Raw genomic sequence first — 67,281 nt, forward strand, 5'->3', positions numbered from 1 at the left:
AGTGGGAATATGCAAATTATCTCCTCAGGACTCCTCCCCTGGTTTACCGATGTCCTCTTTTCAGCTCCAACAGCCAAAATCCAGTGTTCTTTGAGCTCGCGGAGACTCTTCACTTACCCCAAAATGCAGTGGGAATATGCAAATTATCTCCTCAGGACTCCTCCCCTGGTTTACCGATGTCCTCTTTTCAGCTCCAACAGCCAAAATCCAGTGTTCTTTGAGCTCGCGGAGACTCTTCACTTACCCCAAAATGCAGTGGGAATATGCAAATTATCTCCTCAGGACTCCTCCCCTGGTTTACCGATGTCCTCTTTTCAGCTCCAACAGCCAAAATCCAGTGTTCTTTGAGCTCGCGGAGACTCTTCACTTACCCCAAAATGCAGTGGGAATATGCAAATTATCTCCTCAGGACTCCTCCCCTGGTTTACCGATGTCCTCTTTTCAGCTCCAACAGCCAAAATCCAGTGTTCTTTGAGCTCGCGGAGACTCTTCACTTACCCCAAAATGCAGTGGGAATATGCAAATTATCTCCTCAGGACTCCTCCCCTGGTTTACCGATGTCCTCTTTTCAGCTCCAACAGCCAAAATCCAGTGTTCTTTGAGCTCGCGGAGACTCTTCACTTACCCCAAAATGCAGTGGGAATATGCAAATTATCTCCTCAGGACTCCTCCCCTGGTTTACCGATGTCCTCTTTTCAGCTCCAACAGCCAAAATCCAGTGTTCTTTGAGCTCGCGGAGACTCTTCACTTACCCCAAAATGCAGTGGGAATATGCAAATTATCTCCTCAGGACTCCTCCCCTGGTTTACCGATGTCCTCTTTTCAGCTCCAACAGCCAAAATCCAGTGTTCTTTGAGCTCGCGGAGACTCTTCACTTACCCCAAAATGCAGTGGGAATATGCAAATTATCTCCTCAGGACTCCTCCCCTGGTTTTAGCTCCCTTTATACAGTATGAGCCCCCACATAGCTCCCTATATACAGTATGAGCCCGTACATAGCTCCCTATATACAGTAAGAGCCCGTACATAGCTCCCTATATACAGTAAGAGCCCGCACATAGCTCCCTATATACAGTAAGAGCCCATACATAGCTCCCTATATACAGTAAGTGCCCGCACATAGCTCCCTTTATACAGTATGAGCCCCCACATAGCTCCCTATATACAGTAAGAGCCCATACATAGCTCCCTATATACAGTAAGAGCCCGCACATAGCCCCCTATATACAATAAGTGCCCGCACATAGCTCCCTATATACAATAAGTGCCCACACATAGCTCCCTATATACAATAAGTGCCCGCACATAGCTCCCTTTATACAATAAGTGCCCGCACATAGCCCCCTATATACAATAAGTGCCCACACATAGCTCCCTATATACAATAAGTGCCCGCACATAGCTCCCTATATACAGTAAGAGCCCGTACATAGCTCCCTATATACAATAAGTGCCCGCACATAGCTCCCTATATACAATAAGTGCCCGCACATAGCTCCCTATATACAGTAAGAGCCCATACATAGCTCCCTATATACAGTAAGAGCCCACACATAGCTCCCTATATACAATAAGTGCCCGCACATAGCTCCCTATATACAATAAGTGCCCGCACATAGCTCCCTATATACAATAAGTGCCCGCACATAGCTTCCTATATACAATAAGTGCCCGCACATAGCTCCCTATATACAATAAGTGCCCACACATAGCTCCCTATATACAATAAGTGCCCGCACATAGCTCCCTATATACAATAAGTGCCCGCACATAGCTCCCTATATACAATAAGTGCCCACACATAGCTCCCTATATACAATAAGTGCCCGCACATAGCTCCCTTTATACAGTATGAGCCCCCACATAGCTCCCTATATACAGTATGAGCCCGTACATAGCTCCATACTCTGATCGACTGTCAGTTCCACAGCCAGCTCAGAGAATGGTCGAATGCAAAATGCAGCTGCCTGGGAGAAACCTCTGATCATCGCATGAGGTGGCCCGAAGGGGCCCCCCTGACGAATGTACCCAGGTCACGTGCCCCCCCCCCCCGATTCTCCTAGGTATGGCCCTGTACAGTCTATATGACAATACATGACTGGTATCTATAGTACAATCAGGGAAGTTTCCTTCTGTCAGAAGCCTCTATAGACTGCGCCAGTGCAATACCTGCACAGTCCGGCCGCAGACAGAAAGACGCATCCACATCCCAGACAGGGATGAGGAGTGTGGAGCCAGAGATCGCGGTATGCATAAGCACTGAGCGCATACCGCGATCTCCAGCACCATAAACACATACTTGTTCAGTCCGGTCATCTCTGGAGAGGCCGGGGGAAGAGTGTGGCGCCAAAATTGGCGCCTGCGCATAGCGCGATTTTTGGCGGCATTTTAGTGAAGACAAATATGCACAGTGTCTTCAACAAAATGGACAGCGTGGCATGCGCATGCGCGTAGTCTGGCGGCATTTTGTTGAATACACTCTGCACAATTGTATTCATTAAAATTAAAACGGATATCGCGCTATGCGTGGGTGCCGATTCCGGTGCAATTGTTATTGAAATAACGCAGGCGATGCGCTGCAGTGGAGAGGTGGAAAAGGAAGTAGGAGTCTTTTTTTTTTTTTTCATTTATTTATGGATGGGGGAGTACATATCAGGATGGGTGACTAGGATGGGGGAGCATATACCAGGATGGGGGGGGGCATGGACCTGAATGGGGGAGCATATACCAGGATGAGGAAGCATACACTAGAATGGAGGAGTATATACCAGGATGGGGGAGCAGGCTTGGGGAGCATATACCAGGATGGGGAACCAGGATAAGGGGGGGCCATGGACCAGGATGGGGTAGTATATACCAGGATAAAGGAGTATATACCAGGATGGGGAGGGGGGCATAGACCAGGATGGGGTAGTATACACTGAGTTCCAAATTATTATGCAAATAATATTTTCTCAGATTTTCCCAAATTACCTATATGAATTGCAGTCATTGTAATTTTCCAGTCAAATAACTATTAGAGTACAATTGAAAGGTTTTTGTACAAACTGCCTATAATAACAGTATATTTTTAAAAAATAAAAAACTCAAACTGCACTCAAAATGCATGTTCCAAATTATTATGCACAGCAGAGTTTTCAACCTTTTCATTTTAGTAAAAAACAAAAAAATGGTCATTTTTGAAATTATAAGCATTAGCAGGTTATTACAAACTGAAATCAAACAGTTTTCAACTCAAAACTTTATTCTAGGTGATGTTACATTTGCACATAGGACCGCATGTTCTATAGGAGCTTCTGAACTCTCTGGTCCATTGAATTTGTCAGGTTTTGGATGGTTTCTGCTTTAATTGTTTTGCATGAGGACAGAACACCCTCCCAGAGCTGTTGCTTAGATGTGAACTGCCTCCCGTCATCATAGACACTCCTTTTGATGATGCTCCAGAGGTTCTCATTGGGGTTGAGGTCAGGGGAGCATGGGTGCCACACCATAAGTTTGTCCCCTTTTATGCCCATAGTAGCCAGATGTGTTATAGTAGATGCAGATGTGTTATGTGCAGCTTGAGACGGGGCATTGTCTCCCTTATGTGGCCAGTTTCTAAGGCACAGTGCGGTCCCCCGCTGCTGAAAACATTATAATGAGGGCAAATTGGCCATGGGCCCCCTGGAGGCCCGGGCCCCGGGTGGTAGCCCACATTGCCCTTATTATAATCCACCTATGCCTCCTACTACAGATTTTCTCATCTCTTGGCATCACAAACTTGGCCCTATCTTGTATCTCCTTATAACTAACAGACTGGACATTCAGCATCTCCCACTCCCACACCACCTCCTCACCTCGCCCCCTATTTGTCAGTGTTCCCCAAGGCTCAGTTCTAAGACCCCTGCTCTTTTCCATCTACACCTTCACCCTGGGACAGCTCATAGAGTCTCACGGCTTCCAGTATCACCTCTATGCCGATGACACACAGATCTACCTCTCTGGACCTGATATCACCTCCTTACTAACCAGAATCCCCCAATGTGTGTCTGCTATTTCATCTTTCTTCTCTAGATTTCTAAAACTTAATATGGATAAAACTGAATTCATCATCTTTCCACCATCTCGCTCAACCCCCCATCTATCAAAGTCAATGGCTGCCCACTCTCCCCAGTCCCGCAAGCTCACTGCCTCGGGGTAACCCTTGACTCTGATCTCTCCTTCAAACCTCATATCCAAGCCCTTTCCACTTCCTGCCGACTCCAGCTCAAAAATATTTCCCGGATCCGCACATTCCTGAACCACGAATCTGCAAAAACACAAGTGCATGCCCTCATCATGTCCTGCCTCGACTACTGCAACCTCCTGCTCTGTAGCCTCCCTTCTGCCACTCTAATCTATCCTAAACTCTGCTGCCCGGCTAATCCACCTGTCCCCCCACTATTCCCCGGCCTCTCCTCTCTGTCAATCCCTTCACTGGCTCCCCATTGCCCAGAGACTCCAGTTCAAAACCCTAACCATGGCATAAAAAGCCATCCACAACCTGTCTCCTCCATACATCTGTGACATAGTCTCCCGGTACTTACCTGCACGCAACCTCTGATCCTCACAAGATCTGCTTCTCTACTCCCCTCTTATCTCTTCTTCCCACAATCGCATCGTGGAAACCTTCAAAAGGAGCCTGAAGACCTACCTGTTCCGACAAGACTACAACCTGCAGTAACCCTCGCTCCACCATACCGCTGCACGACCAGCTCTACCCTCACCTACTGTATCCTCACCCATCCCTTGTAGATTGTGAGCCCTCGCGTGCAGGGTCCTCTCTCCTCCTGTACCAGTCGCTGACTTGTTTTTGTTCCAATTATTGTACTTGTTGTTTGCTATGTATACCCCTTTTAAACATGTAAAGCGCCATGGAATTAATGGTGCTATAATAATAAATAATAATAATAATGCGACTTATCTAATTTAATATAAACTAGTGATTGTATGATGACTGCATTGTTGAAAAAAGCCTGGGACAGGCTGAAACATCCTTTGGAATTGGCAATGAAATAAAAGAGCAATTATTCACTGAACACGTGAGTGCTGGGAATCACTTCCTTTCTGCATATTCTACTCCACGTGCACCACCACCGATCCACCATCCCTGTATTCATATTGGGATACGAGCACACATTTTTCACCATCGCTACAACAAGTCGGATTTTCAATTAGGAAGAAGCCGCTAGAATTATGGCGCAATCCACAATATCAACAGATTTCCTGAAAATCCCAACAAGTGAGTTCAAAAGACGGGACTTTGAGAGGGGAAACTAAGAGGTTGATTTCATACGAGTTGCATGCTGAAACACTTGTAGAATATTATCGAGAAAAGAAAATACAGCAGGACTTAAGGGTTTAACCTACGCTCGACGCTGTTTTCAGAAGATAATATATTCTGCGATGATTTTGAGCAAGTGCTTAATAAATGCTCTATGGATTTGATGTTACTAACTATTGACAGATTGCATAAAGCCATCGCTGACCTTAAAGTTCAGAGTGCTAATATTGAAGAGCAATTAACCTCCTGTTTGAAATCTGATGAACTTTCCATTATGAAGGAATCTTTGTAATTCTGTTCAGGATATTCATTGAAAGGATTTACAAGAGAGAAAAAGAAGGAAATTTGCTCGTGACACTGAAGACTATCTTTTTAATAAAGTTTATAGATGGCGAGAGCAAACTTTCAATAGGATTAGAAATCCCAGACAATGTTTTAGGAACGATTTTTATTCATCTGATTCTAGCAGCGAGTTCTCAGGATCCTGGAGGAATCCACGTCCTTTTTCCGCGAGAACAAAGAAGCAGAACATCACAAGAAGAGGAGGAGAGCAGGTCGCCATCACCGACACAGCTACACCTGCGATGCAAACAAGATCTCAGGTAGAGAGGAGTCCCTTGTTATAAACATTTCATCAAAAAATTTTTGGCAATTCAGATGCAAGTATTGCAGAAAGGACTTTCATTTAGTGCTATGTCCAAACTTAATACATTTCAACTTGATTTGGACATTAAGTTTCTCCGTAATGTCAGATTAAAACGTATTTTTCAAATGTGATTACACCTGCGCGCACTTTACCTGTATTACAGTTGAAATGCTTTACTGCATCTGAACTGGGACTAAGACAAAGAAGCTTTTTCTCTCCACCCAAAATTCACGTATGCAGATAGACAAAGTGGTCCTTATCCAAGAATGAATTTGGGTTTTAGAGAGAGACAAACATTGACTTCTTTAACGCATGACGATTCAATCGAAATTAAACCGGCAGCCAAGGGTGGTTCAGTGGTGGTAATGGATCGTTACAAATATAAAAAAAAGAAATCTTGTGACAATTGTCAGATCAGACGACCTATGTACCACTGAGCCATGATCCCTTGCCCAAAATTCAGAGGAAAATTTCCAACATAATTGACAAATATAAAAACCTGGGTATTATTGATGATAAATTAGCGGAGTTTTTGGTGAAGACGGATCCCCTTACACCTGTATTTTATATACTGCCAAAGGTGCATACAACCTTAATTGATCCTCCGGGCAAGGCCAATTGTGGCATCAACTAACTCGGTATTATCCCCGTTATCAATCATGTTGGTAGGATCCTCCTAACACCTTTAATCGAAAAAAAACCAAAAGCATTTCTTCTGGATACTAAAGATTTTTTAGAAAAAAATTAAAATGATTGATGATACTGGAGATGATACTATATTAGTTACCACTGATGCAGCTAATTTATACCCTTCTAGAGGACATCACAAGGGACTTGAGGCGATCCATTGGATTTTGAATTGAAATGAATTTACACACTTCCAAATTGATTGCATTATCGTTTTTTTGACTCTAGTCCTCAATGAGAACTATTTCCTCTTTCAGGACACTTTCTATTGTCAACGGAGGGGTTTGGCGATGGGTGCTAATGTGGCCCCCAAATATGCAAATGCATATATGGCATTCTTTGAAGAACGATTTATATACAAACATACTGTAACATACCTGGCGGCGTCCTTGCATAGTGGTCCATCTCCCACTGTGCAAGAGCGCGTACTTGATCTCCAGTCCAGGGTGTCTCTCTGGCTTCCCTCCATGCTGTCTGTTTGTGTTTGTTTCTGCTGCTTAAGGGCGGCGCCCGATCACTTCCTGCTTTTTGTACCTGCTGCAGGCACACCCCTTGTGCGTCCTCAGCCTATTGCTGTCTATCACCTGGTATTTAAGTCAGCTGCCCCAATTAACTGATGCCTGAGCATCTTGCCCTGTCAGTTGGCTTTTGTCTCTGACATGCCAGGTCCTGTCTATGTTACCTGCCTTGCGGTATCAGTTCCCGTGTCTGAACTGAGTCCTGTCTATGTCTCCTGCCTTGCGGTATCAGTTCCCGTGTCTGAACTGAGTCCTTCTATGTCTCCTGTCTTGCGGTATCAGTTCCCGTGTCTGAACTGAGTCCTGTCTATGTCTCCTGCCTTGCGGTATCAGTTCCCGTGTCTGAACTGAGTCCTGTCTGTGTTCTCTTGTCTGCCTATCCTGGAGGCTGTATTTCCAGGCCTGTCTGAACACGCTCCTAGCCTGTTCCTCCCGCCTTCTAGGGGCCGATTACCTAGATCCGTTCCTGTATCTTGTCTGTCCTGTCTGAACACGCTCCTAGCCTGTTCCTCCCGCCTTCTGGGGGCCGTATTCCCAGACCCGCTCCTGTATTCCGCTGCAGTGTCGGTCTCCTCCGTACACTCAGTTCCAGTCTGAACTCTCTCCTATCCTTTACCTGTTTTGCCTCTATGTCCGTTCCCTTCCTTTTTCTGCAGAGTCTGAACTCGTACCTAACTCCTGCTCGTTGTCACTGTACTTCCGTTTGTGAGTTTGTGGTCCACTCGCTACTTCTCTGCAAGTACCCTGTGGGTATCTGGTTCTGCCTTTCCCTTCTAGTCTGTTCCGTGTAAACAGAGCCCTGTTCCCACCGCGTCTGCGGTTTTCGCTTTGCTCAGCTCTGTCCGCCGCTTCTGCGGTTTTCGCTTTGCTCAGCTCTGTCTGCCGCGTCTGCGGTTTTCGCTTTGCTCTGCTCTGTCCGCCGCGTCTGCGGTTTTCGCTTTGCTCAGCTCTGTCCGCCGCGTCTGCGGTTTTCGCTTTGCTCAGCTCTGTCCGCCGCGTCTGCGGTTTTCGCTTTGCTCAGCTCTGTCCGCCGCGTCTGCGGTTTTCGCTTTGCTCAGCTCTGTCCGCCGCGTCTGCGGTTTTCACTTTGCTCAGCTCTGTCCGCCGCGTCTGCGGTTTTCGCTTTGCTCTGCTCTGTCCGCCGCGTCTGCGGTTTTCGCTTTGCTCAGCTCTGTCCGCCGCGTCTGCGGTTTTCGCTTTGCTCAGCTCTGTCCGCCGCGTCTGCGGTTTTCGCTTTGCTCAGCTCTGTCCGCCGCGTCTGCGGTTTTCGCTTTGCTCAGCTCTGTCCGCCGCGTCTGCGGTTTTCGCTTTGCTCAGCTCTGTCCGCCGCGTCTGCGGTTTTCGCTTTGGTCAGCCCTGTCCGCCGCGTCTGCGGTTTTCGCTTTGCTCAGCTCTGTCCGCCGCGTCTGCGGTTTTCGCTTTGCTCAGCTCTGTCCGCCGCGTCTGCGGTTTTCGCTTTGCTCGGCCCTGTCCGCCGCATCTGCGGTTTTCGCTTTGCTCGGCCCTGTCCACCGCGTCTCCGGTTTCGAATTTGTCTCCCAGTCTGTACTGGACCCTACCCAGCCTGCGCTCTAGTCTGCCTGTTCCAGTATTCCCCGGTGTGGGTCAACAGCCGTGTCCGGAGTCTGACCTGGAGTAGACCCTGATTCCTCTGCTCGGTTCCTCCCTGGTGCACTGGCGTCGTATGCCGTCGTGCGACCTTGGTCGGATCGGGCAGATACTTAGTTACGCCCCTCCAGGCACTCTCCGGTTCATGGCACAGTGGAATCACTACATAAACACGCACACGCCAGTCAGTCCGGGCGTGTGCATTACAGCATGCTCAGGCCATGGTTCCCGTTGAGCCCCACGACCTTCGCTCTCTGAGACTTTTTCCAGCGACTACATGCATTAAAAAGAAATAAAAAATTTTTTTTTTTTTTTTTCTCTAGCTGAGTTCCAGGCGAATTACGCACCCGTCCAGATGGATCTATCAGCTCTCGTTCCTACGGATCCGCCACGTTACTATGGGGATCCAAGACAGAGTCGTGCATTTGTGGAGCAATGCATGCTACACTTCAAGTTCTACCCTCTTTGTTTTCCCACCGATCGGGTTAAGGTGGGATTCATTATGTCTAACCTAGCGGGTGATGCCTTGGAATGGATCAACCCCCTATGGGAAACACAGGATCCTATTGTCCTGGACATAATGGCCTTCCTGGTGGCCTTTCTAATGGTCTTCGATGATCCTAACCCGGAGGTTCCTGCTGAAGCTTCACTTCCCAGTATCCCGGAGCAGCCCCGATGGGTAATGTGTGTGGGTAGCGCAATAGTCCTCCAGCCCAATGAGACTACTGCCCACCCAGAATCCTCACAGGGTGACTACACTCTCCGGAATACTTCTCCCAACCTCAAGAGGCAGTCCAGATGTGCTAGACGTAGAGGCAAGCCGTCACGCCAGGGTCTGTCCTCCCTGAGACCTCCTGACCCCAACCTTGAAGTCCCTACTGAAGCTTCATCTCCCTGTATCCCGGAGAAGCCCCAACGGGTAATGTGCGTGGGTAGTGCACCAGTTCTCCTGCCCGAAGAGACTGCTGCCCACCCAGAATTCACACCAGAGGACCCCCTGTTGCCTCCTGAATCCCCCGGGATACCACTTGAGGACAATTGGAGAGAGTCTTCCCTATACCCTGCACCTGATACCTCGCCCGCTTCGTCCAGTGAGTCCCACCTAGTGTACTCCGAAGCAGAGGTTACCCATGAGTCTCTACACCCCTCTGACCAGGCGGAGGACCTCCAGTTGTCTCCAGAACCCTTCGGGGTGCCACCTGGTGGTGAATGGACAGAGACTTTCCAATACTCGGTACCCGATACCTCGCCTGCTTCGTCCAGTGAGTCCGACCTAGTGTACTCTGAAGCAGATGTTTTCCCCGAGCCTCTGCACTCTTCTGACCCGGCAGAGGACCTCCAGTTGTTTCCTGACTCCTCCGGGGTACCACCAGATAACAAAGAGACAGTGACTTTTTCTCACCCTGTACCTGATAACCCGTCTATTTATTCCTGTGAATTTTACAAGATGTACCTCGAAGCAGAGGTTATCCCCGAGTCTCTACACCGCTCCGACCAGGCGGAGGACCTCCAGTTGTCTCCTGAACCCTTCGGGGTGCTACCTGATAACGAATGGACAGGTACTCTTCTATATTCGGTACCTGATACCTCGCCCGCTTCATCCAGCGAGTCCGACCTAGTGTACTCCGAAGCAGAGGTTACCCCCGAGTCTCTGCACTACTCCGACCCGGCGGAGGACCCCCAGTTGTTTTCTGAATCCTCCTGGGTACCACCAGATAACAAGGTAACAGGGACTTTTCTACACCTTGTACCTGATACCTCGCCCATTTCATCCTGTGAGTTTGACAAGATGTACCCCGAAGCAGAGGTTACCCCCGAGTCTCTGCACTCCTCCAACCCGGCGGAGGACTTCCAGTTGTCTCCTGAACCCTCTGGGGTGCTACCTGATAATAAGTGGAGAGAGACTTCCTTGTGTGCTGTTCCTGGTACTCCACCTGTTTTGTCTGTTGCTGAGGATGGCTGGATAGGAGGTAGCATCCTAGCTACCCAGATGAGACCAGTTTCTCCAGTGGACAGTGGAAGTGATCTCCTTGAAGTAAAGGATTGGCCCTCGAGTTCCCTGCGGAACATTCTGGCAGGCCTGAAGAAGAGGGGGCGTAAGGGGGGGGTACTGTAACATACCTGGCGGCGTCCTTGCATAGTGGTCCATCTCCCACTGTGCAAGAGCGCGTACTTGATTTCCAGTCCAGGGTGTCTCTCTGGCTTCCCTCCATGCTGTCTGTTTGTGTTTGTTTCTGCTGCTTAAGGGCGGCGCCCGATCACTTCCTGCTTTTTGTACCTGCTGCAGGCACACCCCTTGTGCGTCCTCAGCCTATTGCTGTCTATCACCTGGTATTTAAGTCAGCTGCCCCAATTAACTGATGCCTGAGCATCTTGCCCTGTCAGTTGGCTTTTGTCTCTGACATGCCAGGTCCTGTCTATGTTACCTGCCTTGCGGTTTCAGTTCCCGTGTCTGAACTGAGTCCTGTCTATGTCTCCTGCCTTGCGGTATCAGTTCCCGTGTCTGAACTGAGTCCTTCTAGGTCTCCTGTCTTGCGGTATCAGTTCCCGTGTCTGAACTGAGTCCTGTCTATGTCTCCTGCCTTGCGGTATCAGTTCCCGTATCTGAACTGAGTCCTGTCTGTGTTCTCTTGTCTGCCTATCCTGGAGGCTGTATTTCCAGGCCTGTCTGAACACGCTCCTAGCCTTTTCCTCCCGCCTTCTAGGGGCCGATTACCTAGATCCGTTCCTGTATCTTGTCTGTCCTGTCTGAACACGCTCCTAGCCTGTTCCTCCCGCCTTCTGGGGGCCGTATTCCCAGACCCGCTCCTGTATTCCGCTGCAGTGTCGGTCTCCTCCGTACACTCAGTTCCAGTCTGAACTCTCTCCTATCCTTTACCTGTTTTGCCTCTATGTCCGTTCCCTTCCTTTTTCTGCAGAGTCTGAACTCGTACCTAACTCCTGCTCGTTGTCACTGTACTTCCGTTTGTGAGTTTGTGGTCCACTCGCTACTTCTCTGCAAGTACCCTGTGGGTATCTGGTTCTGCCTTTCCCTTCTAGTCTGTTCCGTGTGAACAGAGCCCTGTTCCCACCGCGTCTGCGGTTTTCGCTTTGCTCAGCTCTGTCCGCCGCTTCTGCGGTTTTCGCTTTGCTCAGCTCTGTCTGCCGCGTCTGCGGTTTTCGCTTTGCTCTGCTCTGTCCGCCGCGTCTGCGGTTTTCGCTTTGCTCAGCTCTGTCCGCCGCGTCTGCGGTTTTCGCTTTGCTCAGCTCTGTCCGCCGCGTCTGCGGTTTTCGCTTTGCTCAGCTCTGTCCGCCGCGTCTGCGGTTTTCGCTTTGTTCAGCTCTGTCCGCCGCGTCTGCGGTTTTCGCTTTGCTCAGCTCTGTCCGCCGTGTCTGCGGTTTTCGCTTTGCTCAGCTCTGTCCGCCGCGTCTGCGGTTTTCGCTTTGCTCAGCTCTGTCCGCCGCATCTGCGGTTTTCGCTTTGCTCAGCTCTGTCCGCCGCGTCTGCGGTTTTCGCTTTGCTCAGCTCTGTCCGCCGCGTCTGCGGTTTTCGCTTTGCTCAGCTCTGTCCACCGCGTCTGCGGTTTTCGCTTTGCTCAGCTCTGTCCGCCGCGTCTGCGGTTTTCGCTTTGCTCAGCTCTGTCCGCCGCGTCTGCGGTTTTCGCTTTGCTCAGCTCTGTCCACCGCGTCTGCGGTTTTCGCTTTGCTCGTCCCTGTCCACCGCGTCTGCGGTTTCGAATTTGTCTCCCAGTCTGTACTGGACCCTACCCAGCCTGCGCTCTAGTCTGCCTGTTCCAGTATTCCCCGGTGTGGGTCAACAGCCGTGTCCGGAGTCTGACCTGGAGTAGACCCTGGTTCCTCTGCTCGGTTCCTCCCTGGTGCACTGGCGTCGTATGCCGTCGTGCGACCTTGGTCGGATCGGGCAGATACTTAGTTACGCCCCTCCAGGCACTCTCCGGTTCATGGCACAGTGGAATCACTACATAAACACGCACACGCCAGTCAGTCCGGGCGTGTGCATTACACATACTTTATTTCAAACACACGTGAAAACATGGCATAGATATATTGACGATGTCATTTGCATATGGGAGGGGCCACACTAGAAGCAATGCAAGATTTTGAAAAATATCTGAATAATATTTGGGATGAATTAAAATTTACCACGACAAACGATTTGGGAAGAATAATTTTTTTTTAGATACATCAATTATTAAAAATGATAATAGTCTGAATACAGATTTATATAGAAAAAAAATACGGACAAAAATAGTGTTTTATACTTTGAAAGTGCGCACTCTTATTCTCTTAAGAGGGCTATCCCTAAATCACAGTTCCAAAGGATACGCAGAATTGTGTCCGAACCATCTCTTTGTGAACAGAGACTTACTGAAATGCGACATGATTTTATGGCGAGAGGTTATCCACGCCACCTGTTAGAGAAAGTTAAAGAGGATTCTCTGTCTAATGAAAGATCTAGAAGTGCATTATCACACAGGATATCATCCAATCAATTTAAAAGTTGATCATATTGTTAAAAAACATCGGCATATCTGACATCATGCGTATCCTCAGATATCACAGCTTGAGAATCTCCCATTGATTTGTAACAAAAAGTTGACTAATATTAAAGATAAATTAGTGCGTGCGGACCTAGGTAGTGAAAAGAGAGAATCTAAACAAACCTTTATTTCTAGTAGGAAAAAACGGTACATATCCATGTTTGGGATGTTTCCAATGTAATAATGTTGCTAAAGGAGAATTTTTTTTTATCACTCTCAAACTGGACAACCACGAAAAAGAAACGTTTTTTTTACTTGCCTCTCCAATAACGTGATTTATATGATAAAATGTCCCTGTGGTTTAGCTTATAGTGGAGAAACCACGCAATCAGTTGGTACAAAGATTAATAAGCACAAATCCACAATAAGGTGCGGAGATATTACCTTTATTGGTATTGCCATTACCTCTTCCAGCACATTTTCAGGAAAAAAAAAACACACATACTATCGCACAATTAAAATACCAAGTGCTGGAACAGGTGATAATTCCTAGAATTCCTAGGAGGGGTGGTAATATAAAGACAATGCTCCTCCGAAGTGAGGCGTATTGGATACATAATGTAAAAACGTTATCCCCGAATGTATTAGTAAAGGTTATGAAATGAGTCACAATATATGAGATTTTATCTTTTATGTTTACCTTAAATTTGTTTGTGATTAAAAAATACACTGTATTTTTTCGGACTATAAGACGCACTTTTTTCCTCCAAAATTTTGGAGGAAAGTGGGGGTGTCTTATAGTCCGAACTGTGCCCCGTACTATATATCTATGGCTGTGGGTGGTGAGGGGTGTGGGGGGAGCGGCGGCGGGGCACAGGAGGCAGCAGCTGCCTGCTGCAGCCTACACTGTGCCCGCTGCTAAAGAAAATGAATATTCACTGCTCCGCACGCCCATGAGCGTGGAGAACAATGATTCATTTTCCTCAAAAAAGCGCACACTGTAGCCGCAGTGCGGCTCCTGCTGCCGCTGTCCGGTTTGTGTTCCCGCTATTAAAAACCATGAATATTCACTACAATCCACTCCCATGGGTTGTAGTGAATATTCATGGTCTTTAATAGTGGGCACAAAGACTGCCGTCCGCAGCAGGAGCTGTGCTGCAGGTACCGTGTGAGTTAATGGTCACTGCTACCCACACACACAGTTCTGGCACAGGGAGCAGTAACTATTCCAGAACAGCATCTCACACTGTGAGGGCGCATGGCAGGGACGCCATGTGCACCTTTCATAGTGAGAGTGTCGACAGCAGAGTGGGACGTAGCACTGGAGGAGAGAGGAGGTGATTATAATTGTTTATTTTTGTGTGTGCAGCGTGATGGGGATCAGGGGGTGGCCTTGTATACTAGGATGAGGGGTGCCATGCATACTGTTACGGATCTGGATGGTGGAACCTCTGTGCTGCAGAACAAGGAGGGACCCAGAGGGGCGTAGCTAAGTATCAACTCGGACCGACCAAGGTCGTACGGCGGCTAACGACTCCGTGACCAGGGAGGGACCGAGCAGAGGGACCAGGTGCTACTCTGGGGACGAACTTGTAAGAGAGCAGGTGACTCCCACGCGTCAGATGGCTGAGACTGACCGATACTGCAGATGGGCACAGCAGGCAGGCTGACGAGAGATCCGGGTAGATGAACTGGCAGAGACAGCAGGCGACAGGCGGGAGCCTCCAGGTAGGCTGTCAGGTGGTCATGGCAAATGACAGGCAGGAGCCTCTAGGTAGGCTGTCAGGTGGTCACGGCAAGTGACAGGCGGAAGCCTCTAGGTAGGCTGTCAGGTGGTCATGGCAAGTGACGGGCAGGAGCCTCCAGGTAGGCAGACAGGTGGTCACGGCAAGTGACGGGCAGGAGCCTCCAGGTAGGCTGACAGGTAACAGGCAGGTGCTTCCAGGTAAGCAGGTGGGCAAAGCCCATAGACAGACTGGCGGACTGGATGGAAGACAGACTGTCGGGCTGGAGAGTAGTCAGGTTGGCGGACTGGACTGATAGTCGGGCTGGCGGGCTGGACTAGTAGTCAGGCTAGCAGCGGGACCTGAGGGCTGAAGCAGAGGTAAGTACACTGTGCATCAACTATTGCTCGGGCACCTCCATTTTGGAGGAGGTGCTTTATATATGGGAGGACCTCCGGCAATTGGCCGGGGACTCCTTAGGGCGGCATGCGCGGCCCCTTTAAGAGGGGGGACCGCGCGAGCCCTAAGCACAGTGCCCGGGAAGCTGCGCACGCCGGCAGAAGCAGGAAGAGGAGCGCTGGAGGACGCCGGGCAGGGAGCGCGGCGGTGAGAGGGACGGCGCCTCTGCCTGGCAGGGAGCAGAGACGCCGATGCTACACATACCAGGATGAGGTGTGTCATGCATACCAGGAAGAGGGATGAGGGGTGCCATGCATACCAAGATGAGGGGGACCATGCATAACAGGATGAGGGGTGCCATGCCTACCAGGATGAGGGATGCCTAGCATATCAGGATGGGGATCAAGGGGTGCCATGCATACCAGGATAGGAGATTGGGGTGCCATGCATACAAAGATGGGGGATTGGGGAGCCATGCAGACCTGGATGGGGATGAGGGGTGCCACGCATATCAGGATCGGGTTGAGGGGTGCCACGCATATCAGGATCGGGTTGAGGGGTGCCACGCATATCAGGATGGGGATGAGGGGTGCCATGCATATCCGGATGGTGATGAGGGCCACGTATAACAGGAAGGAGGGGGCCATACAGACCAGGATGGGGAATATTAACAGAATTGGGGGACATTACCCCTATAACAGTGTCAGCAGCAGACCCCCTCCCCCTTAACAGGGCATCATGACCACATTTTTTGCTTACATTTTTTTTTTCTATTTTCTTCCTCTAAAACCTAGGTGCGTCTTATAGTCCGAAAAATACAGTATTTCTTTGTTTTAGACAACATTGTTGCGCTGATTTAATATTGATGAATCCCTACTTGATGTAATTTCAATGATGATACTCGACACAGTCCAAGTGGAAGTTATTTTCATTTCAGTAAAAAATTTTCATAAGATAATTTACGTATGATATAATAATAATAATAATAATAATATAATAAGATAATCATGTTTCAACTTCATATTAGTAAATTGAATAGAAATAAATCTAATAGAGGATTAATTTAAAAATAACTAATAGAATAGATTTGATACACTATAATATTCTAAGGAATAAACTTTCTGTATAGCATATGATTCCTCAATATAGCTTTGATTAATTATATTTAATGCAACAATCTCTACGTAGCCGTGAATAATATAATAATTCAAAAAATACATAAAATGAAAAATAAATTATGTTATACGGGATTCATGCATGAAGAATTATATCGGGTAGGCGTTTTTTTGTTTTACATCTGATGTCACTTCTGAGGTGTAATCCTTTATAAACTAGTGATTGTATGATGACTGCATTGCTGAAAAAAGCCTGGGACGGGCTGAAATGTCCACTGGAATTGGCAATGAAATAAAAGATGTGACAAAGTCACTGGTAAAGTGCTGGAGGGGAGATATGTTTTCCTGAGGCCATTAGCTTTAGTGAAATAAAGCCGTTAAGTTTCCTTCAGCATGTTATTTGCTGAGAAGGGTTAAGTCGCCACTTGTAAAATGTATGTTTTTATAAGAACAACCATAGAGCGGGCAGGAGGTTGTTCTCCATATCTCCACCTGAAGGTGCGGTCTGGGGTCTAAATACAAGGTCTGCTGAGGCATTACTTGTTCAGTAAGTCTGGGGAGGCAAACTCCAGACATGTTTGTGTTGAGCTGACCTGAACCTTGTGGAGTTGCTAGACTCTGAGCAGGTGGACCCCTGCTAACACAAGGACTGTGTTTTGCGTGACCAATTTATTTTTTTGTTTTCCCGTTTTGCCCAAAGGGCTGTTTTATTTTCATTGACTCAATGTTGGTTTATGCCACATTCTAATAAACCAACAAGAGATATAAAGAAAGCGTACCTGTGTCTACCTCCGTGTGCAGCTGAGTGAGTGATCTAGTGAGCAATTATTCACTGAATACGTGAGTGCCGGGAATTACTTCCTTTCTGCATATTCTACTCCACGTGCACCACGCTAACGGAGTGCCGATCCACCATCCCTGTATGCAGGGTTCTAGTGATCTGCCTACCGTCAGGAAATAGTCTAAGTATGGAATTATTATGGTGTTCTGTTCACAAAGATTCGCTGTCATCTCCACTATGATCTTTGTAAATACTCTCGGAGCCATGGACAGACCAAAAGGCCGGGGCCCTGAACTGAAAATGTCTGATTCTCTAGTTTATGGATAAGGCCACTCTCAGGAATTTTTCAGCTTCTGCATGGATTGAAACATGGTAGTATGCATCTTTTCTCATTAAGACATACCACAGAAGAGTCCGCATAATCACGCAGCTAATACACCACCACAATGGGGAGACTCATGGACGATTAACGAGAGGGCATCGCAAAAACAACTGAGAAAAATGACCAAGGAAAAAATAGCGACATAAAGCCCATAAACATTAGTTAGATGTAAAAAAATATATAAATCTTTATTGAATATATCTTAGTTAAAAGTCAATTAGATTACATAAGGAGTAGTAAACACCAATGACCATGTACAGAAAAGAGAACGGACATATCACACAGCCAGCCCTTATGGCCCGACAATATTATCGATGATTAAATAAATATGCTCAAATCCATAACACTGCTCTAATATTCCCATCCATCTAGGGTAGTTTATAAGTCATGATTCCGTATGAAGATAAAATATATAGCTACCTTGGGTACAGGAAGCCAGGAGCGTACCAACGGCTGGGTGGTGAACATCCACCCCAACGCGCGTTTCGGTGAACCTTCGTCAGGGGTTATGTGTCAGTGTCAATGTGATCCCTTTTAAATGTGCCCGCGCCAATCACCACGTGTGTAAAAAACCGGATGTCCATAGTCTGATTGATAGGTTTGTGGACCTTTGATGACGCATACCGCGTCATGATAGGCGGGGCGGCGTCGGCATCACATGGTACCCGTGTCACAGTCAGCTTACTGCGGCGCAGGTCCTCACGATGTAGCAACCTAGAAACAGAAGTTTTACAGCTGATTGTTTTGACTTCATCTTGAAGGGTCGATATACCAGAAATCTGTTCAGACCTGTGAGGTTCTGAGACTTTCTATCATGGTTTTTTCATGTTGTGCTTAGATCTTGTTTTTTCCCTGCAGCCATCTTGCTTTCTGTTTTGTGCATGCATTTTGCCCTCAGTTGTAATGGAGTCTTCAGCCTCTATGTCTCCACCCTGTTTTTCTGCCATTTGCACTTAAGCAGCCTCAGCTGTTAGTTCAGTGCTTCTGAATCCTGTCTGCAGCCAGTCTGTAACATTGCTTCCTGAAGCCTCTGGACTAAGCTCTTCAAGTCAGCTTCACTCTCTGAGGAATCCTCATAGTTTACCTGCCTGTCTGAAGTTCCCATTTATGGATCTGAGTCTTCTTACCTGCTGGATCACTGGACTACTGCTTTACTCAAAGGACTTCTCAGCACCCGTAAGAGAGACTTTGCTTATTGCTTAAAGACTGTCTTTTGTTGTTGTGCCTTTTGCAACTCCGGGGAATCCGGGGTTAATCCAGTTACACCAGGAGGTGTTCCCTTTTGCTCAGAGACTTGTATATTACTGTGCATCTGCTTGTATGACGTAATACAAGAATATTACTTTATCAAGACCTGTGTTTCTTGTACTTCCTTGCACTCATGCCAAGACTCCATATACACTGAATTCTACACTTTACAAGATTCAGAAGCCACAAGATGGAGTCAGCTGGGTCTGGGAGTATTGATGCCCGCATTAAGAAATTGTATGAGGTGACTAACTCAATCCTCACTGATTTGCAGACTTTAAAGGCGAACTTTGCAGGTCTGCAGGATCGTAGCGATCACAGCCTACAGGTGCTTGGTCAAAATTTTCGAGATTTCTGCACCCGGACAGAAGCTTTGGAGGAGTTAGTTCGTGCACCAGTTCCTACCCCGGTATTGGGCCTCCCCAAGTTACCACCTTTTCGCTTTGGCGGAGAACGAGAAAAATTCAGGGGATTCCTCAATCAATGCAAACTGTTTTTTGCCACCCAGGCATCACAATACCCTACTGACCGATCTAAGGTACTAACAATAATCATGCTTCTCACTGACAAGGCCCTAGCATGGGCGAACCCTTTGATTGAGACTAATGATGCATGTCTGGACGATCTAAATACTTTCATATTGGCCCTGGGGCAAATGTTTGATGATCCCAATCGCAGTGCTACAGCAGAAGCTGCCATGCTAACCTTGCGTCAAGGTAAACGCTCAGTAGCAGAATATGCGCTGGATTTTAGGAGATGGGCCCTCGACACTACTTGGAATAGCTCCGCCAAGAAATCCATTTTCCAGAAGGGGTTGTCTTCTGAAGTTAAAGATGAGCTCGCCCGTGCTGACCCTCCCACTGCTTTGGGAGATTTCATCAATTTCTGCATCCGGATCGATGCCCGGCTTACAGAACGTAGACAGGAGAGATGGTCGGCAATTAATCGTGTTAACAGATACCTTCCTCCCTCTCCAACTAGAGACTTTGTTCCTCGGACTCCTCGAGAAGCTGAACCTGAACCCATGCAAGTGGACTCTCTACAGAAACGGGTCAGTGACGCACGTAAGGAGCATCGGTTGAAGGAGAATCTATGTTTCTACTGCGGTAAGTCTGGGCATTTCATTATAAACTGTCCCAGCCATTCCCGTAAGGCCACTGCTGCAGTTATACACTGTGAATGCTGTGAAAAGGGGTCTGTGATGGCAGCTCGGGAACTCTTGTCTGACCCGGCTGCACCTATAGATATTGACTATTCAGACTTAAACTCTGTCACATCTGAGCCTGATTCACATATCAATGCTGCAATTTTTCCGGTTTCCTCTGCTGTGTCTCGTCCGAACTGCAACAAGAACAGTTCTCATTGTCTTCTTTCTATTAAACTCTGGATTAATGCTGTTTGGGTGTCCACTTCAGCTATGATTGATTCTGGAGCTAGCGGCAATTTTATGGACATTTCCTTTGCCCAAAGACACGGAATACGTTCTGTGAAGAGGACAACCCCTGTACAGATGGAGACAGTGGATGGCTCTCTGTTAAGTTCAGGACCCGTGGATCAGGAGACGGTACCCGTCAAGGTTTTCATGGGGAAAGGTCATCTAGAGAGACTGTCGTTTATGCTCATCACTTCTCCACATTTCCCCATTATTTTAGGATTACCTTGGTTGCAGATTCAGAACCCTACAATAAATTGGGAAACCAAGGAGCTGCATTTCCCGGAGAAGAAGACAATTCCCGGGGTTATGATTTGCTCCACTCCGGTAATTTCCACACCATCAGTCTTCAAACTGCTGCCCATGTATAGTGAGTATGCTGACATCTGTGATAAGAAGAATGCTGACCAGCTTCCTCCCCACCGTCCCTATGACTGCCCAATTGAACTATTACCAGGTGCAGCAATACCCTTTGGTAATATTTACCCTCTGGCAGGCCCAGAACTAAAGGCGCTGAAAGACTATATCGATGAAAATCTAGCTAAAGGCTTTATACGTCCCTCTTCTTCCCCTGCAGGTGCACCCATCTTTTTTGTAAAGAAAAAGGACGGATCTCTTAGACCCTGTATAGATTATCGGGAGCTTAATAAGGTCACCATCAGGAATCGCTACCCACTACCCTTGATCCCCGAATTGTTGGAGAGGGTACGACAGGCTAAGATTTTTACTAAATTAGATCTTCGTGGGGCCTACAATCTGGTCCGCACTAGGCCAGGTGATGAGTGGAAGACAGCTTTCAGGTCACGTTACGGACATTTTGAATATCAAGTCATGCCGTTCGGCTTATGCAATGCGCCAGCAACATTTCAACATTTAGCCAATGACATCTTCAGGGATCTTTTGGATACATTTGTGGTGATTTATTTGGATGATATTTTAATTTTCTCTAATTCCATAGATGAACATCATGAACATGTGAGGACGGTCTTGGGACGTCTAAGAATGCACCGCCTCTATATCAAGCCTGAGAAATGCGAGTTTCATGTAACTAAGATCCAGTTTTTGGGGTACGTAATTCCTTCACAGGGAATAACCATGGACGTGAGGAAGACTCAGGCTATTCAGGACTGGCCAGTGTCCAGGAATGTGAAAGAGGTTCAGCGCTTCATCGGGTTTGCAAATTTTTACAGGCGTTTTATCAGGAACTTTTCTGAAATAGTGTCACCCATCACACAGCTGACCCGTAAGAAGTCTACCTTTGCCTGGACCTCTCAAGCCCAAGAAGCGTTCTCCCGTCTTAAGACCAGATTCACGACGGCACCCATCTTGGTGCATCCAGATCCTGAACTCGCTTTCATAATAGAGGTGGATGCTTCGGACTGTGCCATTGGAGCTTTACTCTCCCAAAGGATAGGTGAGAACAGTATTTTACATCCTTGTGCTTTCTTTTCTCAGCGATTGTCGTCAGCAGAAAAGAACTATGACGTAGGGAACAGAGAACTGCTGGCCATTATTGCCGCCTTCAAGGAATGGAGACATCATCTTCAAGGAGCATCTCAGCAGATAGTTGTACTGACGGACCACCGCAATCTGGAATTCATTAGGTCGGCCAAGTGCCTGACCCCTCGTCAGGCCCGCTGGAGTCTTTTTCTAAATCAATTTAATTTCGTAATTTCCTATAGGCCTGGTTCCCGCAATGGAAAGGCCGATGCATTATCTAGGATACACTCAATTGAGACCACTCCAATCATGACACCTAAGACCATTCTTCCTGATTCCAAGGTCCTGGGGGTGATCCATAATCAAGATTTATTAAACGACATTAAGGAAGCTTATCAACTGGATTCCTTGTTAGAACAACCTTCTAACGAGGTAAGTCTGACTTATAAGAATGGTGTGTGGATGCAGGGACAACGCTTGTATATACCTGAGACTGTCAGATTGAGAGTACTGCATTTAGTTCATGACTCTAAGATGGCGGGTCACAGAGGAAGTCTAAAGACTCAGGAGTTTCTATCCCGTTTCTTTTGGTGGCCCACCTACAGGAAGGATGTCCTAAATTATGTTGCTTCTTGTGAAGTCTGCGCCAGATTCAAGACACCACGTTCCTCACCTACAGGTCTTTTGCAGCCCTTGCCCATCCCATCCCGCCCTTGGGGCTCAATTTCTATGGATTTCATTGTGGAGTTGCCAAACTCTCAGGGGAAAAACTCCATTTTGGTGGTGGTGGATCGTTTGACAAAGGCAGCTCACTTTATTGCTTGTACCGGTTTACCTTCTGCCAAACAGACATCAGACTTAATCGTTCAAAATGTGTTTCGCCTACATGGAGTACCAGATGAAGTCATTTCTGATCGGGGGGTGCAATTCACTTCAAAATTTTGGCAGAGTTTCTGCGCTGCTTTAGACATTAAAGTTAATCTCTCTTCTGCATTTCACCCCCAGACAAATGGACAAACTGAACGCACCAATCAGACCCTGGAGCAATATCTCCGCTGCTTTATTTGCCATCTGCAGGATGATTGGGTGGATCTTCTCCCATTGGCTGAGTTTTCATATAATAACTCACAGAGCGCTTCCACAAAGCAATCTCCATTTTTTGCCAATTTAGGCTATCATCCTAACATTCTTCCTCGGTTTCCCATAGATACGCCTCTACCAGCTGTGGCCGACAGAATTTATTCCCTGCAACAAAATCTGGAGGTGTTAAAGGAGAATCTGGAATCAGCTCGGGAAAGGTATAAAAAAGCAGCCGATAAATTTCGAAAGCCAGCACCAGACTTCAAGGTAGGAGATTTAGTCTGGTTGTCAACCAAGAATTTGAACTTAAGAATTCCATCATCTAAACTTGGACAAAAGTACGTGGGTCCTTATAAGATTAACAAGATTATAAGTGCAGTGGCTTATCGTCTTCAACTTCCTAAATCTATGAGAATTCACCCAGTGTTTCACGTGTCTTTACTTAAGGCAGCAGTTCCTAATATGTTTCTTGGACGGTCTCCTTCCCCTCCTGATCCAGTGTTGATTGATGGACAGGAAGAATTTGTGGTGGAAAAGATTCTGGACTCTAGGCTGCACAGAAATCGTCTCCAATACTTGATCAAATGGCAGGGCTACTCAGTGGAAGATAACTCTTGGGAACCAGTTGACAACATCAATGCCCCCCGTTTACTCCGCCAGTTCCATCAGAGGTACCCAGACAAACCTGGTTCGGAGCCGTCCGGAGGCCGTCCTCAAGGGGGGAGTAATGTGAGGTTCTGAGACTTTCTATCATGGTTTTTTCATGTTGTGCTTAGATCTTGTTTTTTCCCTGCAGCCATCTTGCTTTCTGTTTTGTGCATCCATTTTGCCCTCAGTTGTAATGGAGTCTTCAGCCTCTATGTCTCCACCCTGTTTTTCTGCCATTTGCACTTAAGCAGCCTCAGCTGTTAGTTCAGTGCTTCTGAATCCTGTCTGCAGCCAGTCTGTAACATTGCTTCCTGAAGCCTCTGGACTAAGCTCTTCAAGTCAGCTTCACTCTCTGAGGAATCCTCATAGTTTACCTGCCTGTCTGAAGTTCCCATTTATGGATCTGAGTCTTCTTACCTGCTGGATCACTGGACTACTGCTTTACTCAAAGGACTTCTCAGCACCCGTAAGAGAGACTTTGCTTATTGCTTAAAGACTGTCTTTTGTTGTTGTGCCTTTTGCAACTCCGGGGAATCCGGGGTTAATCCAGTTACACCAGGAGGTGTTCCCTTTTGCTCAGAGACTTGTATATTACTGTGCATCTGCTTGCATGACGTAATACAAGAATATTACTTTATCAAGACCTGTGTTTCTTGTACTTCCTTGCACTCATTCCAAGACTCCATATACACTGAATTCTACACTTTACAAGACCTCTCAAATTTACTATAGTTCTGAAAGTGCCATCCAGATTCTTTATCAAGAAAAGGGGGGAATATAATCCCTTTCCTTATTCTTCTATGGGTACCTCCAAGAGGACCAAAAACGCTGCCTCCAGGACTAACTATTGCTTTGAAGACCTTCGGAGAGGTGTCACCATGAAGGTTCGCAGGGGTGGAAGGATAGTCTGGAATTCCAATTTTAGGTCTGCTTCCACTATCCCTAGAATCCAGACATGGGATGAATTTTATTCGTACGCATGGAGGAAAAGGGAAAGCATTCCTCCTTCCGGGGGAATGACATCACTGGGAAGACTTCCTTCCCCCTGAAGGCGGCCCCCCAAACATGAAACCTTTTTTTTAGTCTTCTGACTTCCTATTTCCCTGATCCCTAGGAGGTCTTTTCCAGCTGTATCTTCTATTTCAAAAGGTACTCCTGTATTCTGGGATAGGCAAACTGGGGAATCCTTTCTTTTTATCTCCAGCTTTGTCCAAGATGTCATCCAAAACTTGACCAAAAAGAAAGCCCCATCACATGGGATTGAACACAGTTTGGTCTTTGACTGGACATCCCCAGGCCAACTTTTTACACATAGCGCCCTACGAGTGGCAATAAAGAGGCCCGCTAGCCTGGCTGCCAGCCTCACTGAGTCTTTTGAGGCATCTGCAATAAAAGCTGCTGCTCCCTGCATCAGCCAGGATCTTTTCCTTTGGGACATTATCCTTCGGTTGACCTTCTAGTTGTTGCAACCAGATAATCATAGATCTGGCTGTACAGGTCGTAGAGACCGCTGGCTTCAGGGCACCCACCGAGGACTCCCAGGTGTGTCTTAAGTAACCATCTGCCTTTCTATCCAGATGGTCTTTCAGAATACTCACATACTCAAAAGGCAAGGTAGATTTTCTGGATGAATTGGCCACTGCTACGTCTATCTTTGGGATCTTATTCCATGAGTCTTGTTTTGGCATCTTCTCTTAGAAGATGATGGTAGTGAACCATTTCTCCTCATTTTTTTCTCTTAATGAGAGCCTGAATCTTTTCATTAATTATAAATATGCGCCTCTTTTTTTTGCTCTAATCCAGAAAACATGAACTCTTGTATGGATTTGGGGGTCTTAGGATCCGAGATGCCCATGGTAGCTCTCACAGCCTTAATCAACCTATCTGCGACTTTTATAGGAAAGCATGGCCTACCCCCTGTATCGCCATTAAAGAATGAAAAGGAACAAGAATCCGATCCACATTCACCTTCCGACTTTATAGATTCATCTAAATCAGGTGATAGTTTTTTGGACCCCTTCCTTCCCTTTCTATTCCTTTTTTTATGAATAAGGGTCTCAAGGGAATTCTTAACTTGTGCCCTGATCACGGATCTCAAATCCATGAAGTTAGTGGATTCTTCACATCTGGTTTTCTGTATACAATCTGCACAGAGTCTTTTCTGCCACAAGTCAGGTAACTTATCCCTACAAAGGGTTCACTCCTTATTCTTTTGTGCCACATTTCTTAAGCCGTTCCTAGTAATTAGAGACAAGAAAAAGGGACTTAATTACCATGGTGAAATTTCACAAAGATCAGTCAGCATTCTGGAGTTTAATAAGGGTACCAGATTCAGAGGCTGGATCAAATCACACCATTATTCATGGTTGGTGGTACTGTCACTTCTGCAACTCATGAGACTGCCATTGCTGTGTGAACTCTGATCCTGGCACTGCCGTTCCTCCATATCACGTGGGGAAGGAGAGCCAGAGCAAACCCACTCTTTTGGCAGTCAGGCGTGATTTTAAAAGAGGGACCAGCCACAGCAACTCCCCCACCCCCTTGTGCATGCCTTCTCCAGACCCCCTGGAAGTGAAATCCAACACTTCAGGTCAGAAGTCTCCGGCATGCTCTTCATCAGGGCGCACCAATCCCAGGGCGTCCTGCACATGCGCAAGCCTGGGACATTGTTGGAGCCAGCAGGCTTCAAAAAGGACTTCGGTGCTCGCATCTACATGAGCCCTCAAGTGACCAGCGGTGGCGCTTCCAGGACCCGACACCGGCACTATAGCCAAGGAGCCTTTCTTCCAGGCAAGGCCTGGGTAAGTTTCTCCTTTAACTTTCCTCTCCTGATTCTTCAGCTTCAGGTTCCCTCATGGACAGGAAACCAAAATGATGCGGGGTAGAGGTGCAGCCCTCTTATTCAGTACGCTTCCTGTCCTTATTGGGTGAATTCCCTCTCTCGTGTGGCGCTGGTCATGGGGGAAAGGAAAATTTTAGAAATTGTTCTGGTATTCAGTGAGATTAATGACAATCTTACTTATCAAAGGGGTGTACTCATTATTCTGAGCAATTTTATTAAAAATTTTAAAACACACAGTGTACATGATTACAGTTTCTTTCCTGTATGACTTCTCTCATGTCTAACAAGATACGATTTCTTTACAAAAGATTTCCCACATAGTGAACATGAATACGGCTTCTCCCCAGTGTGACTTCTCTCGTGCATCACAAGACTTAATTTACCTGTGAAGGCCTTCCCACATTCCAAACATGAAAATGGCTTTTCTCCTGTGTGAATTTTCTGATGTTTAATAAGAGTCCCTTTATCTATAAAGCATTTCCCACATTCCAAACATGAAAATGGCTTTTCTCCTGTGTGAATTCTCTCATGTCTAACACATTTTGATTTCTCTGTAAAGCATTTCCCACATTCTGAACAGGAATATGGCTTCTCTCCTGTGTGAGTTTTCTGATGTCTAATAAGAGTCTTTTTATCAATAAAGCATTTCCCACATACTGAACATGAAAATGGCTTCTCTCCTGTGTGAATTCTCTGATGTATAATAAATCTTGATTTAGCTGGAAAGCATTTCCCACATTCTGAACATGAATACGGCTTCTCTCCTGTGTGAGTTTTCTGATGTCTAATAAGAGTCTTTTTATCAATAAAGCATTTCCCACATACTGAACATGAAAATGGTTTTTCTCCTGTGTGAATTCTCTGATGTATAATAAATCTTGATTTAGTTGGAAAGCATTTCCCACATTCTGAACATGAATACAGCTTCTCCCCAGTGTGAATTCTCTCGTGCATCACAAGACTTAATTTACTTGTGAAGGCCTTCCCACATTCCGAACATGAAAATGGCTTTTCTCCTATGTGAATTCTCTCATGTATAACACATTTTGATTTATATGTAAAGCATTTCCCACACTCTGAACAGGAATATGGCTTCTCTCCTGTGTGAGTTTTCTGATGTCTAATAAGAGTCCTTTTATCTGTAAAGCATTTCCCACATACTGAACACGAAAATGGTTTTTCTCCTGTGTGAATTCTCTGATGTATAATAAATCTTGATTTATATGTAAAGCATTTCCCACATTCTGAACATGAATACAGCTTCTCCAAAGTGTGACTTCTCTTGTGCATCACAAGACTTAATTTACCTATGAAGACCTTCCCACATTTCGAACATGAAAATGGCTTTTCTCCTGTGTGAATTCTCTCATGTATAACACGTTTTGATTTATATGTAAAGCATTTCCCACATTCTGAACAGGAATATGGCTTCTCTCCTGTGTGAGTTTTCTGATGTCTAATAAGAGTCCCTTTATCTGTAAAGCATTTCCCACATACTGAACATGAAAATGGTTTTTCTCCTGTGTGAATTCTCTGATGTATAATAAATTTTGATTTATATGTAAAGCATTTCCCACATTCTGAACATGAATACGGCTTCTCTCCTGTGTGAATTCTCTGATGTTTAATAAGATTCCCTTTATCGGTAAAGCATTTCCCACATTCTGAACATGAATATGGCTTCTCTCCTGTGTGAATTCTCTGATGTTTAATAAGATTCCCTTTATCTGTAAAGCATTTCCCACATTCTGAACATGAATATGGCTTCTCTCCTGTGTGACTTCTCTGATGTATAACAAATTTTGTTTGATTTGTAAAGCATTTCCCACATTCTGAACAGGAGTATGGCTTTTCTCCTTTGTGTTTTCTTTGTGTCTGAGCTGAGCATTTAGTAAATTGCTTGTCACACTGAAATCTTGTATCCACTGTGTCACCTGGAATTGTGGTAACAATGTGAGATTGCTCAGGAGATGATTCCTCATGATCAGGAGGATTATAATAAGGTGAAGTGCTGTGAAGTCCAGGAGGTGCAGGAAGGGTGATGAGGTTTCCTCCATTAGAGTGCTTCCAGATATCTTCTTTTTTACAATTTAGTGATGAACCGTTATTCCCACAAGGATTTCCTGTAGGGATGAAAGATAGAAAAAAAATCACATCTAATCTACAACACAAAAGGGATTTCTATTCTAAAAGAATTTTCTGGATCTCACAATAAAGACCCTCGTCAGTGAAAGTACCGGTAATAAGGAAGACAACTACATGCCATAACATTAACACAATGACGGGTAAAGTGAATGACACTTATAATCTGGTGACATTGGCACAAGTCAGGGGTACCAGAGATTAGACAGCAAATAGACAGTTCTTAAAGGGAACCTGTCATCAGGATTTACCCCCTTAATGTACCACCAGTGCCATTTCACTCTCTCAAGCTTCCCATCATGCCCTCAGTGTAGAAAAGTGTCCACGCAATTAAAAATTGAGTTTTAATCTTACATTACCGTATGCAAATGAGATTGACTAATCAGAAAGGTGGACCTCATAAAGGTGGCCACCGTAATCATGTCCACAGTATGCCTAAGGACTAGTGTTGAGCAAGTATGTTCTATTAACCCTCTCGCTGAGTATGCTCGGGCCGAGCACCGAGTATTTATAGCTGCTCAGTGATAAGGTTGAATCCCTCCCATGTGCATGATTTGCGACTGTTTGACAGCTTTATTACATGTGAGGAATGTCTAGTTCTTACACATTCCTCACATGTAATAAAACTGTCAAACAGTTGCAAATCATGCACACGGGAGCGATTTAACATTATCACCGAGCAGCTGTAAATACTCGGAGCTCGGCCCGAGCACTCTCGGACAGAACATACTTGCTCAACCCTACTAAGGACATGATACGAACCCTTAGAAGAATGAAATAGCACCGAAATCATATTACAGGGTTAAATCCTAATTACCGGACCCAGGGGAGTCCTTCTCCCAATGTCTGAGAAGAAAAATCTACAGTGGTAGAAAGTGGAACGATTCCAGCATGTGAGCAACCTGTAGTGCAAATGGGCCTCCATGTCCCCTCTGGAGCCTCCATATTCCATTAACCACCCTACACCACGGATCCTTCTTATCTCCTGGAGCCTCCCTACACCATGGATCCTCCTTACCCCCTGGAGCCTCCCAACACCACGGATCCTTCTTATCCCCTGGAGCCTCCCTACACCACGGATCCTCCTTATCCCCTGGAGCCTCCCTACACCACGGATCCTCCTTACCCCCTGGAGCCTCCCTACACCACGGATCCTCCTTACCCCCTGGAGCCTCCCTACACCACGGATCCTCCTTATCCCCTGGAGCCTCCCTACACCACGGAGCCTCCTTATCCCCTGGAGCCTCCCTACACCACGGATCCTCCTTACCCCCTGGAGCCTCCCTACACCATGGATCCTCCTTATCCCCTGGAGCCTCCCTACTCCACGGAGCCTCCTTATTCCCTGGAGCCTCCCTACACCACGGATCCTCATCATCCCCTGGAGCCTCCTTACACCACAGAGCCTCCTTATCCCCTGGAGCCTCCCTATACCACAGAGCCTGCTTATCCCCTGGAGCCTCCCTACACCATGGATCTTCCTTATCCCCTGGAGCCTCCCTACACCATGGATCATCCTTATCCCCTGGAGCCTCCCTACACCACAGAGCCTGCATATCCCCTGGAGCCTCCCTACACCACAGAGCCTGCTTATCCCCTGGAGCCTCCCTACACCACTGAGCCTGCTTATCCCCTGGAGCCTCCCTACACCACAGAGCCTCCTTATCCCCTGGAACCTCCCTACACCACAGAGCCTGCTTATCCCCTGGAGCCTCCCTACACCACTGAGCCTGCTTATCCCCTGGAGCCTCCCTACACCACAGAGGCTCCTTATCCCCTGGAACCTCCCTACACCACAGAGCCTGCTTATCCCCTGGAGCCTCCCTACACCACAGAGCCTGCTTATCCCCTGGAGCCTCCCTACACCACGGATCCTCCTTACTCCCTGGAGCCTCCCTACACCATGGATCCTCCTTATCCCCTGGAGCCTCCCTACACCACGGATCCTCCATATCCCCTGGAGCCTCCCTACACCATGGATTATCCTTATCCCCTGGAGCCTCCCTACACCACAGAGCCTGCTTATCCCCTGGAGCCTCCCTACACCACGGATCCTCCTTATTCCCTGGAGCCTCCCTACACCATGGATCCTCCTTATCCCCTGGAGCCTCCCTACACCATGGATCCTCCTTATCCCCTGGAGCCTCCCTACACCACAGAGCCTCCTTATCTCCTGGAGCCTCCCTACACCACAGAGCCTCCTTATCCCCTGGAGCCTCCCTACACCACGGATCCTCCTTATCCCCTGGAGCCTCCCTACATTACTTGGTCTTTATGCAGCTGAACCTACTGCACATGTGATACATCCGCCCCTGCCCAAAACACTAAATATATGTCCTTAAAAATGATGTTTAAAGGGAAACTGTCCGTTCCCTGTGCCCCCAGAACCCGCAGCAGCTGTGTATGCAGATATAAACTCTCCGCCTAACATCTCTATTACATTAAACACACAAACAGATCTATAGAAAAAGTATTGTATTTCTAAAGTTTATGATATGTAAATGAGGCCTTTGACTTGTCGATGAGGCGTTCGTGACCCCAGAGTCAAAGTTTATGATATGTAAATGAGGCCTTTGACTTGTCGATGAGGCGTTCGTGACCCCAGAGTAGTCGCCCCACTTAGCATGTCATCACGGCTTTGGGGGCTTGAGAACATGACAAACCTACCGCATGCGCGCGGCTTCTCCTCCTCACTGCATTGAGCCTCTGACGCCGGGTGTACGCGTCCCATTACTGAGATAGGAGAGGACGGTCACTACTGGTCAGAGTCCATGAAGATGGGAGGAGCTCGGCCTCTAGCCCCGCCCTCCTCTCCCCTCCCCCTACACAGAATCTTATCAGGAGCGGCCGTCACCTCCGATCTCAGTGATGGAACAATGTTTCCTAACTGAATAGAGATTTTTCCCCGGAACTGAGAATCCTGAGACGGAAGAAGAAATACGCAGATTTCTGTGGAGACTCCGGGGAGAAAGTCTCCTATTTCCATGTCGTCTATTCTTACAATTCATGAAGTTTATTCCTCTTATTCTTGTGTAATAAAGACTGATCAGGACGTTGTGTATATTATATGGGGACAATGAGGAATACTGTCACCATGTAACAATACATCGCTTATGGTTTATGGCCGCCAGGATTTGGTAACACAAAAATGTCTGAAAAGAAACAAAGTATTTATTGTAGAAAAGTCCTAAAAGAAAATGAAATAAATATATTGTTATTGGCTTGGATTAGTTGTATTACCGCAGTTACAGCGACCCTCCACCCCGGGACTGAACACTACACATTTCCCTGTACAGTCCCCTATGGGGTCCTCTGCCCTCCGCTGCCCCCTCAGATCGGTGGTCCCTTCCCCCGGCTTCCAGGATGGCCAGTGCAGTGGTATGGGGAGGGCAGTAATACGTCTACCCCACCCTCCCCTGCCTTTCCTGTGCTGTGACCTATGGGGCAGCGCCACATCCTATTAATCTCCCAGCAGTCTGCGGGGCGTCACCAGTTACAGATGTATTCTGCACCTGGGTTCATTGCTCCTGTTTGTCTTTGGTAACCTTGTCTGGCTTCCATAATACCCCGGGATGACTTAGGCCTCCATCTACAGGACCATTGTTACTCGGCTTCCTGATTCTGACCTCGTCCCGCTTCTTGATTGTCTAGTACCTGCCATCTTTGGGTCAGATCTTACATGTCGGCCTTCTTCTGCCAGCTCGCTCTACCAGCCAGCACTACTATGTGGAGCAGCCCCGGTGTCTGTGCTGTAAGTCCAGATCACTGTACAGTGGTGAAAAGATGGAAGCCGGGAAACCTCTGGGACCGGCTGTATGGAGACTGTGTGTAAGCGCCTTATTATTAGGACCTGCCAGGTTTCCTCCATCGGTTCACCGTTACAGGAGGCAAATGGAGGACACAAGGAAGGGAGTCTATATATGATAACCGTATAGTCACTTCTCAGTCTCAGGGTGGACGGTCGTTTTATCACTCAACTTGTGCAGCTCATGAGAGAAAAATTCTAAAAAATAACAGCAGAACAAAGATGATAAAGTAACAAGATGAGAAATACAACTCATCCCCCACAAAAAAGCTCCTCATACAGCGAGGTCAGTAATGAGAAATAAACCATCAAGAATGGAGAAAACAATCCAACAGAGGCCGGACAGACATCTGTCTGAGATGGTGAGTCCTGCATTGAGCAGGGGGCTGGATACGGGGACCCTGGAGGTGGTCCCCTCCAACCAGAACATTCTACGATTGTAAGTTGTTTGGTCATTTTATCTGTAAATCATTTCCCCCATTATCGGCCTTACAGACACATTTTTTCTTTATTGATTTTTAATTTATTTTTTTTTTACTTTCTCGTCCTCTCATTTCCGGAGTCATAATGTTATTGGTCACTAAGCTGCGCAGTTCTCCTGCTATTCACCCTATAAATGTAAGGAAATACTGACAACTGGGCGTTACCATTGTTCCCCTACATTGTCCAATCAGCGCTGAGTGTGAGAAGTGTGGGGACACATGTATGGAGAACGGTGACACCCGGTTATCATGTCATTCATAAATGTCGGAGGAACGGCCGGGAATCTGAGCAGCAGTTTCTTTCTTTGGTAACAATTCTTGTCGGAAAAAGAATTTCATCCAATTTATTGGTAAAAAAAAAAAAACTTAAAACTTTCGGAACCTGGATGAGGACGTCTTCTCACCTTCTTTTGGTAATTTATGTATTTTACTGTTGGAAAGAGAATTATTTATTCACGTTAGAGGCTCAGATGGGGGGACGATTCCTAGACGACATCTTGTTTGTCTGGAGAGACCGAGAGTGAAGATTCTTCTAAAGGGACGTTCCCAAAATCACAATGTGCTCTTATAATAAAGTACACCCTGGTTATTGTGAATATAACCCCTGTATAACATCTGGCCTCTCCTGCACATATCACCCTCTGAGTATGCCCCCCAGGATCTATATACCCAGCAGTTGTCATTGTAACCAATACACACCGAGGAGCCACATGTTATACACTGGGGGGTGGGACAGGGCTGGATATTATACACCGGGGGGACAACAGGGCCTGAAGGACAAGCCAGACTGCAGTGATTAATGCGTGTGGCCCAATACTATTCTCCATATAGTGAATCTCTCCATATTACAAGATTCACCATAAATGAGACGCTGACAGGGGATATAATCCGTGCATGGTGAAGGGCGCCCCCTCTGGGTAGTATTTAGTCTCCATGTTTATATGTTGATTGAACCAGGTCTCAAAAACCAACATGATGTAAGATAACGACAACTCTAGATGCGGCCATCGCAGCTGTTTGTAGATACGAGCTCCTAATCCCTTTTGTGATGAAGCAATTCTCCACCCGGCACAGAGGACTAAACATCTGTCATGTACTGTCACCTACCTGGTGTCCTCCGCTTGTCTCCGACTGAGACCGGTGTTCTGGTCCTCCTACATCCAAGATGGCCTCCATAGTGGCAGAGGGACGACAGCCATATGTCTGACCCACACCTCCATAGCATGGCACTTACTGACTTACCATAGGGGTCTTCATGCCACTGGGCGGCCGGCCTGGATGAGGAGGGACCAGAACGCCGGCCTCAGTGTAGGAGGCAGTGGGAGGCAAACAGAGGCGACAGGTAGGACGACACTACATGTGACATGTGCCGTCACTCGTCAGCACCAGGCAGAGGCTGCTACATCACCGAGATCCATAGGAAGGGGAGATTCATAACCTGGAACACAAGCTCAGTCATTTATATGGCAGCACGGACTTGTGGAAGAAAAATATGGACGTAAAGGATGGAAAGAATATTATAGAAGGTGAAGGAAAACTAACTATGTGCTTCCAAAATCATTAAGAAGAGGTGTGAAGGCGGCCCCGTTATTCATCGGTGCACAGCCGGACTCTACAGGAGCAGCCGCGCCATCACCGGACGCTTCTGCTGTGATGAGGACAGCGGATAAAGCTTCACTGCACTGGAGACTCCACACGATATCACATGCCGGTCATCATCATCATCACACACCAGTCATCATCATCATCACACGCCGGTCATCATCATCATCACACGCCGGTCATTATTACATACCTGTGAAAACATGTACCGGAATCTCCTCCTTCCCGTCACTCACACACGGCTGATCCCTCCTCGTTATCGCTTCTTCTTCTGTCTCATCCTTCACTTTATTCTTAGTTGGATCTTCCTCCTGATATATCAGATGTAACAATCAGCACAATACAAGAAACCACCTAAATCTGTGACATCTATGACCTGGATCAGAAATGTCCCCCCATATACAGATCCGGTACAGGGCTCAGCTCCGTCTACCTGATGATCCTCCGGGATGTTGTGATTCTCCTCTGGACAGTCCTGGGGATACAGAGGACGGAGACATCTCTCTGGTGGATTTCTCCTCCTGAATCCATCTGTAGGAAACACACAGTAACGGAATAGATTGTGTCATGTGTGACAAAGTTACTAGTAAAGTGATAGAGGGAAGATATATTTCACGGAGGCTATTATCTTCTGTGAATTGAAACCATGAAATTTGCTCCAACATGTTATTTGCTTAAAGAGGTTAAACTTCCATGTTAAAAGGGAGTGTTTTTTGTGAATGATCATTGTGAAGGGTGGGAGGTCATTCACCATATCTCCATCTCAGAGTGTGGTCTTTGGTTTAAATACAAGTCCTACTGAGGCATTCAGTGTTCAGTGTCTGGAGAAGCTAGCTCCAGAGAGGATCTTGTGTTTGTTTTTCCTGAACCATTTGGAGTTGCTGAACTCTCAGAAGGTGGATCCCTGCTATCACAAAGACTGTGCTTTTGTGTTACCATTTTGCTTTGTTTTCCTGTTTTGGCCAAAGGGCCGTGATTTCTTTTATGGACTCAGTGTTGGTTTATGCTGCATTTTAATAAACCAACGAGAAGTTTTTAAAGAAACAGTGTACCTGTGTCCGTGTGAGCGATCTACCACACATGTTATGATGAAATTATGGGAGTAGTAGTAGGTGACCACAGAACAGACATGACAGTCTCCCTCCTCACCCTGCTGATCGGCCCATATTGCGGTCGCCTCTTGTGGTCCATGTATAACCTCAACCTTAATATCAACCAGATCGTCACCCTAAAAATAAAAATGTAAGATGAGCTCAGGTCCCATCACTTCATGGTCAGATGTTGTGGGGGTTCAGTGTCATCTACCTGATGATCCTCTAGGATGTTGTGATTCTCCTCCGGACAGTCCTGGGGATGCAGAGGACGGGGACATCTCTCTGGTGGATTTCTCCTCCTGGATCCATCTGTGGAGACACAGAGACTGAATACATGACCTGCTGTGTATCTGTCTATATATGAGATCCGTCTCTCAGAACCGGTAATTCTATGTTTATGTATCAGGGAATAAATTACATTGTTGTGGTCCTCACCACCGGTACAGAGGTCCCAGCACATTGTGGGCCTCAAGTATGAAGTGATAATCAGCGAGGCCAAAGCCTAATGCTCTCTGCTCTGCACTCAGAGGATGAGGACCCTGAGGAGAGGGACAGAGAAGACCCTCGTCAGTCAGATGGAGGAGCCGTACTAAGAAACACAACTTCTCCAAGTTTCGTCTCCAGGGATGGAACCACAGAGGAGCTGGAGCAAGCTCCACATTTCCATCCATCGGTTTCTTCTCTCCTAATTCACTGTATGGAGATTGGGGGAAGGACAGTGACCATTTACCAGTGATTGTATTTTGAGATCTCATGATGTCACCATGAGGACACGGACTCCCTCCTGGACAGGATCCTCTGGGATCACTCTAAGAGGAGAGAACCTTCCGTTCTATTAAAAGATGAGTTACCGCTTTCTTATTCTTCTTTAAATAGAGATAAATCTCCACATCCGCCTCCATAAAAACACTAAAATAGGCAGCAAGTGCGCGGAAAGTTCTGCGTTTGTCTCTGAAGGAGGAAAAAAGGGCACATGTACGGCTGACGGATGAAGTCACAGCGCCCGGAAGGACGGTGTTGTGGGGAGCACCCGGTACGCAGCGGTTAGTACCTATCAATGTGTAGAAAGGACAACTAGAGAGCAGGCACCGGGGTCATGGGCGCTTACTGATGCACACGGGGAGCCAAGGAGAGATTGTCTGGTCCGATGCCACAGAAAAGCTCCATAATACATATTCTTCTGACAAACATCCCTTTAACCCCATCACTCTCGTGTCTGTTTTCACCTTCCTGACCGGGCCAATTTTTTACAATTCTGACCAGTGTCACTTTATGGAGGTAATAACTCTGGAGCTTCAACGGATCCCGCTGATTCTGAAACTGTTTTTTCGTGACACATTGTGCTTCATGTTAGTGGTAAATTTAGGATTTGGCTTTTTTTTTGCGTTTATTTATGAAAATATCGAAAATTTTACAAAAAAAATGTTGGACTTTTAATTTTTATGCCTTTAAACCAGATATGTATTAACTATTTTGTATGGTATAACTAACATTTACCACATGTCTACTTCACATCAGATTTATTTTTTTTGCTAAAAGTTTAATCAGCAATTTCTTATTTTTCAAACAAAATTTACAAAACCAATTTTAAGTTTCCTCCTTTCTCCCCCTTTTGCATTTTAAGTCTGCAGTCCTGCTCCCCAATACTTATATCTATGGCCAGTTTGACGTCAATCAGCCGTTACTAACATGTCGCATTTAAGGGATCGCACTCATCGGGTGAAATAAAATTGGTCGGATCTTCCTGAACAGTAGGATGATTGTCTTGCGAGTACGATGCGACTTCTCTCACCTGTCTCGCATCTGTATGACATCCGTATCAAACGCGTTTATAACATCAGCTTTTACAGACGGTCATTCTCTGACATTTCAGGCTAATTTTCTAACTAATAAAACATTTTTTTTATAGATGTAGAAAGATAGAAATGAGTCAGTGAGATATATCGTCAGTGCAGGGCGTGTGGAGCTGCTGTACATGGATTTAGCTAATAATTAAAGAATTTAAAGTAAAAAAAGCAAAGGGGGAAAGCGGACAGCTGATGCTTATAGTCTGGGAAGCGGGTAATAAACATTAATTAACAAAGATCTTCCCAGGGGATTAATATTAACATCTGCGTAGCCTTTACTGGTTATTAACAAGGGGTGACCCCCTCCCAAAAAATGATGTGGGGGCCCCTTCTATTTTTAATAACCAGAAAAGGCTAGGCAGACAGCTGCAGGCTGGTATTAATAGCCTAGGAAGGGGCCATGCATATTGTACCCCCTCCCAAACTAATAACATCAGCCTGCAGCCGCCCAAAAAATGGCGCATCCATTAGCCTCGGCTCTTCCCACTTTCCCTGGTGCAGTGGCAAATGGGGTAATAATATTGGGGTTGATGTCAGCTTTGTAATGTCAGCTGATCTCAAGCCCAAGGTTAGTAATGGAGAGGCGTCTACAAGACACCCACATTACTAACCCCCATCATTTTAAGTAAAAAACACACACACAGAGCAAAGTCCTTTATTTGAACAAAACACTTCCCGACCCTTTTACCCATTTAATAATATCCAAAGAAAAATTTTAAAAAATCAAAGTCATCCTCAACTGTCGGCAGATAATCCATACTGATGATGTCCCGTGACGAAGTCCAGCTCTGCTACATCTGTATGGTGTGTTGAGCGATGGCTCAGCACGCCAGCCAGGACACACTAGTCAGTGCAGCGAGCAGTGACGTCAGTAAGGTGAGCAGAGCTCATCGGCTATGAACTCCGGTGACCTTAGTCAGAGCAGCGCTAGACACTGCAGGAGCATTCTCACGCTACTGGCTTGCTGAGCGGTCACATCAAACAATCCAGATGTAGCACGGCTGGGGATTTTTGCTGGGACAGCATCACATAAGGATTATCTGCGGACAGGTGAGGATTATTTTGTATTTTAATTTGATCTTTATAAAGGGTAAAAGAGGGTCTCGAAGTGTTCATTTCAATTAAAGGACTTTGCTTTGTGTGTGTTTTTTTAACTAAACTTACGGGGTTAGTAATAGGGGTGCCTTACAGACACCTCTCCATTACTAACCCCTGGGCTCAATGTCGGCAAACATTACAAAGCTAACATCAACCCCAATAGTATTACCCCACTCGCCACCGCACCAGGGCAAGTGGAAAGAGCCAAGGCTAGGCGCCAGAAATGGTACATCTTATGGATGCGCCAATTCTTGGGCAGCTGAGTGCTGGTGTTCTTGCACTGGGAGGGGGACAATATCCAATTCCCAGGCTATTAATATCAGCCTGCAGCTGTCTGTTTAGCCTTTGCTGGTTGGGTCCCTGGTTTCCTGCACTGCTGGTAACATTACCATTATGTCTATCTATTGTGTCCTATTGCACTTGGTCTGTTGATGCTTATTTGTATCACCTTTGCCCAGCATACTGACTGAACCTATCACTTTATATGTTTATTACTATATCCTTTATGTCTATGAGGTATAATGCTTACTTGTGATAGTGTTTCTCTAGTCAGAAACTTTTTCATTATAATGATATAAATAACTGATATTATATATTACTTATGTGATGTATGCTATGGACCTTTACGCATTAGTATACTCTCTAACATATAATTGGACCCATATTTCGTATTTACTTAATAGGATAATTTCACCTTTGGTCTGGGCCTTAGATGTAGCAGTGCAGTACACCAAGTGCTATATCCAGGTATACCACCATTGTTCTTCCTGAACTTGTACCTCACTTTTTGTATATATTGTATTTGTATATGAATATATATGGTGTTCCTCTATATGGTTTTTTTTTATTTGTTAATAATAAAGATATATTTTTAGGCCTTTGAAGAAAACGCTTCATCTCTTTAGTGACAGTAATTAACAGAGGCTGAAGTTACAGTTCTATCCAAAGGCTTAACCTTCTCCCCGACAATTGAGTTTGACGTTCATAGAACTTTATTAGATGTGAATAAATTTGTGAGAACTTTCACTTTGCGTTGTCATTTCATGGTCAATGAACAGAATGAGAACATGGAGAACTCGTTACAAGAAGTTTCTCATGATAATGTTCCCAATAAAACTGGAACTTTTGATGAACAGGGTTCACTTCTTGATCATAAAACTCCAGCGATTCAACACAACAGACAGTTACTTTCAATCGTTTGTTGTAAAAAAAATCTCCATTACTATCCGGTCAAGTCTCGTCCACCGGTCTTGGATGTTTTCTAGGAAATGATTGAAGATGAACTACTTACATTAAAAAGGAACACAAAATTTCAAGGACAGAAATATCATAATCTAATGATATCAGAGCAACGAGCTCTGAAAGAACTTAACGAGAACTCTGACCTCCTCATAAGGAAAGCAAAGGACGATCCGCTGTTATATTGAATGTGGGACTTTATGAAAAATTCCATTGGGAAATCTGCAGACAAAATGTGACCGATGCTCTAAGGAAGGTGAAAGATTCTGAAAGAAGCCGCCGAGGACGAAGACTCAAGACTGATGAAGACGACAGCGGAGAAACCGCGACTCACAGATCAGAAGAGAAGAATCAGGGAATGAAAGCTGTGAGAAAATGTAGAGAAAACCAGAGCAAGTCTGGAGAAAAATCATCTATTATAGGACGAGGCCGAGAGACGTCATCACATCCACCGGAGCCAACAAGAGTCTCCTCTCACCTGGTGATGTCAGAGGCCGGAGCTCCTCCATCATCACCTCCTGGTACCGATCCTGGTGTCCTTCTAGATACTCCCACTCCTCCATGGAGAGATAGACAGCGACGTCCTGACACCTTATAGGAACCTGACAACAACGACACCGCCATCACCCAGAATCCTCCAGTGCTGCCCTGTATAATGTCCCAGCAGTCACCTCTCCGCTCATCACCCAGAATCCTCCAGTGCTGTCCTGTATAATGTCCCAGCAGTCACCTCTCCGCTCATCACCCAGAATCCTCCAGTGCTGTCCTGTATAATGTCCCAGCAGTCACCTCCCCGCTCATCACCCAGAATCCTCCAGTGCTGTCCTGTATAATGTCCCAGCAGTCACCTCTCCAGTCATCACCCAGAATCCTCCAGTGCTGTCCTGTATAATGTCCCAGCAGTCACCTCTCCGCTCATCACCCAGAATCCTCCAGTGCCGTCCTGTATAATTTCCCAGCAGTCACCTCTCCGATCATCACCCAGAATCCTCCAGTGTTGTCCTGTATAATGTCCCAGCAGTCACCTCTCCAGTCATCACCCAGAATCCTCCAGTGCTGTCCTGTATAATGTCCCAGCAGTCACCTCTCCGCTCATCACCCAGAATCCTCCAGTGCCGTCCTGTATAATGTCCCAGCAGTCACCTTTCCGCTCATCACCCAGAATCCTCCAGTGCCGTCCTGTATAATGTCCCAGCAGTCACCTCTCCGGTCATCACCCAGAATACTCCAGTGCCGTCCTATATAATGTCCCAGCAGTCACCTCTCCGCTCATCACCCAGAATCCTCCAGTGCCGTCCTGTATAATGTCCCAGCAGTCACCTCTCCGGTCATCCCCCAGAATCCTCCAGTGCTGTCCTGTATAATGTCCCAGCAGTCACCTCTCCGGTCATCCCCCAGAATCCTCCAGTGCTGTCCTGTATAATGTCCCAGCAGTCACCTCTCCGGTCATCCCCCAGAATCCTCCAGTGCTGTCCTGTATAATGTCCCAGCAGTCATCTCTCCGGTCATCACCCAGAATCCTCCAGTGCTGCCCTGTATAATGTCCCAGCAGTCACCTCTCCGCTCATCCCCCAGTACTGTCCTGTATAATGTCCCAGCAGTCACCTCTCCGGTAATCACCCAGAATCCTCCAGTGCTGTCCTGTATAATGTCCCAGCAGTCACCTCTCCTGTCATCACCTAGAATCCTCCAGTGCTGTCCTGTATAATGTCCCAGCAGTCACCTCTCCGGTCATCCTCCAGAATCCTCCAGTGCCATCCTGTATAATGTCCCAGCAGTCACCTCTCCGGTCATCACCCAGAATCCTCCAGTGCCGTCCTGTATAATGTCCCAGCAGTAACCTCTCCGGTCATCCCCCAGAATCCTCCAGTGCTGTCCTGTATAATGTCCCAGCAGTCACCTCTCCGGTCATCACCCAGAATCCTCCAGTGCTGTCCTGTATAATGTCCCAGCAGTCACCTCTCCGGTCATCACCCAGAATCCTCCAGTGCTGTCCTGTATAATGTCCCAGCAGTCACCTCTCCGGTCATCACCCAGAATCCTCCAGTGCTGTCCTGTATAATGTCCCAGCAGTCACCTCTCCGCTCAGCAGCTCAATCATCTTGTTGCTGAGCTCTAGGATCTTCTTCTTCTTCCTCTCATGTATCGGGGGGTGCGGGGGAGGCTCTGTGATGGGGTCCGGGCTCCGCCCTCCTGACTCCTGGAGATGGATGATGGGAGTCACACCCTCCCCCGGTGTCTTCCTCACTATTGTGTAATCCTGTGTATGGAGAAAAGTGGTAAAACACAAAACCCCAGAGACATAATGAAATAGTTGTGGCTTTCTAACCCAAAACCTAATTACAGGTTCCTATTAACACTTTTACCCACGAGACTGTTTTCACCTTTCTGATTAGGCCAATTTTTTCAATTCTTATTAGTTTGACTTTAATTTTGATCAAAATTACACAGTGACCCTATTTGGGCCATGTGTGAACACGCTCTTGCATGCTGCATGTACACTCATTTATATTCCAGTTCATTTCTTTAGTTTTTTTTCAGTTAAAGGGGTCCTCCCATCTCCAAGATCCCATCCCAATATGGAGTAGGTGTAATAATAATAATAATATTAGCAAATACCTTCAATTAGAAATGTAGTATAGTATTTTTGGTTCGCTAGCTCTCTTACCCCATGTGCAGGCATCGCAGGACCTCAGGTATCCATGGTTACGACCACTAGCAGCTAGCCAACTAACTGTGATTTTATCAGTGGACATAACCATGGATACCTAAGGTCCTGCGATGCTCTGCACATGAGGTAAGAGAGCTAGCGAACCAAAAATACTATACTACATTTCTAATTGAAGGTATTTGCTAATATTATTATTATTATTACACCTACTCCATATTGGGATAGGATCTTGGAGATGGGAGTACCCCTTTAAGTGTGCACAAGTGTGGTAATCTCATGTGGTCTATGGCAGGGGGCTGCACTCCTCGCAGTATACAATGTATCTCGCTGTGGACAGTTTTCTGTCAGGAGAAGAGTCCTCTCGTCTCAAATTAAACTCCACAATGTAATATTTTTCCAGTAAATGCCTCCAGGTAGAGGGTGATGATGGTGGTAGTAGTCTGTGCACCCGAGCCCCAGTCATAAAGAAGCCTAAAGAACTTAAACAGAAGTCCCTTTACTGGGGACAATGGGTCAAATTCTTAGGCTGTGTGCCCACGATGCGTTTATGAAGCGTTTCTGCAGCAGCAAAAACACTGAAGAAACGCATCAAAAACGCTTGGTAGAAGGCCCGCCATGTCCCCCAATGATAATCCGCGTGTGCTGTGCTCATGCTGCTCAAATTTCCACTTCCGTTTTTCATGGTGAAAAAAACGCAGCACCATCAATTATTTTGCAGCAGCGCTGCGTTTTCGCCGCCATTGACTTGCATTGAAACGCTTCAAATCTGCAAATATGTTAAACTACTTGCAGAATTAAAGTGGATTTGCAACGATTTTGGAACACAAGACTGCAGCAAATGGGAAGTGACCTCATGCGGGGGCGTTCCAGCCATCCCATAAATCCAGGAAGACGAGAATCCCATACCATTCCTGTCTTCCTGGATCATGGCTGAGCACCTGGGGTGGTACAAGATGGACCTGAATGTCCCGGTCATGATTGGTGTCTGCGGGTGTCTGCGCTGGAAACCTGCGCAGTGTCAGCATGGACTCTGTGCGGTGTCTGCAGTTGTCAGCGGGTGTCTGCGTGCAGGCAGACATAGGTCTATGTGACACTACTACTCCCATCGGCCTATGTCTGTCCCCCGTCCACTAGTGGCAGCAGGATCAGCTCGATGGGAGGAGTAGTTCCCATCAGCCTGATCTTGCTGTTAAAATTGCCCTAATGTGTCCGTAAAACTGCCCCATATGTTATTTTTGGCCCCCATAGGTTTATATTTTTGCCCCTATACATTTTTTATTTTTTGTATGCCCCCATATATTTCTTTTGGCAACCTATTTTTTTTTTATTAATTTAAAGTCCCCATTTTTGTTTTGCTTGGTCCCCAATTAATTTTAAAAATACATTTCATTGGTGGCCAGTGGTTGCCTAAAGAAATTTAGTTTATACATTACCTGTTCCCACCGATCACCACCTAAAATAAAGTAAAAAATAAAAAAAATACACCTATACTCACCTATATGCCTAATTCCCCAAAGCCCTCAATCTCCTGTAATAAAATATAAAATAACACAATTTTATCCTTACCCCTCCGTAGTAGTCCACGAGTGTCCCATGAAGATCTCCAGATTAGAGCAGCCACATAAAATGTGACCGCTCTATACCGCTGCCGCCGCTACAATGGCGGGGCCGTAAAGCAGCCCCGTCATTGCATAAGCGAGTTCACCGGAGTTCAGGCAGCGCTGCTCCGGTGACCTCCTTTACGGCCCCGCTGACCATGAGAAATTCCCACGGTACAGCAGGGCCGTAAGGGGGGGTCACCAGAGCTGCGCTGACTGAATGCACTCCGGTGACCTCAGTCAGTGCCTCACACTGCCGGGAGCGGACGTGTTCCCGGCACTGTGAGCTTACAGCAGCCATGACAGCTGTCACATCTCCAGATGTGACAGCTGTGCATGGGAGATCATCGCAGGAACATGGACAGGTAATTATTTTTTTTTAGTAAATTAATAATTAAATAAAATTGTGTTTTATTTCAAATAAATAATTATTTTCTGGGTGTAGTGTGTGTTTTTTCTTTTTAACTCTTTGTAGGTTAGTAATGGGGGTGTCTTATAGACGCCCCTCATTACTAACCTGGGCTTTATGGCAGCTGGCGCTGACATGAACCCCACTACTATTACCCCCTGCCACTGCACGAGGGTAGCGTGGAAGAGCGAGGCTAAGCGTCAGATTTGGCGCACAAATATGATGCGCCAAATCTGGGGCGGTTGAGCGCTGATATTATAGCCTGGGAGGGGGCCTATAACCTTGGCCCCTTTCTAGGCTATTAATATCAGGTCGCAGCTGTCCGCCTAGCCTTTGCTGGCTCCAATTTATAGGAGGACACTATGTCATTTTTTTTTTGGGGTCCCCCTGTAGAATGGACAGTAAAGGCTAAGCTAACTGCTGCGGCCTGATATTAATAGCAAGGGAAGGGGCCATGATCCCTGGCTACTTCCCAGACTATATCAGCCCTCAGCCGTCTGCTTTCCCTCTGCTGGTTATTAACCCTCTGTCAGGGGCAACTGATCTGACAGGCTCAGCTCACTTAGTTTCATTTCTCGATTTTCAGTGGTTTGTCTGGGAAACACCCTCCTCCCAGTACCTTCCTAAAGGCTGTGTGATTATGTGTATTCTCATTTATTACATTCCTATTAAGGTAACTGATCACTTTTAGAGCATTGAAATTTTAATAAAAGGACAATATAGCCAATTTTCTAGCCTGTGCCTGACAGGTGCAATGCCCCTAAACTCGTTATGAAACATACTGCCCCTGACGGAGGGTTAAAAATACACGTGAACCCACCCATTTTTTTTTTTAAAATACATTAAAATGTAAGATTATTGTACAGCGTATGCGTGACCAAGCATACATTGAAATGGGTCTGTGTGTGTTTCCGGTATGTGTGGAAAAAGTCATCACCATTCGTACCGGAGATTCTGACGTGTGAAAGAGCCGTAATTGGATACTGGGTGAGGAGTGTGTGTGTGTGTGGGGGGGGGTGCGCATGTATACACACGTGTACATATCTACATAGAGTATGTATGTGTGGCACCCCAGGGGTCTGGTTTCCACAGTAACAGCAATGTTATGTCTGAGAGCAGGTGGGAGGTCTCTTGGTCAGGGATCTTATGCATGCCACACCTCCTGCCCAGTCCTGGGAGGGGAAGAACTTCCCCTATATAAACCTGGGGCTGAGGCAGGGTGAGTGAGTAGAGAAGAAGAAGAGACAGAGAAGCAGATATAGAAAAAGAACATCAGGAGCTCTGTGGGAGCAGTACTACAAGGAGTCAGGGGCTGGCAGCTGCAGAGCTCGCCCTGACTGAGAAGTTATCACCGGACCCGGAGTCCGAGGCTGTGGGGACTAATCTTTACCCAGCAGCAGAAACCGACCGGCAGGGGACTGCAGGTCCTCTGGCCCAGAAACCCGAAGGCACGGTCACACGCGTGGGACCAGCTCCGCCATCGTGGAGCGGAAGCCATTAGAAGGCCCCGAGTCACCGGCCATACGGGTGAGCACCACACGGTACACTCAGGGACGTGGGCTACTTATACCCGCCTCTAGCAAGTAGCCAGAAGAGTATCATTAGTTTGGGAGGCCTACAACTCCGCCTGGCCAGGGGAGATCCCATCTGCTCAAGGACTGACCAGGCCCCAATCGCTAGCCAGTACTCCGGGAGGGTCTATCTTTGTCACCAGTAAAGACCCTGAACTACACCCTACCGTCTCCGAGTGGTTCCTGCTACCCCCATCATCCACGTCGGCTGCCCTGAGGCCATACCCCTCCCGTTGGGGGTTATACTATCACGCTGCACAATCCTACCACCGGCCTCAGCGGTCTGCCCTGCAGCAGCAGCTCCTTAGCTGTACTCAACGGGTGGCGTAGTCGTCCAACATCTACCGCTAATACAGCGCCACTTAGTCTGACTCCCTGGGCACGGACCGGGTCACCGCCACGAGACTACAACCCTCAACAGATCCGGCTCCGGGTAAGCTCCCGCGTGCGCAACGCAGCGCGACACAGGCCCAGGGGCGCGTCAACTTTTGGCGTAGTCGGCAGGATTTCGTGCCCGCAACCACCGGGTACTGGTGCCTGAAAAAGAGACTCTTAAAACTTACCTGTGGTGAAGATTCCCGCCATCCGGCGCCATCTTCAGCCTTCTTCCTGCCATCCGCGAAGTTTTCCCGCCATCCGGCGCCATCTTCTGCCTTCTTCCCGCCATCCGTGGAGTTTTCCCGCCGTTGGACGCCATCTTGAAGACGCCGCGCGGGAAGAAGAGGGGCGTGGACTCCGAAAGCGCGCGAGAACTGAAGCCCCGCCTCACGTCCGGACGTTGCGTAAGGTCCTGGAAGGAGCCCAGCAGACGCCGACGTCACAGGAGCGCGACGGAAGGTCCTCAACCCTGACGATCCACTGCGGAGCCGCGGCCTACGGAAGAGGATCATCGCAAGGTAGGCCACGGTCCACTAGGGGGGAGAAGGATGTCGGATACGGAAGAGAGCTTCACCGCTCCAACCCCCACCAGCGCCACAGCTGTTGCGGTCATGCCTTTCACCATGCCCTATATCCCGGGGGCAGCCTGGCTACCCCAGTACTCAGGTGAGTCACATACCCTGCGGACTTTAGAGAAAAGCTGGATAGCCTCTTCCAGGTGTACCCCCTCACAGAAGAGCAAAAAGTGAGCATCCTGGTGGCCCAATTAACCGGGGCAGCCCAAAGGGAGGTAAAGTTCTGGCCACCTGGGGGGAGGACTGTCGCAGGGATATTAACCCGGCTGAGGGACACCTTTGATACCCGCACCTCAGCCGAGATCAAGCTTAGATTCTACGGGTGCAAGCAGCGAGCACAAGAGAGTATAAGGGACTATGCACTAAACCTACAAGAGGCCCTGAGAGCCATTAAGCAGACCGACCCTGACGGCGTGGGAGACGAGGACCGGCTGTTGACTGAACAATTTATAGAGGGTTTATATTGCAATGCCCACCGAACCCAGTTGCGGGCAATGGCCTTACAGGACCCTCATCTGGGATTTGCACAGTTCAAGGACAGAGCCATCCGGGTACTCCGAGAACCGGCACCAGGTGGTGTTGTGGCCCACAGACGCCGCACTACCACTTACCACCAGGAGGCGGCGCCCTTGTCGGCAGGGCCTGTGAGAGCTGATGCGCAGGCTTTGAACAATGACCCGGCTCTAGACCTGCACCATCAGGTCCAAGAGCTAGCGAAAAGCGTTGCTGCGCTAACCCGAACTGTGCAGTCTTTACAGGTTTCTACTCCAGGGAAGATCCAGCTGGCATCAGGACCGGAGGACATCCCGTGGCGTCGACCAAGGAGGACCCCACCGGCCAGAGGAAGACCCAGCGACCGATACAACGAGGACGGACGACCCATCTGCCGCCGCTGCAATCAACCCGGACATATGGCAAGGTACTGTCCTTTAAACTGGCACAACCTGGGGTAGAGGGCCAACCCCCAGGAAAAAGATCACCAGGCCCATCGAACTGGCGCGACAAATATGTGGGAGGACGTCCAGTCTTGCCTGTGGTACTGGATGGCATCCCTATGAGTGCCCTACTGGACACCGGGTCACAGGTCACCACCATCCCGTACGTGCTCTTCAAGCAGTACTGGAATGACTCGGATATCACCCGCTACCCTGACGACGACTTGAGTATCATCGCCAGCAATGGTCAGCCCGTGCCACAGATTGGATTTAAAGAGGTGACCATTAAAATCGGTAGAGTCGAACTGGCAGCACAGGGACTGATCATTGTAGACATTGACAAACACGAGAGTCACCCAAAGATAACGCTAGGAACTAATGTAATTGAAAATTGTCTTGCAGAGGTGATTTTCATTTTACAACAGGTTGCCAAGAACGCCAGCTCCGGCCAGCAGCGAGTGCTCCAGAAAGAGATCCGGGCACTGATGCGACGGCAACAGCTAGAACTCTCCGGTGGTGAGACTGGTAGCGTAAGAATGTGTGACCCTTTCCCTATTGCCATGCCCCCAAAAAGTGAAATGATGATTTGGTGCCGGGCGGCTATTGGTCTGAGAGGTAGAGATTACCAGGCAATGGTAGAACCAGTTTACTCAGACAGTAGGCCCACCATTTTGACAGCACGGGGGGTGGTCAATGTACGCCATGGGAGGGTGCCCGTTCGCATAATAAACATCGGGAAGAGGGAAGTGTACCTGCCCCGGTATGCCACGCTAGCCAAATTGTATACCATCAATCAAGATTCCATACAGTCCGTAGAACCCTTGCCTCCATCTTCCCCGGAGGAAGGTAACGGCTCTAAGAAAACAATGGAGGACTGGTGTCAGCAACTACATTTGGGTACTGACTCCACTCCCTCACACCAGAAACAGGGAGTCTATCGGGTGGTTCAAGAGTACGAGAGAGTGTTTAGTAAACACCCGTTAGACTTCGGGCGAGTCAAGGGGGTAGAACACCACATCCCCACGGGAGACCATCCTCCCATAAAAGAGAGGTATCGACCCGTACCCCCTGCACACTACCAACACGCCAAGGGGATGCTTAGAGACATGAAGGAGGCTGGGGTGATCCGGGATAGCTGTAGCCCCTGGGCAGCTCCACTAGTCTTAGTCAAAAAGAAAGACAACACCATGAGGATGTGTGTAGATTACCGGAAAATCAACCGTATCACACACAAGGATGCGTACCCCTTACCAAGGATAGAGGAGTCTTTGGCTGCTTTAAGATCTGCTAACTTCTTCTCTACCTTGGATCTCACTAGCGGGTACTGGCAGGTTCCTGTAGCAGAGGCGGACCGGGAGAAGACCGCATTCACCACCCCGATGGGACTCAGCGAGTTTACCTACATGCCGTTCGGACTCTGCAACGCACCAGGAACCTTCCAACGATTAATGGAGTGCTGTCTGGGCCACAGAAACTTCGAGACGGTCCTGTTGTACCTGGACGATGTCATCGTATATTCCAAGACGTATGAGGACCACCTGAAACACCTGGCGGAAGTGTTCGAAGCTCTGGCAAGCTACGGCCTAAAGGTGAAACCCTCCAAGTGTCACCTCCTGAAACCAAAGGTGCAGTACCTGGGACACGTGGTGAGCGCTGATGGAGTGGCCCCCGACCCTGATAAGATCACCGCAATTAAGGAATGGCCAAGTCCCTCCAGTGTAAAGGAAGTGCGGCAGTTCCTCGGGTTGGTAGGCTATTACCGCAGATTCATCCCCGGTTTCACCAAAAAGGCAGCTCCTATGCAGGACCTCCTGATAGGCCAGTCCCGGAAGGCCAAAATCCAGAAGCCGCCCTTCAGATGGGAGAAGTTAGAAGAAGAGTCCTTCCGCCAGCTGAAGATGGCCCTCACGGGGGATGAAATCCTGGCGTACCCTGATTACAGCCAGCCCTTTATCCTCTACACCGACGCAAGTAACATCGGGCTAGGAGCCGTGCTGTCCCAGATCCAGCAGGGGAAAGAACGAGTAATCGCTTACGCCAGCCGAAAACTGCGACCCACCGAGAGAAACCCTGAGAATTATAGCTCATTTAAACTAGAGTTCCTGGCAGTGGTGTGGGCAGTCACCGAACGCTTTAAGCACTACCTCGCTTCTTCCCGGTTCACCGTGTACACGGATAACAACCCGTTGACACACCTGGACACAGCAAGACTCGGTGCCCTAGAGCAGAGATGGATGGCCCGTCTGTCCAACTACGAGTTCACAATCAAATACCGGGCAGGACGCTCCAATACCAACGCGGACGCCCTGTCCAGGATGCCAAACCTACCGGACGTAGGAGAAGATCCAGAGGGACTGGAAGAAGTCGAACTCCCCGCGTTCCACCGTCATGGGACTATCCAGTATTCCCACCGGGTAAGGAGTAAGCAAGCCGCTACGTTTAACCCCTTGCCTCACTACAACTGGGCGGAAACGCAAGACAGTGACCCTGCCGTCCGACTGGTGAAGGAGATGCTGACTCGGCCAGAGGCTCACCTTGACCCAGACGCTCCGGAGGAAGCCAAGCAACTGTGGGCTGAGAAGAGTCGACTGTTCCTTTATAAGGGGAAGTTGTGCCGCCGAATGGTTAACTCCCGGACGCATGAACTAATCTGGCAAGTAGTGGTGCCACGAAGAGACGCAGCCATGGTGATGGAGGCATACCACGACGGGGCTGGACACTTCGGATGGAAGAAGCTAGAGTTCCTGCTGCGCGGGCGGTTCCACTGGGTAGGCATGAGGGGAACCATCGAGAGGTGGTGCAGAGACTGTGGCCCGTGCAACCTAAGAAGGAAGGACCGTGCCAGCCAGAAGACTCCCCTGCAGTCCATCGTCACCTGGCAGCCGTTGGAACTGGTAGCCTTGGATCATGTAAAACTGACCCAAAGCAGAAGTTGCTACGTCTACGCGTTAACCATCGTGGATCATTACTCCCGGTTCTTGGTTGTCGTCCCCGTCAAGGACTTAACGGCTCAAACAGCAGCTAGAGCCTTCCAGCAGCACTTCTGCCGTCCGCACGGGTACCCGGACCAAGTGCTGACGGACCAGGGACCTACCTTTGAAGCGGAGGTCTTCCAGGAATTCTGCAATCTGTATGGCTGCCGGAAGATAAGGACGACACCCTATCATCCGCAAACTAATGGACTTTGTGAGAAAATGAACCAGGTGGTAATGGATCTTCTGAAAACGTTGCCCCTGGAAGAACGCAGTCTGTGGCCTGAGAAGCTGCCCGATCTGGTGGACCTATACAACCACATCCCGGTAGGTTCCACCAACTGTACCCCGGCTTACCTAATGAGGGCGAGACCTGGTAAGTTACCTGTTGACCTGGAAATGGGAGTCCTGACACCCGAGGACACTTCACCAGAAGCAGACTGGGACACAGAGAGGCAGCAGCAGTACCGAAAAGTACAGGAGAGTGTGGAGCGAAGTCTCTGTCAAGCTAGGGAAAGACAAGAGAAAACTTACAACCAGTATGCTCCCGCTGTTCCCCTGGTACCCGGAGAGCAGGTCTTGAAGAGGAAAAGACGGCTCCACAAGTTGGACGACCAGTGGGAGAAGGACCCGTACACCGTACTGCCCTCAAGCCACGAGAACCCGAAGGTCTGTACCATCAGTAAAGACGGAGGGGAGACCATAGCCATTGTATCCCGGGATCACCTGAAAAAGTGTCCTGAACAGCTATGGAACCCTGAAGAGGAACAAGAAGACCATCGACCCGTAGAGGAAAGGGAAGATATGGTTAGTACTGTGCTCGGAGACTTCCCTCGGTCTTGGACTCAAGTCAATGGTGCAGTTGTGGTACCCGTACTCACCTTCCTCCAACCATCATCCCAAGCACCTACGGAGCAACAGGTAGAGCTGGAAGAACAGCCGGTCCAGGAGGCAAAAGACCCCACACCAGCAGACCAGGAGGATCAACCCTCTGCTTATAGTGAACCTGCCATACCTCTAGTGAGCCAAAGGGCCCGTGGACAGCTGCTCAGTTTACCCTTGACAGCTCCTACACCCTGTAGTTCAGGGCCAGACAGTCAGCTCCGTAGGTCCACTAGGGCCACTAGAGGCCAGTTACCCGCACGTTGGAGGATTTGAAGTGTATAAATTGTTTTATTTATGGTTACCTGTTTTTCTTGTTGCTTGTGTATAATTATGTGTTTCTAGTTATTTATAGGAGTCCTTGGTGTATTTACCGGGAATCCTTTGTACATGGTTGGAGCGTAACCTAGGGATGGACTAAAGACTGTTAAGGACTCGGGTCAGGACAGACCCCTACCTGGTTACGTCTCCCTGTTTTGGTGAAATGGACACCTTGCTTTTCTTCAAAGACTGCACCCGGTTGCGGACACGCCGTGACCATCTTTATGTGTTTTTCTTGTTGTATTATTAATGTTTATACCTTGTTATGTTTTTCTAAAAATATGTTTAGTCCCGGAGTACTAAATTTCTCTAGGGGGGAATGTGGCACCCCAGGGGTCTGGTTTCCACAGTAACAGCAATGTTATGTCTGAGAGCAGGTGGGAGGTCTCTTGGTCAGGGATCTTATGCATGCCACACCTCCTGCCCAGTCCTGGGAGGGGAAGAACTTCCCCTATATAAACCTGGGGCTGAGGCAGGGTGAGTGAGTAGAGAAGAAGAAGAGACAGAGAAGCAGATATAGGAAAAGAACATCAGGAGCTCTGTGGGAGCAGTACTACAAGGAGTCAGGGGCTGGCAGCTGCAGAGCTCGCCCTGACTGAGAAGTTATCACCGGACCCGGAGTCCGAGGCTGTGGGGACTAATCTTTACCCAGCAGCAGAAACCGACCAGCAGGGGATTGCAGGTCCTCTGGCCCAGAAACCCGAAGGCACGGTCACACGCGTGGGACCAGCTCCGCCATCGTGGAGCGGAAGCCATTAGAAGGCCCCGAGTCACCGGCCATACGGGTGAGCACCACACGGTACACTCAGGGACGTGGGCTACTTATACCCGCCTCTAGCAAGTAGCCAGAAGAGTATCGTTAGTTTGGGAGGCCTACAACTCCGCCTGGCCAGGGGAGATCCCATCTGCTCAAGGACTGACCAGGCCCCAATCGCTAGCCAGTACTCCGGGAGGGTCTATCTTTGTTACCAGTAAAGACCCTGAACTACACCGTACCGTCTCCGAGTGGTTCCTGCTACCCCCATCATCCACGTCGGCTGCCCTGAGGCCATACCCCTCCCGTTGGGGGTTATACTATCACGCTGCACAATCCTACCACCGGCCTCAGCGGTCTGCCCTGCAGCAGCAGCTCCTTAGCTGTACTCAACGGGTGGCGTAGTCGTCCAACATCTACCGCTAATACAGCGCCACTTAGTCTGAATCCCTGGGCACGGACCGGGTCACCGCCACGAGACTACAACCCTCAACAGATCCGGCTCCGGGTAAGCTCCCGCGTGCGCAACGCAGCGCGACACAGGCCCAGGGGCGCGTCATATGTGTATATATATTTTTTATATTAATTACAGGGGCTGCAGTTCTTGTGGCATCCTGAATATTTCCAAAATGGTGAATAGGGGTTTGACTAGGAAATGACATTATTGGCCTTTTTTTTTCCCCACTAACTTTATTTGGCTTCAAAAACGCTTAAAAAACGTTTACAAAACACATCAAAAAACGCATCAAAAAAGCGTCAAAAACGCATCAAAAACGCACATAGAATCTTCATGAATTTTTCTGGCAAGGAGATGCAGAAATGGTCAGGAAAATTTCTGCTTCATTTCTGCATCGTGGGCACAATGCCTTATTCACAAACGGTAGGGAGCTGAGCTACAGGATGATACTCAGGCTGAGTTCACACGATGCGTTTTTAATGCGTTTAAGCTGCGTTCTTGCAGCTGCGGAAACGCCGCGGAAACGCATTAAAAACGCATGGTAGAAGGGCAGCAATGTTCCCCAATTGAAATCCGCATGTGCTGTGCCCATGATGCAGATTTTTCCGCAGCGTAAACGCTGTGCTCAAAAATCCGCAGCATGTCCATTAATTTTGCGGAAACGCTGCGTTTTCGCCACCATTGACTTGCATTAGAACGCGCCAATTCCGCAAGACTGCATCTGTACTTGCGTAATTGGCGCGTTCTAATGTGCGGATGGTACCCAGGTGTGGAGGAGAGGAGAGTCTCATCCGCACCCAGTTACCATTAAAAAATCTGTAAAAAAAAGGATAAAATAAAAAATAAATGTATATTTACCTTCTGTCGGCCCGCGCAGCGCTCCCGCTTGGTTCCCGGCACTTTGCAGTGAGTTGAAGGACCTGCGCTGACGTCAGAGTCATGTGACGGGTCACGTGACGCTGATGTCGGCAGGTCTTTCAATTCAAAGTGGCCGGCGAGGGAGAACGGAATGAGCGGGACACCGGGGGCCATCGAAGGGTAAAGTATACATGTATTTTTTATTTTTACCACTCTCTCGGTTCACACTATATAAATCCATGCCTAGTTGTCAAGCACTTTCCAAGTGATGCTAAAATCGCCTGGAAAGCGCTTGTCAATCCACATGCAGAAACGCATGGGGGAACGCATGTGAATCCGCATGTATTCTGCAGGAAAAATGCATGCACAATCCGCATGCATTTTTCTGACAAGGAGATGCAGAAATGGTCAGGAAAATTTCTGCTTCATTTCTGCATCGTGGGCACATAGCCTTATTCACAAGCGGTAGGGAGCTGAGGTACAGGATGACACTCATGGTTGAATATTGTTGTGCACCTGCAGACAGGCAGATCCTGGAAACCTCTGGTTTCATCAAATCTGAATATTTCTTCCTCAGCGCTGTGCTCTGTTTCTGCCCTGAGGTAATTCTTCCTAATATGAAGACTATCAGCTCCCCTTATTGTGTTCGTCCCCTTTTTAAGCGCAGCAGTCAGGGAGAAGGTAGGTATCTCCTTCACCTACAAAATGGCTTCCTCTTCTCAAAATGTCTGACCACCAACTGCCTCTTCAATCCTTAACTACCTCACAGGATTTAACTCCTCCCACTCTCATGTGACTGTTAGAGCTGCAGTCATTGGCTGACTGCCCAGAGGCGTTTTTCCAGAAGCTTCTGCATATTAAACAGAGCTGGGTCACATGATCAAGCCTGTTAGAGGAAGATTAACCCTTTTTGTGCTGCCTGTTTACACAAAAAAAACACAGCATTTATATGAAACACACTATATATCCGGTATCCCATAGGGATAGGATCTTGGAGATGGGAATACCCCTTTAATTCTTCTGAATATTAAGTTATATCATTAATATTAACCCCTTTACCCCCGAGGGTGGTTTGCACGTTAATGACCAGGCCAATTTTTACAATTCTGACCACTGTCACTTTATGAGGTAATTACTCTGGAGCTTCAACGGATCCCCCTGATTCTGAGAATGTTTTTTCGTGACATATTGTACTTCATGATTGTGATAAAATTTCTTCGATATCACTTGCGTTTATTTGTGAAAAAAATGGAAATTTGGCGAAAATTTGGAAACTTTAGCAATTTTCAAAATTTGAATTTTTATGCCCTTAAATCAGAGAGATATGTCACACAAAATAGTTAATAAATAACATTTCCCACATGTCTACTTTACATCAGCACAATTTTGGAACCAAAATTTTTTTTGTTAGGGAGCTATAAGGGTTAAAAGTTGACCAGCGATTTCTCTTTTTTACAACAAAATTTACGAAACCATTTTTTTAGGGACCACATCACATTTGAAGTCACTTTGAGGGGCCTTTATGACAGAAAATACCCAAAAGTGACACCATTCTAAAAACTGCACCCCTCAAGGTGCTCAAAACCACATTCAAGAACTTTATTTCAGGTGCTTCACAGGAAATTTTGGAATGTGGAAGAAAAAAATTAACATTTAACTTTTTTCACAAAGATGTTACTTTAGACCCAATTTTTTTTTTTTCGCAGGGGTAACAGGAAAAAATGGACCCCAAAATTTGTTGTGCAATTTCCCCTGAGCACACAGATACCCCATATGTGAGGAAAAACCACTGTTTGGGCGCACGGCAGGGCTCGGAAGAGAAGGAGCGCCATTTGACTTTTTGAATGTAAAATTTGCTTGAATAATTAGCGATGCCATGTTGCGTTTGGAGAGCCCCTGATGTGCCTAAACAGTGGAAACCCCCCACAAGTGACACCATTTTGGAAACTAGACCCCTCAAGGATTTTATTAAGGGGTATAGTGAACATTTTGAACCCAAAGGTACGACACAGAATTTGATAATATTAGGTCATCATATTGAATAAGTTGTCATTAGTGCTCGCTACATGATTTTGCATCAGGTACTCGGGTATGCACCATGTATCGCGAGTGCTCGAGTCCCCGCTCGCATGTTTCATGGTTATTAGACACCCCAAAAAAAACATGCGGGGATCGCTTGTGCATGGCAGGCAATCCCCGCGAGGTTTTTTTGGCCACAATGCATATGGGGCGGAGACTCGAGCACCCGCTATACTTGGTGCATACCCGAGCACCCGATGCAAACTCAAGTAGCGAGCACTTGCGCTCAACACTAGTCGCCATATCGTCATCTTTTTTTTTTTTTACTTTTGAAAAAAATCCCAACCCCGAACCCAGCCCTAACCCTAGAGTTTATTTTTTACGCCGTCCCTCATGCGGTATAAGTGATTAGACGACTTTATTCTTCGGGTCGGTGCGATTACAGTGATACCAGAATGATATCGGGTTTTTATGATTGACAGCTGTCACACACTAAAAGACGCATTTTTTTTTTAAAAAAATCTAGTTTTTGCATCGCCATATTTTGAGAGCTATAATTTTTCCAGATTTTGGCAGACAGAGTCATTTGACGGCTTGTTTTTTGCGGGACGAGTTGACGTTTTTATTGGTGCCATTTTCAGGCACGTGCCATTTTTTGATCACTTTCTATTCCAATTTTTGGGAGGCAGAATAAACAAAAAACAGAACTTTCAGAATTTTTTTTTATGTTTTTTTTTTATTCTGTTCCGCGTGTGGTAAAATTGATAAGGCAGCTTTATTCTTCAGGTCAGTACGTTTACAGCGGTACCACATTAATATCATTTTTCGATGTTTTTGCGCTTTTACACAATAAAAGCTATTTTATAGAAAACAATTTTTTTTGCATCGTTTTATTCTGAGAGCTATAACTTTTTTATTTTTAAGCTGATGGAGCTGTATGGCGGCTTGTTTTTTTGCGGGACAAGATGGAGTTTTCAGCGGTATCATTTTTATTTACATTCGCCTTTTTGATCGCGTGTTATTACAATTTTTGTTTGGCGGTATGGTGATAAAGAATTGTTTTTTGCTTCGTTTTTTGCTTTGTTTTTTTACCGTGTTCACTGAAGGGGTTAACTAGTGGGACAGTTTTATAGATCGGGTCGTTCCGGACACAGCGATACCAAAAGTGTACTTTATTTATTTTTATGTAAATATGTGTATTTAATTAATAATTTTTCCTTTCTTTGTTGTTGTTTACCTTGTCTCTGGACGGGACATCAACTTTTCCTGCCCGGATCGCTGATCTAATACTCTGGATTGCTTGCATCAGGTGCTGCATGTACGGTGAATGTCATGAAGAGGTTAAATGGAATCTGTCACTAAGTTATTGCCACTGACTGGCAGCTTTCTGCCTATGCACAGTGTACAGAGAGCGGCCAATCAGGGCTGTGGGTGGAGCTATACAGAGCTCAGAGCACTACTAGAGCTACAGCAGAAAAAAACAGGGATTTCATCAGAACTGCAGCGAGCAGCCCAGTAAGTGACCGATCGCTGGAATCAGGGTCTCTGCCCCCACATCATGCTGCTCTCAGATCAGATAGCAAAACCTGATGTCGGACTTGTTCCAGAACACAATAAAGCTGATAGAAATGTAGAGGAGTTACCTCTCCGCTCAGCAGGGAGATGATCTCCAGGGTGAAGTGTAATAATCTTCTGGTGGTCTCGTCCTCGTCCATCCTCGGGGTCATTCAGGAGAAGGAGGGATGAACACTGGATCAGCTGGAGGGATCTCGTCCTGCCGGCTGATAACAGAGAGCAAGAGCTGCACACAACCAGGATGGAGCTGCTGCACTGAGAGCTGGAGGACCTGTGGTGACATCATTGTCATGTGATCAGGGGGCGGAGCTCAGGAGAGAAGTGGTGAAGGACCTGTGATAATGATGACGTCACCACAGCTCCTCCCCCTCAGTGCAGCAGACGCTTCATACTTCTCCTGGATCTCTGTTCTCTCTGTTATCAGCCATTATACAGAGACCTGCGCCCAGGAGACATTATATACAGAGCAGAGAACATTCCCCGCAGATTATATTCCTGGAGACAGAACAGGATCTGTGTGACGTCAGCACTGAGGGGATTCCAGGAGGAGACCAGAGGCCGAGAGACTGGATCCATCAGTGGTCGATGACGTCTTGTAGATGTGATCGGAGCCTTAGTTACAGGATCCATCGCTCGTGATCGGTGACGTCTTCTAGATGTGATCGGAGCCTTAGTTACAGGATCCATCGGTCGTGGTCGGTGACGTCTTGTAGATGTGATCGGAGCCTTAGTTACAGGATCCATCGGTCGTCGTCGGTGTCGTCTTGTAGATGTGATTGGAGCCTTAGTTACAGGATCCATCGCTCGCGGTCGGTGACGTCTTGTAGATGTGATCGGAGCCTTAGTTACAGGATCCATCGGTCGTGGTCGTCTTGTAGATGTCATCGGGCCTTAGTTACAGGATCCATCGGTCGTGGTCGGTGACGTCCTGTAGATGTGATCGGACCCTTAGTTACAGGATCCATCGGTCGCGGTCGGTTACGTCTTGTAGATGTGATTGGAGCCTTAGTTACAGGATCCATCGGTCGTGATTGGTGCCATCTTGTAGATGTGATCAGAGCCTTAGTTACAGGATCCATCGGTCGTGGTCGGTGACGTCTTGTAGATGTGATTGGAGCCTTAGTTACAGGATCCATCGGTCGTGATTGGTGCCATCTTGTAGATGTGATCGGAGCCTTAGTTACAGGATCCATCGGTCGTGGTCGGTGACGTCTTGTAGATGTGATCGGAGCCTTAGTTACAGGATCCATCGGTCGTGGTTGGTGACGTCTTGTAGATGTGATCGGAGCCTTAGTTACAGGATCCATCGGTCGTGGTCGGTGATGTCTTGTAGATGTGATCGGAGCCTTAGTTACAGGATCCATCGGTCGTGGTCGGTGACGTCTTGTAGATGTGATTGGAGCCTTAGTTACAGGATCCATCGCTCGCGGTCGGTGACGTCTTGTAGATGTGATCGGAGCATTAGTTACAGGATCCATCGCTCGCGGTCGGTGACGTCTTGTAGATGTGATTGGAGCCTTAGTTACAGGATCCATCGGTCGTGGTCGGTGACATCTTGTAGATGTGATCGGAGCCTTAGTTACAGCATCCATCGGTCGTGGTCCGTGACGTCTTGTAGATGTGATCGGAGCCTTAGTTACAGGATCCATCGGTTGTGGTCGGTGACGTCTTATAGATGTGATCGGAGCCTTAGTTACAGGATCCATCCGTCGTGGTCGGTGACGTCTTGTAGATGTGATCGGAGCCTTAGTTACAGGATCCATCGGTCGTGGTCAGTGACATCTTGTAGATGTGATCGGAGCCTTAGTTACAGGATCCATCGGTCATGGACGTCTTGTAGATGTGATCGGATCCTTAGTTACAGGATCCATCGGTCGTGGTCGGTGACGTCTTCTAGATGTGATCGGAGCCTTAGTTACAGGATACATCGCTCGTGGTTGGTGACGTCTTGTAGATGTGAACGGAGCCTTAGTTACAGGATCCATCGGTCGTGGTCGGGGACGTCTTGTAGATGTGATCGGAGCCTTAGTTACAGGATCCATCGGTTGTGGTCGGTGACGTTTATAATAAGGAAGACAACTACATGCCATAACATTAACACAATGACGGGTAAAGTGAATGACACTTATAATCTGGTGACATTGGCACAAGTCAGGGGTACCAGAGATTAGACAGCAAATAGACAGTTCTTAAAGGGAACCTGTCATCAGGATTTACCCCCTTAATGTACCACCAGTGCCATTTCACTCTCTCAAGCTTCCCATCATGCCCTCAGTGTAGAAAAGTGTCCACGCAATTAAAAATTGAGTTTTAATCTTACATTACCGTATGCAAATGAGATTGACTAATCAGAAAGGTGGACCTCATAAAGGTGGCCACCGTAATCATGTCCACAGTATGCCTAAGGACTAGTGTTGAGCAAGTATGTTCTATTAACCCTCTCGCTGAGTATGCTCGGGCCGAGCACCGAGTATTTATAGCTGCTCAGTGATAAGGTTGAATCCCTCCCATGTGCATGATTTGCGACTGTTTGACAGCTTTATTACATGTGAGGAATGTCTAGTTCTTACACATTCCTCACATGTAATAAAACTGTCAAACAGTTGCAAATCATGCACACGGGAGCGATTTAACATTATCACCGAGCAGCTGTAAATACTCGGAGCTCGGCCCGAGCACTCTCGGACAGAACATACTTGCTCAACCCTACTAAGGACATGATACGAACCCTTAGAAGAATGAAATAGCACCGAAATCATATTACAGGGTTAAATCCTAATTACCGGACCCAGGGGAGTCCTTCTCCCAATGTCTGAGAAGAAAAATCTACAGTGGTAGAAAGTGGAACGATTCCAGCATGTGAGCAACCTGTAGTGCAAATGGGCCTCCATGTCCCCTCTGGAGCCTCCATATTCCATTAACCACCCTACACCACGGATCCTTCTTATCTCCTGGAGCCTCCCTACACCATGGATCCTCCTTACCCCCTGGAGCCTCCCAACACCACGGATCCTTCTTATCCCCTGGAGCCTCCCTACACCACGGATCCTCCTTATCCCCTGGAGCCTCCCTACACCACGGATCCTCCTTACCCCCTGGAGCCTCCCTACACCACGGATCCTCCTTACCCCCTGGAGCCTCCCTACACCACGGATCCTCCTTATCCCCTGGAGCCTCCCTACACCACGGAGCCTCCTTATCCCCTGGAGCCTCCCTACACCACGGATCCTCCTTACCCCCTGGAGCCTCCCTACACCATGGATCCTCCTTATCCCCTGGAGCCTCCCTACTCCACGGAGCCTCCTTATTCCCTGGAGCCTCCCTACACCACGGATCCTCATCATCCCCTGGAGCCTCCTTACACCACAGAGCCTCCTTATCCCCTGGAGCCTCCCTATACCACAGAGCCTGCTTATCCCCTGGAGCCTCCCTACACCATGGATCCTCCTTATCCCCTGGAGCCTCCCTACACCATGGATCATCCTTATCCCCTGGAGCCTCCCTACACCACAGAGCCTGCATATCCCCTGGAGCCTCCCTACACCACAGAGCCTGCTTATCCCCTGGAGCCTCCCTACACCACTGAGCCTGCTTATCCCCTGGAGCCTCCCTACACCACAGAGCCTCCTTATCCCCTGGAACCTCCCTACACCACAGAGCCTGCTTATCCCCTGGAGCCTCCCTACACCACTGAGCCTGCTTATCCCCTGGAGCCTCCCTACACCACAGAGGCTCCTTATCCCCTGGAACCTCCCTACACCACAGAGCCTGCTTATCCCCTGGAGCCTCCCTACACCACAGAGCCTGCTTATCCCCTGGAGCCTCCCTACACCACGGATCCTCCTTACTCCCTGGAGCCTCCCTACACCATGGATCCTCCTTATCCCCTGGAGCCTCCCTACACCACGGATCCTCCATATCCCCTGGAGCCTCCCTACACCATGGATTATCCTTATCCCCTGGAGCCTCCCTACACCACAGAGCCTGCTTATCCCCTGGAGCCTCCCTACACCACGGATCCTCCTTATTCCCTGGAGCCTCCCTACACCATGGATCCTCCTTATCCCCTGGAGCCTCCCTACACCATGGATCCTCCTTATCCCCTGGAGCCTCCCTACACCACAGAGCCTCCTTATCTCCTGGAGCCTCCCTACACCACAGAGCCTCCTTATCCCCTGGAGCCTCCCTACACCACGGATCCTCCTTATCCCCTGGAGCCTCCCTACATTACTTGGTCTTTATGCAGCTGAACCTACTGCACATGTGATACATCCGCCCCGGCCCAAAACACTAAATATATGTCCTTAAAAATGATGTTTAAAGGGAAACTGTCCGTTCCCTGTGCCCCCAGAACCCGCAGCAGTTGTGTCTGCAGATATAAACTCTCCGCCTAACATCTCTATTACATTAAACACACAAACAGATCTATAGAAAAAGTATTGTATTTCTAAAGTTTATGATATGTAAATGAGGCCTTTGACTTGTCGATGAGGCGTTCGTGACCCCAGAGTCAAAGTTTATGATATGTAAATGAGGCCTTTGACTTGTCGATGAGGCGTTCGTGACCCCAGAGTAGTCGCCCCACTTAGCATGTCATCACGGCTTTGGGGGCTTGAGAACATGACAAACCTACCGCATGCGCGCGGCTTCTCCTCCTCACTGCATTGAGCCTCTGACGCCGGGTGTACGCGTCCCATTACTGAGATAGGAGAGGACGGTCACTACTGGTCAGAGTCCATGAAGATGGGAGGAGCTCGGCCTCTAGCCCCGCCCTCCTCTCCCCTCCCCCTACACAGAATCTTATCAGGAGCGGCCGTCACCTCCGATCTCAGTGATGGAACAATGTTTCCTAACTGAATAGAGATTTTACCCCGGAACCGAGAATCCTGAGACGGAAGAAGAAATACGCAGATTTCTGTGGAGACTCCGGGGAGAAAGTCTCCTATTTCCATCTCGTCTATTCTTACAATTCATGAAGTTTATTCCTCTTATTCTTGTGTAATAAAGACTGATCAGGACGTTGTGTATATTATATGGGAACAATGAGGAATACTGTCACCGTGTAACAATACATCGCTTATGGTTTATGGCCGCCAGGATTTGGTAACACAAAAATGTCTGAAAAGAAACAAAGTATTTATTGTAGAAAAGTCCTAAAAGAAAATGAAATAAATATATTGTTATTGGCTTGGATTAGTTGTATTACCGCAGTTACAGCGACCCTCCACCCCGGGACTGAACACTACACATTTCCCGGTACAGTCCCCTATGGGGTCCTCTGCCCTCCGCTGCCCCCTCAGATCGGTGGTCCCTTCCCCCGGCTTCCAGGGCGGCCAGTGCAGTGGTATGGGGAGTGCAGTAATACGTCTACCTCACCCTCCCCTGCCTTTGCTGTGCTGTGACCTATGGGGCAGCGCCACATCCTATTAATCTCCCAGCAGTCTGCGGGGCGTCACCAGTTACAGATGTATTCTGCACCTGCTTTCATTGCTCCTGTTTGTCTTTGGTAACCTTGTCTGGCTTCCATAATACCCCGGGATGACTTTGGCCTCCATCTACAGGACCATTCTTACTCGGCTTCCTGATTCTGACCTCGTCCCGCTTCTTGATTGTCTAGCACCTGCCATCTTTGGGTCAGATCTGACATGTCGGCCTTCTTCTGCCAGCTCGCTCTACCAGCCAGCACTACTATGTGGAGCAGCCCCGGTGTCTGTGCTGTAAGTCCAGATCACTGTACAGTGGTAAAAAGATGGAAGCCGGGAAACCTCTGGGACCGGCTGTATGGAGACTGTCTGTAAGCGCCTTATTATTAGGAACTGCCAGGTTTCCTCCATCGGTTCACCGTTACAGGAGGCAAATGGAGGACACAAGGAAGGGAGTCTATATATGATAACCGTATAGTCACGTCTCAGTCTCAGGGTGGACGGTCGTTTTATCACTCAACTTGTGCAGCTCATGAAGAGAGAAAAATTCTAAAAAATAACAGCAGAATAAAGATGATAAAGTAACAAGATGAGAAATACAACTCATCCCCCACAAAAAAGCTCCTCATACAGCGAGGTCAGTAATGAGAAATAAACCATCAAGAATGGAAGAAACAATCCAACAGAGGCCGGACAGACATCTGTCTGAGATGGTGAGTCCTGCATTGAGCAGGGGGCTGGATACGGGGACCCTGGAGGTGGTCCCCTCCAACCAGAACATTCTAGGATTGTAAGTTGTTTGGTCATTTTATCTGTAAATCATTTCCCCCATTATCGGCCTTACAGATCCATTATTTTATTGATTTTTTTACTTTCTTGTCCTCTCATTTCCGGAGTCATAATGTTACTGGTCACTAAGCTGCGCAGTTCTTCTGCTATTCACCCTATAAATGTAAGAAAATACTGACAACTGGGCGTTACCATTGTTCCCCTACATTGTCCAATCAGCGCTGAGTGTGAGAAGTGTGGGGACACATGTATGGAGAACGGTGACACCCGGTTATCATGTCATTCATAAATGTCGGAGGAACGGCCGGGAATCTGAGCAGCAGTTTCTTTCTTTGGTAACAATTCTTGTCGGAAAAAGAATTTCATCCAATTTATTGGTAAAAAACAAAAACAAAAAAACTTAAAACTTTCGGAACCTGGATGAGGACGTCTTCTTACCTTCTTTTGGTAATTTATGTATTTTACTGTTGGAAAGAGAATTATTTATTCACGTTAGAGGCTCAGATGGGCGGACGATTCCTAGACGACATCTTGTTTGTCTGGAGAGACCGAGAGTGAAGATTCTTCTAAAGGGACGTTCCCAAAATCACAATGTGCTCTTATAATAAAGTACACCCTGGTTATTGTGAATATAACCCCTGTATAACATCTGGCCTGTCCAGCACATATCACCCCCTGAGTATGCCCCCCAGGATCTATATACCCAGCAGTTGAAATTGTAACCAATACACACCGAGGAGCCACATGTTATATACTGGGGGGTGGGACAGGGCTGGATATTATACACCGGGGGGACAACAGGGCCTGAAGGAGAAGCCAGACTGCAGTGATTAATGCAGGTGGCCCAATACTATTCTCCATATAGTGAATCTCTCCATATTACAAGATTCACCATAAATGAGACGCTGACAGGGGATATAATCCGTGCATGGTGAAGGGCGCCCCCTCTGTGTAGTATTTAGTCTCCATGTTTATATGTTGATTGAACCAGGTCTCAAAAACCAACATGATGTCAGATAACGACAACTCTAGATGCGGCCATCGCAGCTGTTTGTAGATACAAGCTCCTAATCCCTTTATGATGAAGCAATTCTCCACCCGGCACAGAGGACTAAACATCTGTCATGTACTGTCACCTACCTGGTGTCCTCCGCTTGTCTCCGACTGAGACCGGTGTTCTGCTCCTCCTACATCCAAGATGGCCTCAATAGTGGCAGAGGGACAACAGCCGTATGTCTGACCCACACCTCCATAGCACGGCACTTACTGACTTACCATAGGGGTCTTCATGCCACCGGGCGGCCGGCCTGGATGAGGAGGGACCAGAACGCTGGCCTCAGTGTAGGAGGCAGTGGGAGCAAACAGAGGTGACAGGTAGGACGACTCTACATGTGACATGTGTAGTCACTCGTCAGCACCAGGCAGAGGCTGCTACATCCCCGAGATCCATAGGACGGGGAGATTCATAACCTGGAGCACAAGCTCAGTCATTTATATGGCAGCATGGACTTGTGTAAGGAAAATATGGACGTAAAGGATGGATGGAATATTATAGAAGGTGAAGAAAAACTAATATGTGCTTCCTAAATCATTAAGAAGAGGTGTGAAGGCGGCCCTGGTATTCATCGGTGCACAGCCGGACTCTACAGGAGCAGCCGCGCCATCACCGGACGCTTCTGCTGTGATGTGGACGGCGGATAAAGCTTCACTGCACCGGACACTCCACACGATATCATACACCGGTCATCATCATCATCATCATCGCATGCCGGTCATTATTACATACCTGTGAAAACATCTACAGGAATCTCCTCCTTCCCGTCACTCACACACGGCTGATCCCCCCTCGTTATCGCTTCTTCTTCTGTCTCGTCCTTCACTTTATTCTTAGTCGGCTCTTCCTCCTGATATATCAGATGTAACAATCAGCACAATACAAGAAACCACCAAAATCTGTGACATCTATGATCTCAATCAGAAATGTCCCCCCATATACAGATCCGGTACAGGGCTCAGCACCATCTACCTGATGATCCTCCGGGATGTTGTGATTCTCCTCTGGACAGTCCTGGGGATACAGAGGACAGGGACAGCTCTCAGGTGGATTTCTCCTCCTGAATCCATCTGTAGGAAACACACAGTGACGGAATAGATTGTGTCATGTGCGACAAAGTTACTGGTAAAGTGATAGAGGGAAGATATATTTCACGGAGGCTATTAGCTTCTGTGAATTGAAACCATGAAATTTGCTCCAACATGTTATTTGCTTAAAGAGGTTAAACTTCCATGTTAAAAGGGAGTGTTTTTTGTGAATGATCATTGTGAAGGGTGGGAGGTCATTCACCATATCTCCATCTCAGAGTGTGGTCTTTGGTTTAAATACAAGTCCTACTGAGGCATTCAGTGTTCAGTGTCTGGAGAAGCTAGCTCCAGAGAGGATCTTGTGTTTGTTTTTCCTGAACCAAGTGGAGTTGCTGAACTCTCAGCAGGTGGATCCCTGCTATCACAAAGACTGTGCTTTTGTGTTACCATTTTGCTTTGTTTTCCTGTTTTGGCCAAAGGGCCGTGATTTCTTTTATGGACTCAGTGTTGGTTTATGCTGCATTTTAATAAACCAACCAGAAGTTTTTAAAGAAACAGTGTACCTGTGTCTACCTCCGTGTGACCGATCTACCACATGTTATGATGAAATCATGGGAGTAGTAGTAGGTGACCACAGAACAGACATGACAGTCTCCCCCTACTCACCCTGCTGATCGGCCCATATTGCGGTCGCCTCTTGTGCTCCATGTATAACTGCAACCTTAATATCAATCAGATCTTCACCCTAAAAAGAACAATGTAAGATGAGCTCAGGTCCCATCACTTCATGGTCAGATGTTGTGGGGGTTCAGTGCCGTCTACCTGGTGATCCTCCGGGATGTTGTGATTCTCCTTTGGACAGTCCTGGGGATACAGAGGACGGGGACATCTCTCTGGTGGATTTCTCCTCCTGGATCCATCTGTGGAGACACACAGACTGAATACATGACCTGCCGTGTATCTGTCTATATATGAGACTCGTCTCTCAGAACCGGTAATTCTATGTTTATGTTATCAGGGAATAAATTACATTGTTGTGGTCCTCACCACCGGTACCGAGGACCCAGCACATTGTGGACCTCAAGTATGAAGTGATAATCAGCGAGGCCAAAACCTAATGCTCTGCACTCGGAGGATGAGGACCCTGAGGAGAGGGACAGAGAAGACCCTCGTCAGTCAGATGAAGGAACCGTACTAAGAAACACAACTTCTCTAAGAGTCGTCTCCACCAGGGATGGAACCACAGAGGAGCTGGAGAAAGCTCCACATTTCTATCCATTGATTTCTTCTCTCGTAATTCACTGTATGGAGATTGGGGGAAGGACGGTGACCATTTACCAGTGATTGTATTTTGAGAGTTCATGATGTCA

General features: G+C 47.5%; 1 protein-coding gene across 1 annotated transcript; it reads right to left on the reverse strand.

The window, feature by feature from the left end:
* Positions 1-26,331: 26,331 nt before the first annotated feature.
* On the reverse strand, positions 26,332-41,898 carry LOC141201535 (uncharacterized). The gene is made up of 7 exons (XM_073663536.1): positions 41,720-41,898; positions 40,121-40,244; positions 35,670-35,767; positions 35,514-35,592; positions 34,798-34,895; positions 34,558-34,675; positions 26,332-28,456 (listed from the first exon to the last, which is right to left on the reverse strand). Exons 1-7 carry the CDS (start codon positions 41,741-41,743, stop codon positions 26,580-26,582), a joined length of 2,418 nt encoding a protein of 805 aa, XP_073519637.1. The 5' UTR covers positions 41,744-41,898; the 3' UTR covers positions 26,332-26,579.
* Between the last annotated feature and the right edge of the window lie 25,383 nt (positions 41,899-67,281).

The sequence above is a fragment of the Phyllobates terribilis genome, unplaced genomic scaffold (genome assembly GCF_046119375.1).
Source record: "Phyllobates terribilis strain yellow unplaced genomic scaffold, ASM4611937v1 Scaffold_117__1_contigs__length_5270597, whole genome shotgun sequence".
NCBI classification, from domain to species: Eukaryota; Metazoa; Chordata; class Amphibia; order Anura; family Dendrobatidae; genus Phyllobates; species Phyllobates terribilis.

Coding starts and splice junctions, on each gene's coding strand:
- LOC141201535 (XM_073663536.1), bottom strand. CDS start 41,743: ATGATTGAGCTGCTGAGCGGAGAG. Junction 34,896..35,513: donor AATATGGGCCGATCAGCAGG/GTGAGGAGGGAG, acceptor TGTTTCCTACAG/ATGGATTCAGGAGGAGAAAT. Junction 28,457..34,557: donor TCCGGTACATGTTTTCACAG/GTATGTAATAAT, acceptor TCATCCCTACAG/GAAATCCTTGTGGGAATAAC.